The sequence below is a fragment of the Pinus tabuliformis genome, chromosome 6 (genome assembly GCF_031772625.1).
Source record: "Pinus tabuliformis cultivar Carrire ecotype Pingquan chromosome 6, CPIR1, whole genome shotgun sequence".
In the NCBI taxonomy this organism is placed as follows: domain Eukaryota; kingdom Viridiplantae; phylum Streptophyta; class Pinopsida; order Pinales; family Pinaceae; genus Pinus; species Pinus tabuliformis.
This window is the reverse complement of record NC_142292.1, coordinates 668,420,321-668,492,409: the sequence shown is the minus strand read 5'-3', so window position 1 is coordinate 668,492,409 and position 72,089 is coordinate 668,420,321. Positions and strand designations below refer to the sequence as shown.

Here is a 72,089-nt window from a genome sequence, read left to right as displayed (position 1 = left end):
TGTTTCATCAAGAAATCATCAAAACAAGACATGAAGATTAACGAAACCAGATGTAGGCTCTCATCTAGGGCTAAAACCCCTTTATAAGGGTAAACCTAGTCAAACTCTTCCACTAGTAAATCAAATTGATATAGAACAAGACTTTAGACCCAAAAGACCTTCCTCCTCCACCAAGTTAGCCTATCAAGATGATTCAACAAACTTCGGTAGTCCCTTCTTGTTTAGCAAATACAACCCAGCAACAATCTAGAACTTCGACCCCCATTAACTTAAAAATTTCGGTCCCTAGCAACAATCCATAACTTCAACCCAACTACTTCAGAACTTTGGTCCTCTAGCTTCAATACTTCAACTTGTCTTGCAACTTTGATTTCCTACAATTATACACAAATTCCTGTAATCACAAATTCCTACAATCATACGCGAATTCTTGTAATTGTGAATTCCTGCAATCACACCCGAATTCTTGTAATCACACCCAAATTCCTGTAGTTACGAATAACTGTAATCACCCCTGAATTCATGTAGTCTTGAATTCCTGTAATCAAACCCAAATTCTTGTAGCCGAACTTGAGTGTCATGTCATCCAAATGAGGTTGAATTGTTTCCTTTATATAGTAGATTATAAACCTCAAAATTAGTACGACTTGTCCAGGTTGAGTCCGACTTGGTGGAGGAGGCCTAAATGACCTATTTTACATAAAAATAAATTTCTTTCTTGGCAGATGAAGCTCAAGAAGGGTCTTTTACGTTATGACAAAGATAATGACACTTGACATAAACCATAGAAGCCTGCAATGGAGGCTTTGACCTGTAAACAATTGAACCAAGCATGAAGCCCATGCTTTAATAAGTCAATTTCTTTAATAATAAAATTCCTTTCCTTTCTTTTGACAAATACATTACATCATGAATCAAATACAATTATGAAGACCGACACTAGTTACATTCTTCAACATGAAGCATAGTTGATAGCCAACATATTTCTAACACTTCTTTGGTTTAAGCTTCAAATTGACAAACATTGGATCAATCACCTATATAAAAACACATCCATTTTTCCAAATTCCTATCCTTATCTCTCTTTTCAATGATATGTTAAATATTATCCACATATGTTAAATATTATATGAAAATTGAACACAAGTGCCCTCAACCCAACATGCAATAAAGAATTGCATTTTTAGGTGCTTGATAGGAAAATCATGGAAGCACTAAGAGGGGAAGTCACTAAGGGATAGCTAGGGTAATGAAGGGACTCTCTTATGCTATGCAAGCCATCAGATAAACCACCCATGGTTTGAGCACGCTCTTGGATCATGGGGTTTAAAGTGAAGTCTTGCTAATTTTCTTTCATGAAAGAGAATGATCTTAATACTTCCATGATTTATTGATTGAGAGAAAGAGAATTCCCCTTATGGATTCATGGTCTAGCTAGGGGGTACTCAACTGCAAGAGATATTAACATACAACTGAGGGCCCTATGGTTGGGAGTGGATCACCCTTCCTCTATTGCAAACAACCTTTAATTAAAATTATATAAATGTTTTATGATTTAGTTAGTATTGCGACAATTATGGTATGAACATGGATTTCTATTTTTGGATTATTTTTAGTTTTTAATGGTTGTTTACTTAAATTGTAATTTGATTCTAATGATGCATGTTTATGGTTGTTGCATAACTTGATGGTTACCATGAGCATGGGAATCACAAAAAATTGTAATCCTTGGTTATCTAGGATAACGTGATTGGAGTAGGCCCTTTGAAAGAGAATTTTATAGTTGGAAGTGCAACTCAAAAATTTTCTTGTCAATTTCTTGGACAACCTTGATGGATAGCTTGTAGAGGAATATTCTACGAGACCTTATTTAAGAGATATGGGCATGCACCAACCATGTAAATTAATCCCTTAACATGCTACTTAAGGGCAGGTTGGCCAGGGGAATTTAATGGATCTACTTAAAATAAGTAATTTTTTGTTTATAGTGAAGACTAAGTGATGGAAATCTTCATAGAACAATTGAAATAATTTATTAAAAGTCTCACTATAGAACTCATGAATCAATGAAATTTAGTGATGGAGAGTAATTTTCACTTCTCATAGCCCTCTAAATTAATGTTTATTTTTAATATCCACATTGGGATAGCTATACGGTTTACTTAGCTAAATCTATTAGATTAAGAAGATTTGGTGGGCCTTGCTATGTTTGTGCCTTACAAGAGCTATGCAGAATGTCCTAGTTTTAGAGCTACTTTTAGACCCAACCCAAGACCATTGGAGACGGCCAAAATGCTTCTATGGACTAACATAATTATAGAAATATATGTTTTTTATTTTAAATTTTATCAATGATCTGTAAACTGTTGTGGTTATTCCACTGGATATTTTGTCACAACAAATATGATAAATATTTACCGAGATTTGAAAATCTATACTATGAGGGTTAATTTTCCTTAGAATTTATGGATTTATTAAATTACTGTTTCCTCTTATGCATGCAATATGCAACACTATTAAAACCAATTACTCTTCAGGAAGTGGAAACAATAGCGATGAACATGCCCAAGAACAAGGCTCTAGGCCTGGATGGATTCACTGCATAATTTTTCCAATTCTGCTAGGCAATTCTAGGAAAGGATCTTTGGCAAGTCGTGGAGGACTCAAGAAGCTCAACTTCCCTTCTCTTAGCATTTGGCACGACCTTATTTTCACTTATGCCCAAATCTTTTCATGCCCTCTCTCCTGCTAACTTCCGCCCCATTTCCCTTTGCAATGTAATTTACAAAATCATCTCCAACTGTCTCAAGTCCATTCTACCTAACATCATATCCGATGAGCAGACTAGTTATGTCAAGGGTCATCAAATCCTAAACAATATTATCCTTATCCAGGAACACATTCACTCTCTCTGGTCCTCCAAATTTCCTGGCATGTTCCTCAAGCTTGATTTGTCCAAAGCCTTTAATAAAGTCAATTGGCAGTATATCTATCATGTCCTTAAATCCTTTGGCTTTCACAACATGTGGATCTCTTGGGTTATGGCTCTCATCTCTAAGGATTTTTTATCCATTGGTGTTAATGGCTCACCCTCTCAACCTTTTTCTTCCTCCAGAGGCATCAGGTAAGGGGACACCTATCACCTTACATCTTTTTGCTTGTAATTGAGGCCCTCAAATGTTATATAACGCATGCACTTGCCACTCAAAGGCTCATAGGTCTCTCGTTGGGCTCTAATCATTAACGTTTATCTCACCAATAATTTGTAGACAATACCCTTCTTATGGTTCAACCTTCCATTAAAGAAGCGAAGATTTTAAAGGATATCCTAGACACATTTGCAGTTACCTCAAGCATTGAAATCAATAAAGGAAAATATTAGATTTTCTTCTTTAATTCTCCTCCTGCTATTCAATTGCATATCTTTTGCTACACGTGTTTTCGAAAGAGCTCTATTCCGACCAAATATCTTGGCACCCCTCTCACTACCAATCCTCTCATATGTTCAATTTGGGAAAATATTCTCCTGAAATTTGAAACCAAGCTCTCTAGCTGGACTTTTAGATCTCTTAATTTTGTTATACATTTCTCACTTCTTAAATATGTTTTACACGTTTTACAACTCTATTCCTATGTATCTTAGATCTTTTTTATGGGGAGGTGCTAACCTGCAGAAAAAGTGGGCTCTTCGTGATCTCAACATTCTCAATAAAATAAGTGCAAAACCCTGGTGATGTTAGCTTAAAAATCCTATCTGCCTTGGTGCATCAGGTTGGAAAACAAATATGCTCCAAATTCACCACCTCAGCAACGTATATGACTAGCAAATGGCCCAAAAGTCTCTCATGTATGGAATGTTGCAAGTAATAATAAAGATCTCATTCAAGACCATAGCTTTTGGGAAATCAAAGATGGCAAAACGACCTTATTTTTAGAGGATTCATGGAACCAATGGCCTATACTTTTTTCACTTCCCAACTCTCTTCCTATAAGAAATTGTCATTTACATCAAGGTCTTTCCATGGTGGCTCAATTCTAGGAGCATCCTCCTTCCAACTCTAAATGGCGCTCCTGGAATATTTCCTCCCCTCTATATGCTCACATTCCTGAAGAGGAAAGAAAACTACTGCAACAAGAATTAGCCACTCGAAATGCTGCAGTAACCTTAGATTCTGATATCCTTTGATGGGATATAGCTCATCTGGTGTATTCAATCTCAAAGAAGCTTATAAATTTTTGATTGACAACTAGTAGAGTGATCAAAATGTGTTGTGGAAGAACCTATGGAAATTAAAGCATTGGCCGAAATAACATTTTTCCTGTGGTTGTTGTTGTGGACTATACTTCATTTGGTTCTCGCTTTTTCTCCACCTTACAAATCAGAAAAAAGAGCAGAGAGTGATGGGATCAGTGGCCAAAAACGACACTGAGTTCATTTTGTGAATCCGGTCGGCCTGGCAAGCTCGAAAATAATAAAAATATGTCAGCCCATTCACACTTTGTTAGCGTTACAACACACTTTGTTAGCGTTACAAAAGAAGTTATAGTTGGTAACAAATTCAACTTTTGATAACTGCATAATTTTTTGGAGTTGTCTATAGTGTGAATTTTTGGACTTTTCTGTGCTGGAATCCGACATAAAAATTTGAGGTGAAATCTTGATTTTTGTTATTTAAACTTGTTTTTTTGACTCTATATCTGCATTCATCACCCTAAAAAACCCCTAGGGCACTTGGATTGTGCAGGGTTGCCCATCAAACTTGTGATTTCAACAAATTCCTGTCGGATTTGAGAGAAATTAGACCAGAAAAACCCACCGGAAAAACTTCCAAAAAGTCGCACTAAAGACAACTCGTAACTTTTTTTATACATAGTTTTCAGGGTCATTTTTATCTAAATGGTAGATTTTGGATAGAATACGATTTTACTTATGAATAATTTTCAAAATCAACTAGATTTTTGAAGTACTTTAAAATATCATAGTAGGAGTAAGGTCAAACAATTTGTTTCTTTATAAATTAGATTCCAAAATATTTTAGAAATTTGCAATTAACAAATTTTCCATGATGTTTCCAAAAAAAAAAAAAATCACCTTTTTCTATTTTTTATAAAAATGATTCACCCAAATTTTACAATATAAAATTATTGAGCCGGGAGTCTCATTCTACAGTTCAGTGTGATGTGTAAGGGTGTTCCCCCATAATCAACGTTGAAATTTTGCTCATGTCCGCCAACATAAAAAATTTGAAAAATCTAAAAAAAACTATACAAAACATTTAAATAATTTCTGCTCATAAAAACAATTGCATATGAAGAAATTGGATCCCTCTTCGCTTATGTTAGATACATATTTAAAACAAATTTATGCTCGTTTTACCTTAAAAATCACCAACATTATATAAAGAGTTTACATAAAATCATTATAAATTGTAATAATTTTACAAATACATCAATAAACATTTTATAGCCTGCATGTTAGGGACTAGTGAGATTCGCCAATATCTTTGAACTTCAAGATAATTTTCCATTAGTAAAATTTTCCTTGCTAACCATCCCCTCTATTTTTGTTATTTTTTACATCCCATCTTAGTTTCTTACAGGAAAACCTTTTTGAAATCAGTAAAACCTACTAAATAGGGTGGATGTTATCTACCCCCCTTCAAAGTTATTAAGACTTTGCACATAAGATGGTATGCATACATGAGCATCCAATTGCCACAATTATGCTAGAGATAATCAAAATAAGCACGCATGAGGATCTTGTTGCTATGGCCCTACTAGATAACCATCACATAGGCATTCATAAAACATTCCACCGTGGATCATCTCTCAAGAAACAATATCGTCCATTTGAAGAAGCTTCCACATAGCGCCCTTCGTGAATATGTCAGTGTTAAATTATTAGAGCCTCCATATGTAAGGACCTAGCTAGAGAATAATTGCATAAACTTATAAGAATTGAGGAAAAATGGAAGAGAGAATGAATTTTATGTATTCACTAGTGATGAAAGAATCAATTCATAAAACAACTAAGTTAAGCTTAACCACATGTAGCACTAAATCTAACTAAAACTAAGTGTGCTTTATGTCATGTTAATGCGCATGTACACCACATGTAAGTACTAAAGCTAACTAAAGCTAACTAAAGCTAAGTGTGTTTTAGGCTATGTTAATGTGCGTGTACACCAACACTCCCCCTTAAACATAACTTAGATGAATATGATCCAAAATGGACGAGTCCTAGCAACAAGGTCATTTTAGGTACCCATGTACAATACATGAGAGAGGAAACACAAAAAACCATGTGGGAACAAAACCTCCTCTCAAAATACAATGAAAAACTAAAAGAAAAGACAATTCCTATGTAGTTGTGTCATTCACCCTGAGACAATCCCGCAGAAAGTGAAACTTCTACTCAGTGAAAGTCTCAGTGAAGATGTCGACATTCTACTTAGAATTAGGACAATACTACAAATCAGTGATCCCATTATAAATCCATCCTATGATACAATAGTGCATGTGGATCTCGATATGTTTGGTCTACTTCCACTGCAATGGATCTCTTCAAAACTTTAGTATGCTCTGATTGTCGCATGATATGACAATCGAATGATGAATAATGATACCAAGCTCAAAAAGAAAATGTTGCAACCAAATGGCTTGAATGCAGGCATTTACTACTCCTTTATACTCGGCCTCTACTAATGATAAAGCAATGGAACCTGCTTCTTGTTTAACCAACAAATGGTGTCAGATCCCAAACTAAGTATGTAACCAGAGGTTGACTTGCAATCAAGGTTGTTGTGAGCCTAATATGAATCTTTGAACCCAATGAGATCCAAAGAATAATTTGTTGCATAATGAATCCCATAGGTGATTGTCCTATGGACATATTGAATGATGTGCTTTGTAGCTTTCCAGTGTAACTCATGTGGCTCCTGCATGTATCTGGAAACTGCTCCTATGGCATAAGAAAAATTAGGACAGGGGTGAGTGAGATAAAGAAGACTCCCCACAAGCTGACAATATAATGTGCATACAACCAATGGTGTGTCTTTGTCATCCTCATGTTTTATCCCTGACAAGAAAGGCATGCCTACTCACTTGCAGTCACTCATGTGATATCATGCCAAAATATCTCTAGCATAATTCGACTGAAAGATGGCAATCCCATAAGCATTTTCACTGATCTCTAGTCCAAATAAGAAATTGAGTAGGCTCACGTTTGGTATAGAAAAATGCTCATGCAATGCATTTTAAATATTAGTAATGGCATCAACTAAACTACCTATTATCTAAAGATCATCTACATAGACTTAGTATTATGATCAACAATGAGTCAATTTTCTTCAGCCAATAAATGTTGGAATCAGATTTGCAGCATAATTTTTTTTGGAGACAACAAATAGGAATCCATCTTTGCATACCAGGCTCTAGGTGTCTGCTTGAGGCCAAAGAGGGATTTCTTTAGTTTGCATACCAAAGATGAATTTTGCATGTATCCCTGTGATTCCTCCATGTAGATTTCCTCCTCAAGATCACCATGAAGAAAGGAATTATTCACATCCATATGATGCACCTCCCACTATCTTGTTGTTGCAATGATGAGAGCTAGCCGAATAGAATATATTTTTTCCACTAAAGCAAAAGTCTCATCATAGTCAACACCATGTACCTATTAATAACTTTTGGCCACCAGCCGTGCTTTATATCAAATAACTTGGCCATTGGTCGCTTGCTTGGTCTGATAAACCCACTTTCACTTGACAAGTTTATGATTGGAAAGTAGTGGAACTAGGTCCTCAGTTTGGTTCTCAATGAGAGAGTTGTATTCCTCATCCATAGTTGTTTCCCATGCATGATGCCCAACTACTTCTACATAAGTTTATGGATTAGATTCATGCATCATATAAGCATGCATGGGCATGCATGGCTCCATAGCTTAGAGTACTTATGGGGCTTCCTTGAACTAAGGTCTCGTGGTAGGATCATCCAAGAGTTCACTCATGCTACACCATTTTTGTGTTGAAGATGGTCAAGAATCTTCTGAACTGCACGAGGAAGTATTATCTCAATGTTCAGTAACTAGTGGTCCAATTAGATTAGAAATCTGATTTGAAGTATCATCTACATACTCATCAACCAGTGGTGAGGGTGACTTTGTAATAGGTTCATTTGGTAGTGCATGCAAAGGATCTTATTCAAAATTTACACTCCTTTTGATAAAGAAATTTTTAGTATTGATATCAAGCAATTTGTACCCCTTGACTCCATCGGAATATCCAACAAGCATGCATTCCTTGCTCAGAGGCTCCAAATCCTTTCTCTTCTCTATAGGAATGTGGGCCCATGCTTGAGATATGAAAATGCATAAACGAATAACTTCAAGTTACATGCCAGTCCGAGCCTCATAATGTGTTTTTCCAGTAACAATTTTATGAGAAGATCTATTCTGGATCTATGAAGTGTTAGAAAATCAAAAAGGCAGAAAGATTTTCTTATGTTGATACTTGTGATACCTTTGTGCTCTTATTAACTTTCTTATATTCTTCTTTTGTCTTTGTTTCATCATGAAAATCATCAAAACAAAACATGAAGATCAACGACACTAGATGTGAGCTCTCATCTAGGGCTAAAACCCCTCTATAAGGGTAAACCTAGTCAAACTCTTCCACTAGTAAATCAAATTGAGATAGAACAAGGCTTTAGACCCAAAAGACCTCCCTCCTCCACCAAGTCAGCCTATCAAGACGATTCAACAAACTTTGGTAGTCCCTTCTTGTTTAGCAACTACAGCCCAGCAACAATCTAGAACTTCGACCTCCAGTAACTTCAAAATTTTGGTCCCCAGCAACAATCCATAACTTCAACCCAACTACTTCAAAACTTTGGTCCTTTAGCTTCAATATTTCAACTTGTCCTGCAACTTTGATTTCCTGCAATTATACATGAATTCCTATAATCACGAATTCTTGCAATCATACGCGAATTCCTGTAATTGTGAATTCCTGCAATCACACCCGAATTCCTATAATCACACCCAAATTCCTGTAGTTACGAATTCCTGTAATCACCCCCGAATTCACGTAGTCTTGAATTCCTGTAATCAAACCCAAATTCTTGGAGTCGAACTTGAGTGTCTTGTCATCCAAATGAGGTTGAATTGTTGCCTTTATATAGTAGATTATGCCCCTCAATTAGGATGAATTGTCCAGGTTAAGTCCGACTTGGTGGAGGAGGCCTAAATGACCTATTTCACATAAAAATAAATTTCTTTCTTGGCAAATGAAGCTCAAGAAGGGTCTTTTACGTTATGACAAAGATAATGACACTTGACATAAACCATAGAAGCCTGCAATGGAGGCTTTGACCTATAAACAATTGAACCAAGCATGGAACCCATGCTTTAAGAAGTCAATTTCTTTAATAATAAAATTCCTTTCTTTTCTTTTGACAAATATATTGCATCATGAATCAAATACAATTATGAAGACCGACACTAGTTACATTCTTCAACATGAAGCATAGTTGATAGCCAGCATATTTATAACACTTCTTTGGTTTAAGCTTCAAATTAGTAAACGTTGGATCAATCACCTATATAAAAAAACATCCATTTTTCCAAATTCCTATCCTTATCTCTCTTTTCAATGATATGTTAAATATTATCGACATATGTTAAATATTATATGAAAATTGAACACAAGTGCCCTCAACCCAACTTGCAATAAAGAATTGCATTTTTAGGTGTTTGATAGGAAAATCATGGAAGCACTAAGAGGGGAAGTCACTAAGGGATAGCTAGGGTAATGAAGGGACTCTCTTATGCTATGCAAGCCATCAAATAAACCACCCATGGTTTGAGCATGCTCTTGGCTCATGGGGTTTAAAGTGAAGTCTTGCTAATTTTCTTTCATGAAGGAGAATGGTCTTAATACTTCCATGATTTATTGATTAAGAAAGAGAGAATTCCCCTTATGGATTCATGGTCTAGCTAGGGGGTACTCAACTGCAAGAGATATTAACATACAACTGAGGGCCCTATGGTTGGGAGTGGATCACCCTTCCTCTATTGCAAACAACCTTTAATTAAAATTATATAAGTGTTTAATGATTTAGTTAGTATTGCGACAATTATGGTATGAACATGGATTTCTATTTTTGGATTATTTTTAGGTTTTAATGGTTGTCTACTTAAATTGTAATTTGATTCTAATGATGCATGTTTATGGTTGTGTGCATAACTTGATGGTTACCATGAGCATGGGAATCACAAAAAATTGTAATCCTTGGTTATTTAGGATAACATGATTGAAGTAGGCCCTTTGAAAGAGAATTTTATGGTTGGAAGTGCAGCTCAAAAATTTTCTTGCCAGTTTCTTGGACAACCTTGTGGACAACTTGTAGAGGAATATTCTACGAGACCTTATTTAAGAGATATGGGCATGCACCAACCATGTAAATCAATTGCTTGAAATGCTACTTAAGGGCAGGTTGGCCAGGGGAATTTAATGGATCTAATCAAAAGAAGTAATTTTTTGTTTATAGTGAAGACTAAGTGATGGAAATCTTCATAGAACAATTGAAATAATTTATTAAAAGCCTCACTAAAGAACTCATGAATCAATGAAATTTAGTGATGGAGAGTAATTTTCACTTCTCATAGCCCTCTTAATTAATGTTTATTTTTAATATCCATATTGGGATAGCTATACGGTTTACTTAGCTAAATCTATTAGATTAAGAAGATTTGGTGGGCCTTCCTCTATTCGTGCCTTACAAGAGCTATGGAGAATGTCCTAGTTTTAGAGCTACTTTTAGACATAACCCAAGACCAGTGGAGAGTGAAAAAATGCTTCTATGGACAACCATAATTATAGAAATATATGTTTTTTATTTTAATTTTTATCGATGATCTGTAAACTGTTGTGGTTATTCCACTGGATAGTTCGTCACAACAAATATGATAAATATTTACCGAGATTTGAAAATCTATACTATGAGGGTTAATTTTCCTTAGAATTTATGGATTTATTAAATTACTATTTCCTCTTATGCATGCAATATGCAACACTATTAAAACCAATTACTGTTCAGGAAGTGGAAACAATAGTGATGAACATGCCCAAGAACAAGGCTCTAGGCCTAGATGGATTCACTGCATAATTTTTCCAATTCTGCTAGCCAATTCTAGGAAAGGATCTCTGGCAAGTCATGGAGGACTCAAGAAGCTCAACTTCCCTTCTCTCAGCATTTGGCGCGACCTTCTTTTCACTTATGCCCAAATCATTTCATGCCCTCTCTCCTACGAACTTTCGCCCCATTTCCCTTTGCAATGTAATTTACAAAATCATCTCCAACCATCTCAAGTCCATTGCCAGCCGTCTCAAGTCCATTCTACCTGACATCATATCCGATGAGCAGACTAGTGATGTCAAGGGTCATCAAATCCTAGACAATATTATCCTTATCCAGGAACACATTCACTCTCTCTGGTCCTCCAAATTTCCCGGCATGTTCCTCAAGCTTGATTTGTCCAGAGCCTTTAATAAAGTCAATTCGTAGTACATCTATCATGTCCTTAAATCCTTTGGCTTTCACAACATGTGGATCTCTTGGGTTATGGCTCTCATCTCTAAGGCTTTTTTATCGATTGGTGTTAATGGATCACCCTCTCAACCTTTTTCTTCCTCCAGAGGCATCAGGCAAGGGGACCCCTATCACCTTACATCTTTTTGCTTGTAATTGAGGGCCTCAGATGTTCTATAACGCATGCACTTGCCACCCAAAGACTCATAAGTCTCTCGTTGGGCTCTAATCATTAACGTTCATCTCACCAATAATTTGTAGATGATACCCTTCTTATGGTTCAACCTTCCATTAAAGAAGCGATGATTTTAAAAGATATCCTAAACACATTTGCAATTGCCTCATAGATTGAAATCAATAAAAGAAAATATTATATTTTATTCTTTAATACTCCCCCTACTATTCAATTCAATTGCATATCTCTCGCTACCCACGTTTTCAAAAGAGCTCCATTCCGACCAAATATCTTGGCACCCCTCACTACCAATCCTCTCCTATGTTCAATTTGCGAAAATATTCTCCTGAAATTTGAAACCAAGGTCTCTAGCTGGTCTTTTAGATCTCTTAATTTTGCTATACATTTGGAACTTCTTAAATATGTTTTGCACGTTTTACAACTCTATTCCTATGTATCTCATATCTTTTTAATAGGGAGGTGCTAACCTGCAGAAAAAGTGGGCTCTCGTGGCTGGGGACAAAATTTGTCTTCCTAAAGTACTAGGAGGGTTAGGTCTTCGTCATCTCGACATTCTCAATAAAATAAGTGCAAAACCCTGGTGGCGTTAGCTTAAAAACCCTTTCTACCTTGGTGCATCATGTCGGAAAACAAATATGCTCCAAATTCACCGCTTCGGCAACATATACGACTAGCAAATGGCCCAAAAGTCTCTCATGTATGGAATGTTGTTGCAAGTAATAATAAAGAGCTCATTCAAGACCATAGCTTCTGAGAAATCAAAGATGGCAAAACGACCTTATTTTTAGAGGATTCATGGAACCAATGGCCTATACTTTTTTCACTTCCCAACTCTCTTCCTGTAAGAAACTGTCATTTGCATCAAGATCTTTCCATTGTGGCTCAATTCTGGGAGCATCCTCCTTCCAACTCTAAATTTGCATCAAGGTCTTTTCATGGTGGCTCAATTCTGGGAGCATCGTCCTTCCAACTCTAAATGGCGCCCCTGGAAGATTTCCTCCCCTCTATATGCTCACATTCATGAAGAGGAAAGAAAACTACAGCAACAAGAATTAGCCACCCGAAATACTGCAGTAACCTTAGAATCTGATATCCTCTGATGGGTTATAGCTCATCTGGTGTATTCAATCTCAAAGAAGCCTAAAATTTTTTGACTGACAGCCAGTAGAGTGATCAGAATGCGTTGTGGAAGAACCTATGGAAATTAAAGCATTGGCCGAAATAACATTTTTCCTGTGGTTGTTGTTGCAGAAAAAGACGCTCACATGGAAAAATCTACAGAAAAGAGGCCTTGCAGGCCCCTCTATATGCAGCCTCTACCGCGTGCAATCGGAGAATATGCGACATATTTTTCTCAATTGTGCTTTTACCTCTGAAGTTTGCAGCAGATTAAGGGGCGTAATTTAGGGATTACAACTTAAACCAAGTTAAATATCTCTCTCGTTAGAAAACTCGAACACAACGCCTTATAGCAGCCCCATTCTAAATATAATATGGCAGTTAACCCCAAGCTTCACTCTCTGGATCACTTGGAAGGAAAGGAATGCACGAATTTTCAAAGACACCAGCTTCACAGCGGACACAGTCTGGAATTTCATCCTCTCCTTCCTTCAAGAGACGATAAACTTGGCACATTGGGACTACAAAGATTGTGAATTTCCTCCAAGGGAACAAACTATTCTCCACGCATTGGGCATTCAGAAACAAGGCCCACCCATAGATAGTCCTATGCCCGACAGAAGAGCGGTCATAGAATTTATAAAGGTGAATTTTGATGGAGCTTGTCGAGGCAATCTAGGCCCAGCAAGCTATGGAGGCACTTTTCGTAACAGCTCAGGCCAAATTTTAACAATCTATGCAGGTAAATTAGGCATGATCACCAACAATGAAGCGAAATTCTGGGCATTGGAACATGGTTTGGAAATCGCCATCAAACTTGCTTATCAACAGTTGATCATCGAGGGAGACTCTCTAATTCTCATTACAATTACGAAAAAATATTCAAAAAGGGTTAGCCCTCTCCAAAATCTCCAAAAGTTGGCGCATCGAATCTCATATCCAGAGAGTGGCAGAACTCATGTAGAAGATTCAAGCGCCTCTCTTTTGTCATGTTCGACGCACAGGAAACCAACTTGTAGACCACCTAGTCAAACATGTCCTTGATGCAGATTATGCCTCATTGGAATGGAGATTGCCCCGGGAAATTCTGCTTCCTCTAAGGAGCTCTTATGAGGAAATCGCAATGCAGAATCTCACCCAGGCATGCTGAAGGAAGGTAATCGAAGGGCAATTTCAATAAAAAAGGGGGATTTCCTTGAAAATTGGCCCGAGGCTTTAATTTCCATCAGACATTGCACATCTCCCTTCATGGGGCCATTACACTCCCTTAAGACCTCTACCGAAAGGAGGAAGCGAGACCTATACACCTTTTATGGCACAACGACAAGGACGCAGCAGCTCATCCCTAAGCTCAGGGGTGTTATCTTATGTAGCCTCTCGGTCGTTATCTCAATTCAATGGGCCTTGCAACCGGTCAGTGCTAGAGGATCCATACTGTGATCACTGTCTTAACACAAACATGGGTGGTTCTGTTCCTGTGAACCACGATTTCTTCTATTTTGAAATATTGGCAGGCAAATGTTTGTTTTCAATGACAATTTGGTAAATCTAATAAATCTGTGTTACTTGGTTGGTTTTCCAGTTGGGCAGCTAGTAGCAAAGGAACACTAAATTTAATTTGTATTTTGTTTTTGAAGTAATTGAATGTTAAACTTGAATAAATAAATAATAAAAATCACTCATGAAACTACAATAACACAAGATATGGTATAGGAAATTTTTTCGGCAGAAAACCTAGCTAGAAGGTGAGGTTGCTATGCTCTATCTTTCTTTGAATAGAAACAATCCAAATAGAAAGGAGTGAGACCTATGGCCAATGGACTTCTAGAGAACATAATCCCTATCTATGTTTCCCTCTCTCTTTCCACACTCAACTACTATGCTCTACTATGGAACAAAATGCTCTGGAATAGAATTGAACCCCTTTTCCTCTTAGTGTCATGATTATCACACAACCTTATAGCCAACTAGGGGTTAAATTTGACCCGTTCAACCCTCAATGCGAGTTACAACTCAAATATTGTTGAGTTTTCTTCATCATGGTCACATGGCTATCCCCTTTTCCATGAGTAATGGAGATAACATGGCATCCTCTCTAATCATGAAGGTCGACACCTTGGGTTGCATACAAACTCTTTTTTAGGTCTTTCTTGTGCCATTGGAAATGTATTTGAGTGTAGAATACAGTAAGGGTTCTAACACAAGTGATATTTTCTGAACCCAAAAAAACTTCATTAAATTCCTCAAACTTCCTTTGGAAGGTTTTAAATACCAATTTGCCAAACTGGGACCTAGTGGTAATAATGGTCTTGTGAGATGATTCCTCCATTTTTTCCACTCTTAAAGCATCAAGCGGGTAAAAATTAATATAATGATCCAATCCAAGTCATAAAACCCCATTTTGGGAGGATTTTGGTCTAAAAAATATTTTACTAAGAGGAAATTTTTCCCTTTACCTTCTCCGTGGAGTATCATTTAGCCTTGCTTGGAAATTAGTTTTTCATCCCAATATTCCAAAGATCATTCTATCCCTATCTTGCAATTTTGTACCTCTTCTGCAAACTTATATCCTCTCTGAACTCTGCTTGAGAATATGGTGCTAAATCGTCTACATAAGGTAGCACCTGGTCCTCTTATTGATCTAGCATGGAAGGCTCATAAAGTTTCAATATTTCCAAATTCATTATTGAGTAAATGTGCATGTACGGGGGTAGACTAGGTTTATAGGAACTATATCCACATTTCCAAATATCTTGAAGGGACCATATCATTGAGCCTTAATATTCTTACCAAGATATGTAGTGTCTCCTTGTTCAACTGTAACCATACTTTGTATCCCAATATGAATGAATTCTCTATTCTGGGATGATCATGCATGACCTTGTGTTTTTCCTGTGACTTCTATAGCATCTCTCGTACTTGTAGATGGATTTGTCTAATCTTCTCAACAAAAAATTATATGCTTAAAGCATCTCTTGTAAGATCCTCCCTCACTGCTCGTTCGTTTGAAATACCCAAAGGTGAAGGTGGAAAATATCCAAAACAATTTTCAAATGGGGACTTACCAATAGAAGTGTGAACTTCTCTATTATAAGAGTGTTTTGTATATACCATATTTTCATCCCATGTCATTGGATGCTTCTGATTGTAACCCCTGAAAAGTTGCACCAAAGTCTTGTTGACTACTTTTGTTTTCCCATTTGTCTATGGATGGAATGTTGTAAACATATTCAACTTTGTGTCCAGATCCTCCCAAAATCTAGTCCAAAATGTATTGAGAAATGTTATGTCCCTGTCTGAAATGGTGCTCTTTGGGATTCAAAAATGCACCCAAACCTGTCCAAAGAACAATTTTGCTACTTCTTTTCCAGTCATAATCTTTCCACGAGGCATGAAAATGCACATCTTGGTAAACCTGTTGTTGCACGAAGAAATAGTACTGTTCCTAAGAGCTTCATTGAGCTTCATCGAGCTTCTTACTAAGCTGAAAATCACTAGCATAAATAGAAGAAATGTGAGCAATGAGTTGTTCAATTTTTTTAGAGAAATTGATAGAGGAAGTATCAAAACGAAGCATTTTTAAAGAAAAGAAAGAAAGGAAATCAAGATTATCATCAAAATCATAAGAAATATCATCATCAAAAGTATATGAAGAATATGTTAAGCTCAAATAGTCGCTATTGGAATGCTGAAAATCAATAGGATCCCATTCAGTAGGACCATAAGCATGTGTAAACAAGTCAATAATTTTTTGTTGTTGTTTGGTTTTTCCTCATAGAGGACATTGATTTCCCTAGTGGCCAGGCTTATGACAAATATAACAATTGGATTTCTTGGTAGGAGTAGTCTGTTTCTTGCAATATGTATTTTGTTTAGGAGGATGATGTTTAAAGGATTTAGGACTCTTCTAAGCTTGATATTAAGGTTGATAATGAGAGTACTTACATTTCTTACCATCGCAATTAGATCCACATTTGGATTTATGTTTATGTTGTTTGTTTTTATAGCCAAAATGAAAGGTTTTTGCATATGTATCACATACTTTTTTATTAAATGCTAGTTGTTTTCATATTGCTTTGACTATACTTTGTTGCATAAAATCATTTTGAATAGACTTGACTATTAAATCCTTAATTTATGCTAAGGATATTTCACCCATTTTTACTACTTTTGAAGGATAAGTTTCCTTGACTAATTATGGAATTATTACTAGATATTTTCTTACATATGTAGTATTGTTAGAATTTTGTGTTTGGTAAAGAAAATCCTACCGTATCACAAAGAATTCAGGGACTTGTGAAATATCATACAACTTGTACTTATGAATAAATATGTAAGTAATTGTTCATTTAACAAAGAATTTCCATAGAATTGAACAACTACAACTCTAGTTAGTTCTTCTAGGTGTTTTTCAGCTTCCATAATTCTCAACTTTCCATTGGGGTCTAATATTTCCCATCAGAGTTCTAAAATACATATAAATCCCCATGTCAATCTAAGTGCCAAATCATTCCAAGTAACTCTATTCCTAAAAATAAATTCCTGAGTCTTCACCTAAGCATTCCATCTTGCAAAAATCATCAATATTTATTTTTATGATCTACAACTTAAATTTATTATAGGTGTTGGGTCAATGTTATCTCTAGTATATTATCTTTAAAAATACTAGGAAAATCTACTAAGTTAGCAGGATTAGATGGGATATTTCTCTTAGATCCATATTTAACATTACACTATTTTTCCCATGCAGAGTGGAAAGGTTTTCCACCTTAGTTGTGTTTGGCATTTCTAGGTGGATCTTGTATGCTAGAGGATTTATATTGATAAAGTTGGCCATCTCTATTTCAATTTCTTTCAAGTTATTTAATAGGGGCCCCTGGAATTCGAAAATTTAAGCAATTTTATCTTTAGCAAGATTTGTAGTAAAACTCATTCTTTTATTTTTTTTAGCTACTTGATATAATATTTCAAGTTACTATGTTTTTCTTTTCCACATAGAGAAGAATAAATAAAATAGTAAATTTGATTTTCCATTTTTTCAATTGTGTGAGGAGACAAGGCTAAAGAGGTTTCTCCTCTCAAGCTATTTTGCAAAATATGATGTCTAAAATTAAATATATTTTCTTATTTATTCCCTTTATCCAATTTTTAGATTCTTTTGTTCTTTCATTTATTTTAGAAACTTCTATATACATCCTAGAAAAGTGTTGCTTTATTTGTAGAATATATTTTGCCCTATCATATGTGCTAAAGAAACTATTTGATAGTTTGAATAGTTCTATAGGTGAACTAAATCCATAGGTTTTTGTTCAAAAAAAATCTTATAAGTACAAAGTCTAAATCGACTACAATTGTACCATCCTAGAGCTTTGGGGCATAGTTAATGGCACCTAAGTGTATGTCTCGTAGTAGACTATCACCTTGACCATAGGAAGATTCTTTTTCTCTTGGTAATGTATATCTAGGTTATGATATGAATAAATTCATTATAGCCTGTATGCTAGCTAACATGATGTAGGAGGCAAAGAAGGACTTATATAAGAAGTTAAACAATATTTTTTCAACTTGTGCAGGGCAAATGGTTCAGAAGTTCTAGAAATACTTTCGCATTTGGACAACATAGATTTGAGATCTCTTTATTCTTTATTCAAATAAAGGTTGTTTGTACTCATAGATTCATTAATATGAAAGAATCAATACATGACATGAATTTAAATGAAAAAATTATACTTTAAAACATTTGATTATTCTAAATGCTTAACATAGATTTGGGATCTCTTTATTCAAATAAAAATTGTTTGTAATCATAGATTCATTAATATGAAAGAATCAATACATGATATGAATTTAAATGAAAAAATTATACTTTAAAACATTTGATTATTCTAAATGCTTAATAGATACCAATTTAAAATAGATTCATAATAATTTTGTATTGATTGAAAATTTAATATATATGTAGCTCATATTATATAATCATTAAATGCTTGATATATTATATTTTAATATTATTTAAAAAAATAAAAAAAAATTGTTGAAAAGTTTAATTGTTTATAAACATTTTTAAATTTGAAAAATTAAAAAAATATAATAATGTAAGTTAACACATTCAATTAAATTTTAACTAACACAATCATATAAATGAAATGGATGATAAACCCCGAAAAACATTAATTCATAATAAGCATCAAAACACTTGATTATACCTCTCATATTGCTTAAAAAAAAAAAAAATCATAAAAACTAACTAAATTATAACTTTATTTTAAATGAAAAAATTATACTTTAAAACATTTGATTATTCTAAATGCTTAACATAGATTTGGGATCTCTTTATTCAAATAAAAATTGTTTGTAATCATAGATTCATTAATATGAAAGAATCAATACATGATATGAATTTAAATGAAAAAATTATACTTCAAAACATTTGATTATTCTTTTTTTTTTTTAACTGTAACGGTTATGAATTTTATTTATTTGAAAAAGATAGGAGGGGTCTTTGCCGAGGCAGCCCCAATTACACAGTGAACATCCAACAAATTCAACTTTTAAATTGCATCATTTTCAAGGAATTTGAGAGGAATTATCATCGTTTATAATTAGCTGCCCTTTCATGAGAGAGCATCCTTTGTTCGCCATTTGGTCCGCTTCACTATTCAGGTTTCTGAGGATATGATAGAACTTGCAGGAGGTGAAGTCTTGAAGAACTCTTTTCAATCTACCCAGAATTTTTTTGAGACTAGCATTGCTGAAGAGATCCTCAGAGTTTAATTTTTTATTAGAATCTCAGTATCTTTGAAAACTTGGAGGTCTTTGACACCCTTTTCTCTTGCTATGAGGCAAGCTTTGAGAAGACAAAATATCTCTGCTTGGTTGTTGGTTTTCTGGCCTAAACCCCATCAGTAGCAGTCTCTTGAACTCCCATCCGAAGCATAAATGACCCCTCTAGCGCCAGCAATCCCGGGGTTTCCTTTGGAGGCCCCATTGAAGAAGATTGTGGTTAGATTTTTGGACCTCCACCAGTTTGTGAAAGAATCCTCAGAGTCTCGTTTGTGCCATTCCGGATTTGTTGTTTGAGGAGTAAGAAGGAACTTTCGGGGAGAAGGCTCAACGGGGCGGAGCCATCTCCTTTCTTCGGGAAGGAGCAATGAATCTTCTTTAAAAAACTGTTGTTGGGCTGCTTCCAAGAGAAGGGATTTAGCTTTAACTGTGACCTGTAGAGGGGAATGTTGAACTCCGTGAAAGATCTGTTCATTACGGGCCAACCAGAGCTGCCAGCAAACAAATTTGGGAATAGTTGTCCAAACTTTACGCCAGAAAGATTTGATGGGGATGTTATGAGGATAGTAATTGCTCCAGGAGGCGAACAGATCAGCAACAGAACTCTGAGGGAAAGCGGAGATTTGAAGATCCATCAGAGTAAGACCCCACACATCCTTAGCAAAATTGCAATCCAAGAATAAATGTTGGGCAGTTTCAAGGTTGCTTCTGCATAGCTCGCATCTATGAGGCCCTGCAATGTTCCTTTTCTCTAAATTGTCTCCTGTTAGAAGTTTGTTATGAACCAGAGTCCAGAAAAAGAAATTCACTTTTGGAAGAGCTAGATTGTCCCAGACTAGTTTCCAGAAGGCCGGAGTGTGACTGTTGTTCTTTGAGTCCTGAAGAGCTTTGTAGCCTGCTACTATGGAGTATATGCCTGACTGCCCCCAAGCCCATCTGTCTTTCATGTATCGATTTTCAGGAGTAGATTCTTCCAACAGCTCGATCAGCAGATTTTTTTGGGGCGTTAACCAGTCAGGGACACCATGGAAGTCCCATCCGGCCCATTCTCCCCGGTGATCCCAAACAGAGAGGTCGTATAAGTTGTTGATACCTGCACGGGTCAACCAATCTCTGATGTCTGATATATCCTCGTTCTCCTCCAAAGGATTGCGCCCCATGATTCGGTCATGCCACAAATTGGTTCGCTTGCCATTGCCCGACATTTTGTACAGAGATTTTTTGAAGAAGATGCTGCTTTTACAGCAGAGACGCCAGACCTGCGTGCTGTTGATAGACGGGTCGAAATGCAGATTTCTGAAAGACGGGTTGTGAGCATATTTGGACAGCAGAGTATTGTTGATCGGATGGTTGGGCTCATGTGCCAATTTCCACAGGAGTTTTCCTCCCAACGCGAGGTTAACGAGGGAGGGATCACGGATTTGGAGGCCACCATCTGCGATCGGCCTTTTTACCAATTCCCAATTAGCTAAGTGCATTTTTCTTTCGTTACCTTTCCCTCCCTGCCATAAAAAATCTCTTAAAAGTTTAGATATCTGATCCATAACATTTCTGGGGGCTAATAAGAATGCAACTTGATAAATTGGGAGCGCGGACAACAGCGACTTGATTAAAATAACTTTGCCTCCTTTGGTTAGCCAGAAGCCACCCCAGGCTGTTATTTTAGTTTTGATTTTGCATATGATGTCTATCCAAAGCGACCTCTTGTTAGATCCATTTGTGATGGGGAGTCCAAGGTATTTGATCCGATCCCAGTGAACATGTCCTCTGAACCCAAGGAGGTTCAAGATGCTTATGAGCTCTTGTTGATCAATATTCCAGCTGTAGATTTCACTCTTACTCTCGTTGACCAGAGACCCTGAAACTCTACAGTAGCTTTTTAGGACAGTATCGAAAGCTCTGGAAATTCTTGTAGACGCACCTCCGAGGAGCATTGAGTCATCTGCCAAAAGTGCATGGTTCAGAGGGTCGGCACCTGTGGAGGGTTTAAGACCAGGAAGAGAGCCAACAATTCTTTCAGCTGTGAGTTTTCTACTGAGGGAGTTAGCCATTAAGATATACAGGAAGGGAGAGAGAGGGCATCCCTGCCTGATGCCTCTCCGAGCTTGAAAAAAGTTTGAGGGGCGGCCATTGACAAGGGGGGCGATCCACGGATTGTCGATACAGACATGTATAAGTTGGACAAAGTGGGGAGAGAAGCCAAAGGAGAGGAGAACTTTAATGAGGAAAGAGCGATTTACTCTGTCAAACGCATTCGCCATATCTAATTTTATCAACATACCTTTCTCTTTTCTCTGTTTGCTGGAGTGGATTGTCTCCTGAACTTGAATGACATTGTCGAGGATATGCCTACCTTCCACAAAACCACCTTGGGGACTGGAGATCAGCCTTTTGAGCAGAGGCTTGATCCTATTTGCTAATAGTTTGGCCAGAATTTTGTAAGATGCATTACAAAGCGATATAGGTTTGAATCTAGAAAATGTTTCAGGATTGGATTCTTTGGGGATTAAGGCTAAATAAGTGGAGTTGGTTCCTCCTCCGATCTTGGCTTTTTTCATGAACCCCTTTATCATTTTTTGGAGATCAGTTTTAATGATATTCCAACAAGCTTTGTAGAAATGTATTGTAAATCCGTCTGGGCCCGAAGCCTTGTTTGATTCCATGGACTAGATAACTTTGATGATTTCCTCCTCTGTTACCTCGCTGGAGAGAGCAGCATTATCTTCAGGCCTGATGAGATGAGGGATGTTAGAGAGGAAGTCTGTTGTTTCCTCCTCGTAGACCTGGGGTCCCTCACTGTATAAATTCCTGAAATGGCTATCAGCAACAGCTTTGACTTGAGTGAAGCCTTTGCTGACATGGCCCTCTGCTGTTTTTATTTCTGAGATATGATTCCTCGACAGCCTTGCACTGTATTGTCCATGAAAGAAGGAGGTGTTCCGATCCCCTGCTTTTAGCCACAAACTTCTAGACTTGATTCTCCAATATTCTTCTTCTTTTCGGAAGGATCGGTAGGTTGAGCATTGGGCCTTTATTTCTTGTTCCAACAGGTCTGCTGTGATCTCATTGTTTTCCATGTCGGCTTGCAGGGTCTCCAAAGTATGCACTGCTTCTTTTCTTGTGTTGGTTGGAGTAGGGACTGGTTTCCTTATCTAGTCCTTCAGAGCATGTTTTGTGGCCTTAAGTTTTTGCTCCCAAACGAAACTTGAGGACCCTGAGAAGGTTTTGGCCCAAGCTTCTTTCACAGTATCAATGAAGCCTTCTCTCTCAATCCATAAGGGGCTGAAACGGAATGGAAGAGGGCCAAGATCTTCTTCATCTTCTAGGAGAAGCTGAATCGGCTTGTGGTCAGAGGTCAGCTTGGGAAGAATTTTGGTCTTGATTATCTTTTTGTTCATCATAAGGGAGCTTTGGACCAGAAATCGATCCAGGTGGGTAGAAATGTGATCCAGCCCAGTTCTATTATTGGACCAAGTGAAAATACCACGGACAGGATTGAAATCTAAAAGGTCCCATTGCTATGAGAGCTCTTCCGCAAAGGCCAGCATAGGGTCTATGCTGCTGGAGCCACCCCTCTTCTCTTTTGTTTTCAAGACTATATTGAGATCACCTGCTATGATTATGTTGCTTGGATTATGCTGTTCTAAAAAAGCTAAGAGAGAGTTCCAGCGTTCTCGTTTCTCAGAGTATATGACAAGGACATAAAGATTAAACAGAGAGATGGTCAACTTACTTGCACAGTGTGTCAGCTCCATGAAGATCCAATGCTGGTTTTCATGGGATTTTTTTAGCTGAAATAAGTCTTCTGTCCAAAGAGTTGCCAGCCCTCCGGAAGATCCCCTTGAGCTCACTGCTTTGCCTGCACTTTTCTTCCATTTTGACTTGCTGATATCTAGAAGAGCTCGCCCTTCTATCTTCGTCTCTTGGAGCATGAGAATGTCTGAGGGTTCTATTTTCAGGAGATCCATAACTGCTTCAGCTTTAGAGGCGTTCCCCAGTCCTCTGTAGTTCCAAGAGGCGAGCTTCATTATTTACTTGTGGGGGGGGGATAGGGCCTCCCTTAGAAGGTCTTGGTCTGGTATTTCTTCCCACGGACATTTCTATGGTGGACTGGCTTCCTTGAACTTTGAGTCGTTCAGCCTCCTCTTCCCTTAGTTCTTTGCGAGATTTCCTGCCTGCTCTTTTGGAAGGACGCTCAAATTCGTCCTCTGATGAACCTAAGCTTTCTGCTGGCTTTTTCCTTGTTACTTCAGCATATGAGGGGTTGGAGGGGCTACCTTGTGGGGCATCGACCTGTATTGCTTCTTCTCCATCTTTGTTGGGAGGAGGGACTTCTATGTGTTCCAGATTTTCCTAGGTCGAGCTTGCAGGATTGGTCTGGGCTTTTTTTGCACCGTTCAGGGTTGCATCCTTTTCTTGATTAAGCTTGGAATTGCTTGGAGCTCCGGACATGTTACCTTTGCCATTTCCTTTTTTTTGATGGGCAGTTTTTTGGACTAAAGTCCATTGGTCCTCATTTGTTTTGTTTGTCTGCTCCTCAACCTTTTTCTTGCAGTGCCAAATGACCGTGGCCATGACAATGTCTGCATTTGAAAGGGAGTTGTTCGTAATCTAGTTCCTGGACGTGAGTCCACCCAGCGACAGTGAGCTTTATTGCTTCAGGCAAACCCTCTTCTAGATCCACTTCTACACAGATTCGGGCACATGAGTACTGGTCTTTTCTTGCAGCTTGGTCTATGTATTTTCCTAGAGCACTACCGATGATTTGAAGAGTTTTTTGGTTCCAATAGTGAAGAGGCAGATGGGGAAGTCGTATCCAAACCGGGACAGCAGAGGGGACGTCCTGGGAGGGATCAAAATCTGGGGACCATTTGTTTAGATACAGACCTTGCGGTCCCATAAAATAAGGACCATTTCTGAAGATTAGGCTTCTATCATCCGGGCTTTCGAAAATGAATACGAAGAATCCTTTGCCCACAAAATAGCTTTTAACCCCCTCTTTGATCAAGGGAGACCAGTTTCTTTGAGTCCAGTCCTCCACCGACTTGGGGGAAGGCCAGAGGCCCGTGAACTGGCCTATTAGCCCTCTCTCAGCTAGATTCAGAGCAGCTTTGCAAGTTTCTTCTTCAGGAAGGGCAACCGTGGGGATAGAGTCTAATTTCTTGACAAATTTCTGCTGATTGGCAGAGGGAGGGCGCTTCGAGCTTGCAACAATCATAGCTTTGAACGCGGCAACCTCCGGAGGCGGGATGAGGGGGGGTGGGGGGGGGGGGGGGGGGGCAGGGCCCCCGCTGGACTCCATGAGGAGGAAAACTCCCGAGAGCCCAAAAGCACACTGGTCGCACTCAGCATGTAGATCTTTTTGGCAGACACAGAGCGTCGCGCCAATGCGCCGTGCCACCCAGAGCGCCGCGACACCCTTCCTAAGTGCCGCGCAGGGAGACAGGAGCAGGAGCAACAAAGCAATTTCTGACACCTATGAAAAGTGAGGCGGAGCCCTCCAAAGCGGCGACCAGAGGGCCAAGGCTGGCCTGCGACCACAAACACAGAGGACCAGCAGCAGAGGCAGCGGCTAGGTCAAGCTCGAGCGGGATGATGTCGGCTTGACACGAATTAAAACCATGAGATTTTAATCTGCACACATTTTAAGAACAAATTATTCACAAAATTATTCATTCACATGAGTTATTCAAATTTGGTTGTAAAACATTTGATTATTCTAAATGCTTAATAGATACCAATTTAAAATAGATTCATAGTAATTTTGTATTGATTGAAAATTTAATATATATGTATCTCATATTATATAATCATTAAATGCTTGATATATTATATTTTAATATTATTTAAAAAATAAAAAAATGATTGAAAAGTTTAATTGTTTATAAACATTTTTAAATTTGAAAATTTTTAAAAATATAATAATGTAAGGTAACACATTCAATTAAATCTTAACTAACACAATCATATAAATGAAATGGATGATAAACCCCAAGAAACATTAATTCATAATAAGCATCAAAACACTTGATTATACCTCTCATATTGCTAAAAAGAAAAAAAATTCATAAAAACTAACTAAATTATAACTTTATTTTAAATTATTATTATTATACAAAGAATTAACATATACACATATATATTTAAAAAATCATGAAACAATATTCTTAACCATGGATATTTACCTTCACTTTACCATGAAAATTATTAATTTGTATATAAATTTCTCTACAATACGATGACTTATCAATATCACATGCCTAAAAAACCATAACTCACTCATATGACACTTTTTCATATCTCAGTTTTTTAATCAATCAATTTAATTAAAAGAGGCAAAAGAGCATAACCATTTTGGAGATAAATTTCAACTTTTGATGTGTGTATATTATGAATATTCTAAAATATTGTGTGGAGGTTAAATTCTTACCATCTACCTAATAATTGTTTTTTTTTTTGACGTTAACGGTTATGGTTTTATTTAAGGCGGCAAACAGCCTGCTGCTGGCGTTTACAATTCAGCTGGAGGAGTTCATAGCTACATATATTTGTTCATGTCTGAAGGAGAGAGTTCCTCTCTGTTCTGTCAAACTCATACTCAGAACAGTGATTTGCACCACGGCGGAACAGTACAGAAGCATAGATTGAATTGATTGTAGAAGCATCCGCTTGAATGAAAGAGATGCCCAGCTGTGACTGCTGAAGCGATTGAGGTCAGCTGATATCTTTAGACCTTCCCTGTACCAGTATACAATGGAAATCAATCCTAAGAGGGTCCTCGGTTTCTTTGGAGGAATTACAGGTGATTTGAGCATCTTAAGAGCACAGAGCCGCGATTTTTGAAGACGGAGGGAGCTTACTGGACTTCTTCCTTATGTCAACGGAATCCACCACAGCAAGCGCACTTTGAGGAAGATCATTCAACTGCTTCGACGCTTATATGAACTTCTTCTCAGCAACTCATTCCGAAGGAGCTTCTAGGGTTGCTTTTCCTTGACTGTAAGCCCCGGCAAAGGGTCGATTGCCCAGGTCCTTAATCCAACATTATCAAAGCACAGAAAGGCACCATTGACAATGAATTGCAGACAGAGAAGGGGACTCTTGCCTGACTCTCCTGTTGCCTAGGGTGAGAGATATGGACCCAGCTTATTTTCCTCATTGCCATTTTCATACAAAGCGAACTACCTCTTATGCAAGATGAGAAGGGTATCTGAACTTAAGTCAAGTCTTCTTTCAGTTTTGAAGCTAACCTGAGGGAAGGACCAAGGATGCAGAGGAGGACAGAGCATCGAAAACCAATGGATCCCATACAGCAGAACGATCTGCTAAAACCTTAAGGAATAGGACTGTAGGATTCCCTTAAATTAACCACCAGAGTTCTTCGATTGCAGCGTGAGCCAAGATTGGCCTCCAAGTCTGCTTGAGAGTTGAGCCCTCTTAAAATGTGAAAGAAGGAGATTCTCTTGAACTTGGGCAACAGGAGATGAATTTTTTGGATAACAGTGGCTAAATGGATCTGTTGAGGAGAGTTATGAGAGAACATTGCCTGAATGACGAGCCTTGAGTCTCCAAATACACAGAGAGAAAGGATGTTTTGATTGATTGCTAGGTTCAGCCCTTGCCACAATGCCAGGGCCTCTGCTCTATTATTGGTTTCGGTGCCCAGGCCCCAATGGAATCTCAATTCGGTTGCCCCTCCCGGGTTCAAGAGAACCCCACCACTGCCTGCCTCCCAGGGTTTCCCTTAGAAGCCCCATCAAAGAACAAACAATATTCGTCTAAGGTTGATCTCCATTTTATAAACTCCTGTTCCTCCAGTCTGATCTCCCAGTTGGCATGGATAGGAGCAGATGGGGTGGATCTATCTTTCAGATTCGGAACCAGTTCTTGGATCCAATGCTCCTCTTCTTTGACCAACTTCAATTCATTTCTAGGGATAGTATTGGCCTCCAAAGCCTCGCCTAGTAGAGCTTTGATTTTAGAAATTACCCTTGTAGGATTGCAACTTTCTCCTCTAAAAGTCCTGTTATTTCTTTCCAGCCAAAGCTTCCAGCATATAATCTTAGGGATCCACATCCAGCTTATTTTGAGAAAACTTTTTCTGTTAAGGCTAAAGGGAGATTGAATGACCCAGGTTCGGAATAGATTGGAAATACTTTCTGGAAGAACGAAGTTTACATGATTTAACCTCAGAACTCCACTCCATACTACCTGAGCAAAAGGGCAGAGCAGCAACAAATGATTGACATTTTCTTCGGCAGCCAAACAAAGGGGACATCTGGAGGGACCTTCCATCCCTCTTCTTCTCAAATTGTCTCTGGTGAGGATGCTGTTGTGCGCTACAGTCCAACAAAAAAAGTCAATTTTGGGGAGAGAAGGGAAATCCCAAATAAATTTCCAAATAGCTGGATTAGGAGGAGCATAAGGGACAGCCATAATTCTTTTGTAACCTTCGGCAGCTGTGTAAGAGCCTGAGAGGGAGCCCCAGCCTCTTTTGTCTTTAGAGTTGGCTTTTGAGGGGGATTTGCCTTGAAGCATGTCCAACAGAAGTGAAGCTTCCTCCTGCATCATTTGAGGAATCTCTCCTAGATTCCAACAATCCCAGAGCCTATCAGGATCGTTCTTCCAGGTGGAAATGTCCCACAAGGTATGCAAATTGGAGGACTGGAGCCAAGCTCTGATATTTGCTAGCCCCTCAACTTGAATCAAAGGCTGGTCTCCCAGAATTGAATCATCCCAAATATTAATTTTTCTGCCATTACCTGGGATCCAGTAAAGCTGCTGGCTGAAATGCTCCGTGGCTTGTCTGCAAAGGTTGAAGATTGGAGATCCTTTTAAAGTTCTTGGAGGCTTATCCAGACATCTTAGACGTTGTCCTTGGTAGTATTTCTTCCAGATGACTCTTTTGCTCCAACTAGATTTACCGGAGACTAGATTCCACAAGATCTTTGTTCCCAAAGCGAGGTTTTGAGCAGCCAAGTTACGAAGATGGAGGCCGCCTTCCAGAAGAGGTTTCTTGATGGTCTCCCAATTCACTAAATGAATCCTTCTGTCATTGTTGTTCCCACCTTCCCAAAGGAATCTTCTCAACAAACTGTCCATTTTGCTGAGAAAGGATTTGGGGGCGAGAAGAACTGTGTTTTGGTAAAGCGGCATACTTATCAGGACTGACTTCATCAATATGACTTTCCCTGCGTTATTCAGCCATGAGGCACCCCAAGCTTGGATTCTGTTCTTTAACTTATCGAGCAGCGGCATCCAATGAGCCAGATTGGGTTTGGTTTTGAAGATTGGGATCCCGAGATATTTAAAAGCCTCCCAATTACGAATTCCATCCATTTCTAACAGCCTTGCAATGTCAGACAGCTCCTTTGTTGTGCAGTTCCAGCCATAGATTGAACATTTCCGGTAATTAATTTTGCTTCCTGAGATCGATTTGTAAATGTCCAGTTCCTTCTTGAAGGATCTGGCAGAGATTAGACTGGCTCCTCCTAGCAGCAAAGTGTCATCTGCAAACTGTGCATGGTTGATATCCTTTACCCTCTGAGTCGTTCTAAGGCCTGGAAGAATTTGAGTCTGTTGATTGTGATCAAGCTGGAAACTGAGGACCGATGCCTGAATAGCATAAAGGAGAGGGGACAAGGGACAGCCTTGTCTGAGGCCTCTAGAGGCTTGGAAGAAGTCAGTTGAGCGCCCATTGACCAGGGGAGCGATCCATGGGGAGGTAATACAGGCTTTCACCCAGTTTATGAAGCCGTCAGAGAAGCCTAGATTCTTCATTACATTGATCAAAAAATCATGTCTAACCCTATCGAAAGCATTAGCCAGGTCGAGCTTTATAACCATACCTTTCTCTTTTCTTTGACAACTTGAATGGACAGCTTCTTGAACCAGCACAATGTTATCCAAGATCTTTCTTCCTTTTATGAATCCACCTTGATTTTCGGGGATGATGGCTGGCAAAATATTCTTTAACCTATTGGCTATTATTTTGGAGACCAGTTTGTAGCTAGAGTTGCATAATGATATGGGCCTGAATCTGCTAAAGTCGGCAGCGCCTTTCTCCTTTGGAATCAAAGCTAGGAATGCCGAATTGATGCCGCCGCCCAGCTTTGCACAATTCTGGGATTTCTTGACCATTCTCAGTAAATCTTTTTTTATTGTCGACCAGCAGGCCAAGTAGAACCTGACAGTGAACCCATCAGGACCTGGGGCTTTATCAGGCTCCATAGAGTCCAGTATATGCTTTATTTCATCCACGCTGATCGGAGCAGTCAGCATGACGTTGTCCGAATCCTTAACGTTCTTGGGAATTAAATCCATTGGATAGATCTGGGGCTCTATAGGATTTTCTTCAGGAGCCGAGTAAAGATCTTTGAAGAAAGAATAAGCTGCTCTCTTAATGCCATCAAAGTCCTTTATAACTGTATTTTGGTATTGAATCTCAGAAACTGTTTTGAAGTGCTTTCTGGCTTCGGCTTGCTTGTGAAAGAAACTGGTGTTCCTATCTCCGGATTTTAACCATAAATTTCTAGATTTCTGTCTCCAGAATTCTTCCTCCTCCCTGCTGGATTTATGAACCTTTTGTTGCAGCTCAACTTCTTTTCGAAGGAGATTTTGAGTTACAGGACTCTTCTCCATTGCTGTTTGATGGGCAGCAAGGGTGTTGAGAGATTCTTTTCTTTTGGCAGTAGGAGTTTCTAGTCTCTTGGCCCACTCCTTAAGACTTCTTTTTAAAACTCTTATTTTCTCTTCCCACACATAGAAAGGGGAACCATGGACAGGTCTATTCCAGGCATCCGAAACTACATCTTGAAATCCTTCTTGCTGAATCCACAGAGGGCTGAACCTGAATGGAATGGGGCCTAAATTGCCATCCAGTGAAAGCTCAAGGAGGATGGGCTTGTGATCAGAAATGAGATTTGGGAGAATTTTAGAAGTAGCCATTAGACCGCAAGTCAGGAAGGATGAGTGGACAAGGAATCTGTCCAAACGGGCAGCTATATGATTTGGGGCTAATCTTTTGTTGGACCAGGTGAATCTGCCTGAAGTGGGTTTTATATCCTCCAGGTCCCAGCCCAATATAATGTCTTCAACCCATTCTCTAGCGGGGTCCCTCACAATGGATCCTCCCTTTTTCTCGTCAAGAGCCAGGGTGACATTCAGATCCCCTGCTATGATTATATTTCCTGGATTTTGTTCTGAAAGAAATGATTGAAGCGAGTTCCAACAAAAATTTTTCTCCCCTGGCAAAACGGGAGCATATAAATTAAACATACTTACTTGTTGTCCTGAATCTTTGTGAAGGAGCTGAGTGAAAAGCCAGTGGGGGCTGCTTTTTTCTTGGATGAGATCGTAAATGGAGCTATTCCAGAAGGTGGCTATTCCACCAGAAGCTCCTCTTGCGCTTACCGCTCTTCCTTGACCTTTTTGCCAAAATACTTTACTAGATTGGAGGAGGAGGGGTTCCTCCAGCTTAGTCTCCTGGATGAGAAGGATTTCAGGCGAATATATTCTCACTATGTCTCTGACGGCTTCCTCTTTCGACCTGCTGCCTAATCCTCTACAGTTCCAGGAGACGTATTTCATTATTTACTGATTTGGGGGATTGAGGCTCCTTTTGGAGCCTTGTTGCTCTTACGCCCAGATCTCGTGTTCATCATTCCTTTGAGGGTTTTTTGCGAACCTTGGAGGACATCTAAATAAGTTTTTTCCTCTCGCTGTTTCTTCTTGGATTTCCGACCCCTTGTCGATTTCATAGGAGTGACTTGCGAGTTATCTGTTTCAGAGTCTCTCTCCTCCGAGTCCTCCTCATATTCAGATGCGAGGCTAATATGCTCTTCATTTCCTTCTTTCCCCTGCTGACCATCATCAATTGGAGGAACCGATGATTCGCCTTCAATATCTTTCACTTGCTTCGACTTATTTCCCGTTTCCTCTTGTGTCTCCATGGTCTCCACCTGATCCCCTGAGGAGGAGCCATCTTTGAAGTCAGCATTGGACTTTGGATTAGCTTGAGGTTTCCCCAATGATGCAGAGGGTTTCTGCCCCGGTGGCTTTGGGACCGCCTTTCCTTTTTTAATTTCTTTCCATCCTTCCTCTTCAACCGTGATCCCTGCTGAAGCTTTTGGGCAATCACGTTGGAAATGTCCATGCTCGTGACAGGTTCGGCATTTGAACGGCAGCTGCTCATAGTCCAGCTTCTGATAATGCTGCCATTCTCCTACTGAGAGCTTGACCGCTTCGGGCAGACCGGCTTCCAGATCGACCTCCACGCAGATTCTGGCGCATGTATATTGGCCCTTATGATCAGCTTTATCAATGAAACGACCTAGCCCATTTCCGATCTTCTGCAGGGATTGGTAGCTCCAGCAGTGTATCGGAAGGTTGGGAAGACGAACCCAGACCGACGCCTCCTTAGGGACATCAACGGAGGGGTCGAAGTCGGGGCTCCATTTATTCAGGTACAAACCTTGATTACCCATAAAATACGGCCCGTTTCTGAACACCAAATCCCGGTCTTCTTTGGTTGTAAACTCGAAAATGAAGTAGCCTCGTCCCACAGCGTAGCAGATCACATTATTTTTTAGCTGGGGTCTCCAGTTCCTCTGAATCCATTCGTCCGTGATTTTTGTGGATGGCCAGCGGCCCATAAACTGTCCTACTAGTCCTCTGTCAGCTAGAGCCAAGGCGATTTTGATCGTTTGTTCCTCTGGGAGATCAATCTCAGGTATCTCTTCCAGTTTCTTGATAAACTTTGGCGCCTCTGTAGCTTTGCGCTTCTTCCCTTGCTGTTTTAATAGACTTCTGAACGCTTCTGTTGATGAGACTGGAGGGTTGGGAGCGGCCTCCCCGCCCCCTGGACCACTCATGGCAGCGTCAATCGCAGGCCTGTGGCTCTGTTGCGGCTTCAGAGCTTCACGCGGCTAGGTTAAGAGCTCCCGTAAGCGATCTTCCACCGGAGCCGATCCAAAAATAACACTCATCTACCTAATAATTGTTACCAAAATGAAATGAGTCAATAATTTCTTTAGCCAACCAACTAAAAAAACCTTTTTATAAAAAATTATATACTTATCTCCTTAACTTTATTATCTCCCTAACAATTAGTAATAATTAAATAAAATTCCTGAAACTCTATTTTAAAATGAACACACTTATCTAATTAAAAATATTAAAAAAATAATTTCTATCAAATTATTAATAATGACAAATGAAAAATGCATCATTATGTAAACAGAGTGATGACCCTCCATAAACAAAAAGCACAAATAACATTAGAGTAATGACGAAACCATGTTACTTCTAATATTGACTTGCCTACACTTCGAAATACAAAATGTAAAACACCTGAACTTTTTGTGAAAAAGACATGGATTTTACACTCAAGAAGCTTCATCATGTCTGGCTTTACAGCTCGCCCGACTTTACTAGGGCCCATTTTTTCAAACTACATTTTTATCGTGATACCATTTTTGTCTGGACAGAGCATCTGCCAGACTCCACTGCAACAATGATTCGATATTTGACTTTCCTACGAAACTTCAAATTCAGGCGTTACGATTCCTCCATCGTTCACAGGCGTTTAAAAATATATGGATTTTACACTCAAGGAGCTTCTTCATGCGTGGCTTTACATGTTGTCCGACTGTACTAATTGAATGCACGGGCCCACACTTTCAAACTACATTTTTTATCTTAATACCCATTTTCGGGTATTTTTGTCTTGACAGAGCATCTGCCAGAGTCCACCACAACAATGATTCAATATTTGACTTCCTCGGAGATTTCAAAGTCAGGCAATAAGATTCCTCCATCCTTCACAGTAGTCTCATCCCTGTTCTCACTGACACAGACACACTCCAATTCGCTGAAGAGGAGCTATTCGATATGACAGCGGAAAAAGTGAGGACATTAGAGAATGGAGATGATCCAAGTACATACCAGTTTTCACAGACTATATTTCATTTGGTTTTCGCTTTTTCTCCACCTTAAAATTTAGAAAAAAAGAGAAGAAACTGATGAGATTATCATCTCTCATGACATAATCTCGTCAATTTGAAATCCTACATAGTTTATTGAATATGAATATTCCAGAAACTAAACAGGGATAAGACTTTTGCAAATCGGTTCCAAATACCAAAATTCCAAAAACCGTCTTATTATTTATTTCTTCAACAGATATGTAATTACCGGTTCAAAACAGGGACGAAAGTCGCACTTGACAAAAGACGAGCACTTAATCTAGATAACCACTCAGTGTGTTGGTGATTGCAACTCTAAGAGGTCTCTGTGATGTTTCCGTTGCTGCCGATTTTGTACCGTTTTTCATTTTTTTTCTCCCTACAATGAGCCACACCCGCCATTTAAGAAGGGGGCATTTCAATATTTGAATAAAGGGTGGTTGACTGCATGCAGCGGCATATCAATATTTAAATACATGCTGGTAGGTTTCCCTTGTAGCCGCCTAAACAAAATCTACTAAGCCATCCATTTCGAAGTTTGTCCACCACTTGAGGAGATCCCAAAAATTGTTGTTCATGCAACTAAGTCCATACGCATGGCCTTTAAACCGACATATCAAGGCCTCGTTGGTTAATTTATGGGCATTTGGCAATCTCGACTTGGGTGGACAAGAAATGAGATCCCAAAAGTTGTTGTTCATGCAACTGAGTCCAGATGCATGGCCTTTAGACCGACATATGAAGGCCTCGTTGTTTAACTTATGGGTATTTGGCACCCTCAACTTGGGTGGACAAGAAATGGAGACCCCTGATTTAAGGTAATTTATCAGTCCCTTTTTGTGGTAGGGGTTTTTATTTCTTTTGTTTGAATAAAAAGAGTACAGGCATTTAACTTGCCGTGGTGGAACATATTTTATGGGGCTCAAGGCTTCTATATAAACATCAAACACACATAAGCTGGTCAGATGTCCTCCTAAGCATTCCCCATTAGATGCTTCATCTCTCTCTAATAAACTAAATATATTCATTTGTCCCAGCATGCTTCCAAAGTGTTCATCCTTCTTTATGGAGAGATTTACTTGTTCAAACACAAACCCTAATCAACAATAAACTTTCAAATATACATATACAAGTAAACGCAAACCTTCGGGGTCTTTAATCATCCTGATGCCACTTATATCAAGTTATTCATATGCAACCAGTTAAAAGTTTTTCTTCTTTCATTTCTTCAACAACATTAAGACGTCCTTAATACATTGTAGTATTTTTATTTATTTTTCTAAATTCTTCTTCAGGGTATCCATCATGACCATAATATGCCCTCCTTAATTGGGGAGATGTACTCTTTTCTTCTAACCATGCTCCCTCTTAACTTGGGACAATCAAACACTTCTTCTATAACAGCAGAGAACCTTTCATGGATTCATTCCTTCTTACAATATCACGGTTATCATCATAACTTCCTTTATCAGGCTCATAAAGTCAATTTTACTTGCAAACATCTCCGACATCTTGAAGATTATATACCTGTACACCTTAAAACAACAAGTACAACCCTAAAGTGGTACAATTAAATCTAAATAATTGGAACTTCATTCAAGAAGTTGATTACAATCCCATCCCTTTCAAATGTAAATCTTGACATGAATATTGTTATTTTGCAACAACAACAAAAATGCCACAAGCTGACCCAAGAGGACACTTCAATGGAACAGGGAGTTTAATGGCAACAACCTCGTACGTGAAGAAGCAAGAAAGACCCTATTTCAAAACGCCCTTTAGCCCCTCCTTCTCCCCACTTTGCCCCCATCACGCCAACCCTCCTCCTCACTCCCTCCATTCTCTGAACAGGTTCAAACCTCTTTCATCTTCCCTAGCCGCTCCAATGTTCTCTAAGCCCTCCGCATCGATGACCCCTCTCGGGGATGCTCTGCATATTTCTCCTTCCTTAAACATGGAATCCTCCCCTCCAACCATCTCCTCCCCTCGACCTCCCTTCCTTGGATCGAGGTTTGTTCTTCAAGAAATAAATCCCAGAGAACAGTCGGAAGATGAAACCATAAAGGAAACAACTAGCCGCAAAACCACAAGAAAAGCATGAAGGAAAAAAAAAAGGAATGACGAGAAGATTAAGCTGACAAGGACAAAGGAGTTGGGATCTAAAACATAGTTGAATGATGTTACAAGAGAGGCACAAAAGGACAAGGAGGTTTAGCTCCTCCCCACGGGGGAGCAACGCTCTCTTTCTCAAAATAATGATGAAAATCATTTCTTAGAATTGCAGAGGGATGGGAAACGGTGACAAATGGAAATCACCAGGAAACTTGATAAAGTCTGAAAATGTTCAAATTTGCATGCTACAGGAGACAAAATTAAAGCAGTCAATTTCTGTACACAGGTCTAGAATCATATTTAAAAATTGCATGGCCAAAGCGGAAAGCTCGTAGGTGTCTCTGGAGGTATTTGTGAGATCTAGTCAACTTTGCACTTTCAGCTTCTCCACTCTCAGAGTGCTAGCCATTTGCTCGCTATGAGTCTCCTTCATCTCTAGACAAGAATAGTGTTGAACTTTATCAACATTTATATACCCAACTGCTATCTAGAAAAGTTAGCATGTTAGTCATCACTCATTGTGATACAGGGATCAAGTTGGAACTTAAATTGTAATTTCTTTGGGCACTACAACACCACGCTACATAACTGGGAAAAGAAAGTGGGGTCGTCTATGGTCTGCGACATTTTTTTGAGAAAAAATGGAACATTTATTTTCTGCTTTGGATCTCATTAATATGAAACCAATTAAAGGAAAGTTTGCCTAGTCTAATAGGTGGCTTGGTCCTCGAAATATAATGGCCCATTTAGAACAGTTTATGATCAAAAGTGACTTGCTAGAAGAAGAGATAACCTTCCTCTCCCATATTCTTCCTTGGGTAGGCTCTGATCACAAGCCCATTTATCTAACAATTTAGTCTACCAAAAACTTCGGGCCTCTACCTTTCCAGTACTCTCCAATATGAGCTCAGGAGCTTGATTTTCTGGAAATAGTTTCTTCAACTTGGGGAAATTGGTTAGAGGACTCACCAACATTTATTTGGGAACATAAAATAAAGAGATTTAAGGAAGCCTTAAAATCTTGGGCTGCCTAAAAATAAGAAGATTGTGATGAATATTGTAACGCTAAAGAGGAAACAAAAGGAAATCCCAGAGAAATTTGAATTGGACTAGAGATGTTATTTGAGTAAAAAAGGATCTTTCAAAATATTGAGCAAGAATTAAGAAAAGAGAAAGACATTTGGAAGTTGAAGTCAAAAAGCATTTGGTTAAAAGCGGGGGACAAATACATTAACTTCTTTGATAGACATACAAGACATAGACTACAGAAAAAATAATATAAAAAAGATAACACAATAGAGGGGGAAACACTGGAGTCTTTCACTAGTATTAAAGAAGTTACTATTAAACATTTTGAGTCACTTTATTAGGAAGTAGGGGATTTAGATGAAGAAACTTCCTCTTCGCTTTTAGAACTCATCCCACCTTTAGTCATTGATAAAGAGAATGATTTTCTTTTAGTCTTGATTTCAGAGGTAGAAATGTGGGAGTCAAATCTCATCCATAGATTTAGAAAAAGCTCTGAGCCCTGATTTGTTTTTATCCCAATTCTATAAAGTCTATTGGAACATCATAAAACCATCTTTGGTGCATATTGTGTCTTACGTTCTTAAATAAAGAAAGATGGGGAGAGGGGGAAACTCCACCTTCTTGGCTCTGATTCCAAAAGAAGTAAACCCCTCCTTTGGAAGATTCATACCAATTTATCTATGTAATGTCTCTTATAAGATTATCTCCAAAAAATTATGAAGAAAACTAAAAGTGATAATGCCAAAGATTATATCAAAAAATCAAGGGGGTTTAGTTTCAAAGAGACAGAGTGTGGACAACATCGTTCTTGTTCAAAAGGAAATGCACTCAAGTAGAAGAAATGGAGATAAAGGAATGATAATCAAACTTGATATGATCAATGCATTTGTCAGGGTTCGTCATAAATTCCTCTTTAAAGTGAAGCAAAGGTTTAGTTTCAATCAACGCTTTATCTCATGTACCCCAGTGTGTGTGAGCTCCCCATGGATCTCTCCTCTCATAAACGATAGATCAACAAGGTTCTTCCAAGGTTCTAGAGGCTTTAGTCAAGATAACCTCCTTTCTCCTCTTCTTTATATCTTAGTAGTAGATTTTTTAAGCAGGAAGCTAGAATTTGAAAGAAGGATAGGGAACTTGTCAGGCATCTCCTTTGGATGTGTAATAAAACTAGTTAACCACACTCAATTTGCAGAAAATACATTGCTAATAGTGGGAGCTTCCAACACAATTGATTCTATGTTTAACTCCACATTGGATCTCTTCATGCATGCATCATGAGGTCAGATAAATAAGCATAAGAGCTTGATAATCACTTGGAATACTAAGGGATCAAAAACAATAACAATTAGTTGAATTATTCAAATTCCACTCTTGGATGAGAAAGCTTCTTTTAAGTATCTTGGAATTCCTCTCAACCCTTTCCTGCTTTTTTCCTCATCTTGGATTCCTTTAATTGGAAGATTCAAAGAAAAATTTGCAGCTTGGGAATTTCATTGGCTCAATCCAACAAGAATATTAGTGTTGTTGAAGGAAACCTTGTTTTCTCTCCCTATATACAAGTTTTTTGCTTCTTTGGCGCTCGTGGGAGTTAGAAATGAAAGATCAAAAGAGCTCAAAAAAATTCTATGGTGAGAAGGAAAAACTAATAATAAAATATTTCACTTAGTCAACTGGTCCATAGTTAAGGCCCCTCTAAAACATGGAGGTTTGGGAATAATGACCCCTCCTTGATGAATATGGAATAATTTGGGTGGAAAGTTGTTATGGAGATTCATCTCAAGAGAGAACGGTTGGTGGAAACAAGTTCTACAACATAAATACACAAACATGTCAAAAATTTCCAACCTTCCCCATCTCTCATGGTAGTGAAGAGATTCCCCAATTTGGAAATTGACAGCGATGATAGTTCCCTTGATTAATTCAAAGATTTCTTGGATTCGTGGAAATGGCAAGAATATTAATTATTGGTTGGATAAAATTAACAATAATCCCCTCTGGTCAATTGTTATTAGGGGAATTTTGAGATCAAAAAATAAGCCTCAAAATAAAATATGTATTTTGAGGTAAAAAGTAGGCCTAAGAAAATATACTAACAAAATTAACTTTAAAAGAATGAATCGGATTCAATATGATGATGTCATTCCCAAGTGTAAATATTTTAGAGGGAAAAGAAGAAAACTACTTTTATCAATTTTATTTTTTGGTTATCTCCTGATATGCTTACTCAAATGTCAAGTGTAGACACCTGTTGGATGCATAATTAAATTCCACGTATAGTGTGTACCTAATATGCATACTTATGAGTAGAACCGCATCGCAAAAAATTGAAAATACATGAAAAAACATGTTCATACGTTTTTTTCGTGTATTTTTGTTTTTATTTTTATGTTGGTCTACTCATAAGTATGCGGAGTGGGTACTCGTTGGATGTGAAATTTAATTTTGCATCCAATGAGTGTCTACCCTTTACGATACACTTTTTTCATGTATTTTCATTTTTTCATTGCGGTTCTACTCAAAAGTATATAGAGTGGGTAATCGTTGGATGTGAAATTTAATTTCACATTCAATTGGTGTCTATACTTTATTGTTTGAGTACGCTTATCAGGAAATAAGCCGAAAATACAATAAAAAGTAGTTTCCTTTCTTTTTCTTTAAAAAATTATCTCTTATTTTATTATTCGAACTATTATTTTATTATTTTCCTTAGGATGCCCATTTTAGGCTGGAAAAATTCCCCTAATGTCAACTCTCTTAAGGCTTCGCCATTGGGCAACCAAAGCGAAGAAAAATTCCATTATGGAGAACGACACTAAAGGCTAGGGAAAATCCTCCTACACAGTTAAGCAAGGTTATGAGGCCCTTCTCTTCCCCTCTGGAAGCCCCCCTTGTTTTAAAGCTTTGGACTAATATTTGAAATCTTGATGGTATCCCCAAGATTAATATCTTCTATGGGACTCTTATGCACAGGAAAATTCTCACATATGAAACTCTAAAAAGAAGAGGAATCCAAGGGTCATCAATTTTCCCTCTATGTAAAAATCATGAAGAAATTATTACTCATATGTTTTTCTTTTTGTGATTTTGCTAAGTAGGTATGGCAATTATTCCTTCAGAAACTTAAAGGAAATGTTATTATGCCAAGTTCAACCACTCAGATATTTGATGAATGGAACATAAATTTCTCTCTTTTAAAAACAAAGTGATCTTCAAAGAATTTGGATGGCTATCCCAAAATAAATCTATCGGAAAATTTGAATTGCAAAAAATGGAGTAGTCTTCCAAGATAAAAATTACCCTTCTAGACATAGTGGCTATCAAGGCAAGGACTCTATTGGCAGAACATCTTCAAATGAAAAAGATCAAGCAACCTCATACCCAACAACTGGATAAGCAAGAGAAGAAATGGTATGATCAATTCTTCCCTTCACCACTCCCACCCCCTCAAACATAAAATCAACTCATAAAAATTGGCACCTTTGCTTTCTTTTTTAGGAATTTAGACAATTGATCAGGTTGCAAGATGATCATATTCTCAGTTTTGATGGAGCCTCAAAAATAAATCTTGGGGTGGCAGCACTATGGGCCTGATGAGGCCACTTGGGAAGATGAAGAGCTCATAAAAAAAGCTTACCCAGAGTTGTTTGTGAACATCAAACATCGGGACGATGTCCAATCTCAGGAGGGGGAGATGTGATGACCCCGGAGAATGTAAATATTTGAATTTTTACTGTGGTAAAAGACAGAATTAAGTATGACATTGGAAGACTGTTTTAAAATTTAATAGTATTTTTATTTTATCAATATGTGCTTTAAAATATATTAAGTAGGAAATACTTCTTGAAATGCTAGCAACTTCTGAGAGGGAAGTTGGAAAAGAAAACAGTTGTTGAAACTGCACTCAAACTACCTTCCCTAACTGGAAAGGCTTCCAGAGAAAAGGGGAAGGGGGAGGCAAAAATCTGCGCTGTAAGGACAGGCAGGAAAAAGAGAGGAAAAGGAATTGGCTAAGTCTGGTAAGGACCAGATAGCCAGGCACAAGTTGTGTGCGTCTTGTTGAGGGTTGTGGGCCTGCAAGATAGCTCGGGGGGAGATTCCAGTCCTGACGACGGATCTCATGGTTGGGTGGTCAAGAGAAAGCAAAGGTTACAGGTGAAATTCTGTAGCGCATCTACAAACTCAGGCGGACCAGGTAAGTAAAAGCTTCTGGTGAAATCAGTCTCATTAGTTGATATGCTTCCATAGTATTAATTGTCAACTGAAAAATTACAGTAACCGAAATTATAGTAGAAAAACAGTGGTGTTTATTAAGATTACACGATCTTCTTATCGTTATTATGCATACTGTGATGTTATTTGCTTTAAAATAAATATTACAGAGGTGCCAGTAAATGACTGTCAAGAAGGGTTTGGCCCTGTTACAGTTCTCGGTGCTTTGAAATTTAGAAACCAAACACCACTGTGTAGTGTATTAGTGTGTTATTATATACATATATAAAAAAAAAACAAATAAGTAAATTTCGATGAAGGATAAGTTTGTTAACCGCAACAGAGGGTAAGGTAGCAAGCTCTAGTCCGGTGTTTCCCCAAAACCAGAAGAGAACTCTTCAGGTCTGTTAATCCCTACCGGCCGTAGAATAGATGATCATAAATTAAGAGATAGTGGAACCATACGGATTCAGACTAAGTATGGGATTATTTTCTGGAAAGAGCAAACAGTAGCATATGAAAAACGCATACAGCTAGACAGAGGTTATCAGGAAGACAGTGAAGGGACGAGCAACCCTGAGTTTTCAGTTGCATTTATAACAAAAGGGAGAAATTCGAAACTCATAGACTAAACACTAGTTGTAACATCATATAAATCAACGTTGGGGCTGCAAACTGTAAATTACTTTCATAAATTACAACATGAAAGAGTACGACAGCTGTATTGAAACTTTAAATTCTGGGAACCAATAGAAAACAAATGAACAACCATTTCCTATATCGTAACCAAAATATTTCAAACATTAAGAAACTCTAAGAAGTTCGAGAAATGTATAATCGCAAACAGAACAGAATGTTTACATTCCGAAACAATGGGCAGTTCCGCCATAACAAGTAGGAACAACCATAGAGCTACGAAAACATAGTGACAGTAATATAATTAAATACGCAATAACTTGCAGAAAGACGGACTTGCAAAGTTCCGGAGCCAAGGCTCTCAATAGCAAGATTTAACCTGTTAAAAAAAACTTTCCTCATGAACCAAAAACTTACATATACAGAGTTAAATGTCAACATCCAAGGAGTTGCGATTCGAAACAAACAATACCATTATACTGAAAATAACCAGAGAGGGGCCGTAAGATCTCGACCCTGTTCCGAGTTAAGTAGTCATTCACTACTTCGAGTTCCAAGACCCCTTACATTAATACAAACAAATAAATTATATTCGAGACACAGAAGGAGGAAAAAAGAACCCAATCTACTGGGTACTGCCGTGGGCATTTCCCGAATCAACAAGAACTGACTACTTTCATTATAATCCAAACGGGACAGGTCGAAGGCATTGAAGCCTGAGGGCATAATAAACCTTGTTAACCTCTGAGAAAATCCCCAAGGACCCTGTCCTGGGCACTCCTGCCAATCACTGGAATCTGAAAGCAAGCAAAAATATGTATGTATAAACCCTGTAGCGGCAACTGCCAAGCACGAAAACCCTTAACCATCACCCAGAAAACATTCACGCATGGTTTGGAGGCCTACCTGGTGAGCGGCGTGGGATGCCAGAGTGCTGAAGACTTTGCCATTCTCCATAGCAGAGGGCCTCTCGTCTGTAGCGTCCTCCTTCACACATATGAAAACAACAAAATACATTAACATTCATGAACTCATCTGTGTGACCCTGTGAGGAAGAGAGTATATATGTTAAAAGAAAATAGCGCAAAATGTCTGCAAATGAATACCATCACCTGCATAAGCAATTTCCAGAAGAACTGGTTGATTAGCTCCTGAACACCGAACAGGTTCTCGGTGGAATAGCTAACGGGAGAACCTCTGTGCGCAGAGAGGCGAAGCCAAAATCTGGAAGCGGCGCCAAGACCAAATGAGTCGAATGAGGACTCGGGACGACTTAACATTGAACCCAAAACCCTCCGATAAGCCTCCGCCCTCGGATTCAGATCTGATGATCCGCACCGTTGAAAGAGAGCGGGAACCAAGGAGCGCAGAGAACAAGGGTACGATGCCATGCCTGTTCACATGGCTGAGCAGAAAGAGTATACGGAGCAAGCCAGGTGTTCTGTTAGGAGCAAACAACTAGCCAGTAAATTTAATGCAGACCAACAACCAAAACGCCGGAATATAACTCTGGTTACCTGAGTATTACATCTAGCGCATATAACCGGAAAAGTTACACTCGGGTAAACTCATGTTGTGGCATGATGCGGTGCTGAGTAGACGAGATGATGTGGCGTTATGTATGCTGAATAGATAAGTATATGGTAAAAATAATAATTTTTTTTTTTTATTGCTGAGGTGGAGTCGTGACATCCCTCTATTTATTCTCTAAGATCGTATGGTTTCTCACTTTGTCGTGAGGATGAACCAAATTATTTGGTTTGAAACGTCCCAATCCTTACTATGTGATTAATCCGAAAGACTACTCTCTACTTTTTTATTATTATAATTGTAATATTTTTTATATTTTGGTTTTTTAACTAGTGTATTAATTTTACATATTTTGATCATCAACTAGGCAAACTAACGAAACAAACATATCATTAACTATATTTGAAAAAATAAAAAATATATCATATATAATATATATTTTTAAAAATTAAAATTAAAAGAGATATTTTAATTTAATATATTTTTTATTAAAATAAATAATCATACTCTAAATAAAACATTTCTTTTTTTTTGTAAGCTGGGGTGGGACTCTCCGATTTACATGTCCATTATGTACCCCTCTACGGGGGAAGGGTAGCCCAAGATTTGAAACCAAGACTTCCGGTTCGGTGAGACTTCATTTCCACGGCCCTTGCCGCTTGAGCTATTATAATGTTATATTTTATTATTTTATAAACATTTAAATATAGATCATTGTTCAGGTATGTATTTGAACAACTCATATACCTCTAACTATACAACATGTATGACCCATGTTTAATATAGAGTTACGTGTAAAATAGTGTGTAAAATATTTATTTAAAAAAAAATAACTTAACCATTTACAGAAAGGTTAGAATTTTATTTAAAAATATATAAAATTTTAATAAAATATAAATATGCAAAAATAAAAAAAAAAAAAAATTAGTTTATAATAAATATGAATATGGTTTGTATAAATTGATTTAAATTATTTATAAATTTAAATTTAATTTAAAAAATATTTATAAAAGTTAAATAAATAAAAAATAATAATTCATATAAATATTTACAAATTTAAATTAAATATATTTATTTGACTTTATATTTTTCCACCCAATTAACTTAATAAGTAATTTAATTTAAACTCTAAAATAATTTGTATCAAATTATAATCCATATTAACATTTTAATTTATGAAGTATTTCTTTAATTAAATAAACTTTATAAAAATAATTTATAAACTTAGGTTAAATATATTTGCTTAAATTCATATGTTTTTACTCCATTAATTTATTGTAATAATTCATTTTAAATTATAAGATAACTAAAATACTATTCTCATTTTATTTTATAAAAATAAATAAAATGAAATTATTTTAAATTATAATTAATGTATCTAATTAAAAACATTTATTACATTTTAATAGTAATTAATCTCTCTTTATATATATATAATCTAATAATTTGTTAAAAAAATTTATAAAAAAATATACTAATAAAAAGATAGTATAATTAGAGATTTTGATAGGAGATGGACAGAGTTTTGCAAACCTTTGTGGAAGCTAGGGTTTTGTCCAGACCAACCATTCTATGTTTAGTTTGCATGAATATTTTGCAGATCTCTTATGTAATGGTAAATTCCAGAAATTCAACAAAAAAATATATTTTTTTAAGTATAGTTGTCGAACTAGCAAGCTTTTCCTTGGTTCCCTACCCTTCCATATTGAAATTTGGTTCTGGTCTTCCGGTGGTTCGAGAAATACTTTCCCTCAATATTCATGTGGATGAGGAAGCTATAAGTGGCGAAAAAAATTGAAGCAAGGTTTGATTTGTAGGTCCAATGGTTTCGTATATCAGTTGATTAATCTACACAAATAGATCTCTCATAGATGGAAGTCTTTTTTGACAGATGAATTAAATATTTTCCTTTTGGCATAGCCATTTTTCATTGTAGTTTTTGATAATATAGAGGACAAGAAGGCCATTTGAGAAGTTGGACAGTGGTTTTGGGGTGGTGTTGGTCTCTTCATGCAACCCTAGACTCCAACAAAAAAAAAATTAAGACTACTTATGCTTGAATATGTGTGGAGATGGACTTCAACATAAGTTTTCTTGTGGAGATTAATTTGACGGATCAAAGGATCAAACCCTTGACTATGATAATATTTACTTCACGTGTAGAGCATGCTATGAAACGATGAACATAATTAAAAATTACCCAAGTGTTTACTAATAGCAAAGACCCGAAAAAACCCAAAGGCCCAAATGATGGGAAGGAGCTCAGGGTATTCACTATATGGTATTTAAAGATGAAGTGCTTCACTATAAGAAAGAATGAGAAAAAAAGAAGGAAGCAGATAGGACCAAAGAAATTGCATCAGCGGCAACAAAAACCAAGTAGGAAATATCGAATGCCAATGAGGATCCTCTCCACTTAGCAAAAGTAGAAAAGTAACAAACCCTTGTGGGAAATGGATCCCCTCCTGAATTGTTAAAAAAACATCTTCTTGGGTAGATGAGGAAGAATCTAAATTTCACTTGCCAAAGAATGATATGTAGGAAATAGAAGAATCTAAATTTCACTTGGTAAAGAATGATATGTCGGAAATACAAGAAAACACGGGCTTCACTCAAGGTGGGAAGAAAGGAAAAAGAATAGTGACAAGGGAAACGAAAAATTAGACTAAGTCAAAATAAAACACGGGTTTTACTCAAGTTTGGACTCAAGTTGGGAAGAAAGGAAAAATAATATTGCCAAGGGAAACAAAAAATTAGACTAAGTCAAAATAAAACACGGGTTTTACTCAAGTTGGGAAGAAAGGAAAAATAATATTGCCAAGGGAAACAAAAAGTTAGACTATGTCAAAATAAAAGTAGTGAATACTGGAATGTAAATATATCTAGATATTGGGAGTATTTTGGAGAATTTTTAGTTGAAAAAGGTTTGAAATTTTTGTGTCACGGAGAATTTGTTTGAGGGTTTGGATTGAGCCCTGTGCTCAATTTCTAACCTCAAGAGAAGATTGGAAAATGTTTTGGCCTAATTAGCTTTTTTAAAACATATTCCTATCGTTTCTTTATATATATATATAATGGCCCAATCATATAAACCTTTATAGATATCAAAATGCTTATCTCAAAATACATCTCACATTGCTAAAGATTAAAAAAAACATAAAAATTAGTTAAATCATAAACTTGTAGTCTGGTTGTTATAAGTTTTGGAGTTTTTTCGGTTGAATTTGCCCAAAATCTAACAAAAAATTTTGAAATCACAAATTTTAATTTTAATTTTTAAAATATTAAAAAAATTAGATATTATAATTTAATTATTATTATTATAGATGGAAAAAAAATTGATGTGTAAAATAAATAAAATTAATATACTATGTAAAAATTAAAAATAATATAATTATAATAATAATAAAATTTTAATCTTAAATTTTTAATTCACAATTAGTAATCTTATAAAATTATGTTTTTTTACAGAAATATTGCAAGTTAAAAAAATAATATTATATTTTCTTTAGTTAAAATTTTATAATTTAATAAAATTATGTTTTTTTACCAAATATTGTAAATTAAAAAATATAATAATTAAAAATTTGTAATTTAATAAAACAATTTACCAAAGTACTTTTATGATTGGTTGAATGGTCAGTTGAACACCAACAAAATAAGTTTATCCTATACTTAACCTTTCAAGCGCCAAGGCTGTCCTCTCTCCCCTCTTCTCTTCATCCTGGTTATGGACACTCTCAGCTCACAGATTAACAAAGCGGTTGCCGATCAACGTTGTGCCCCGATCAAGATATGCAAAAATATCTATCTCTCTCACAATCTATTTGTTGATGACATCCTATTATTTGCCATGCTCTCTAAATCCAGCTGGTTATGCTTACACGGTATCTTTCAGAAATTTCAAGCTGCAACGGGCCTGATCATCAATAGATCCAAATCATTTCTGTATCACAACGATTCTAATATGGAATTAACGCTATGGATAGCAGATTTATTTGGTATAAATTTTGCTTCAATTAAAGATGGCTTCAAATACTTGGGCTTCTTTCTCAAGCCTAAAGGGAACCGCATTCAGGACTGGTCTTGGCTGATCGATCGGTTTTATAACAAAATTTCGAGATGGGAGATGAGATTTTTATCCTTGGGAGGCAGACTTATACTGGTTAAATCTGTTCTTTCACAACTCGCGGTCTACTGGGCTCATCTGTATTATTTGCCCGCTTCTACTGTCAGGAAAATGATTTCAATATCTGCAAAGTTCCTATGGAGTGGGCGTTCACATGGATCCAAGATCCACCTAGTAAAGATGGAAGCTATCTCTCGGCCGAAGAAATCTGGCGGCTGGGGTCTCTTACACATGCGGTCTTTTGGAAAGGCCCTCCTCTGTAACTCCATTCATAAAGGCATTAGTGGAGAAGGCAAATGGAGTTCTATTATTAATCAAAAATACTTAAAAGGTAAGCCTTTAGTTTACTGGTACAGGATGAGATCTCTGGGCTCGGGAAGAGGATCATCCATCTGGCGCGGATTTAGGAAGGTACAGGACCTCTTTTTTCTCTTTTTACGATGGCGCATATCAACTGGTTCCAGCATACTAATCGGGCTTGACTCCACGGTTCTTGGCTTGGAAAAAGTGCTCTCTCCTGCTCTAATATCTTTTCTGCAAACTAGAGGTCACTTTACATGGAATTCTCTGATTCAATCTTGGTCCTCTACCACGCCAATATGGATGAATGCAGAAGTCCTCCGTCTCCCTCTCTCTATGCGACAAAACTGGGATGCGGCGGTCAAATATTTCAATGAAAAGGGTATTAAAAAGTCTGGGCCCAAAGATACATTGGTATGGTCAGCGTCCTCTTCATCACAGCCAGTCCGCGTCAAAGACTTATATGAAGTCGCATTGGAGAACCTTCAGTCATGTCCCTCTCCTTTTTTCCCAGTGAAATTTTGGAAAACCACAGGCCCGCTCAAGGCAATATTATTTTCATGGTTGCTGTTTTCCAACCGGAACCTCACATGGGAGGTGCTCCAGCGAAAAGGATGGGCTGGTCCAGGCCGATGTGTCATGTGCTGCCAGGCTTCAGAAACCAATGCCCACATGTTCTTCCACTGCCCAGCTTCGGCGCAAATATGGTATGATCTTTCCGTTTCTCATGGATTTCCTCACATTGTTTTCTCTTCTGTACAGGAGGGGTTTATGTGGTGGAGTGCACAGCGTCCAGAATGGAGATCTCTTTTTATCATCACGTGCTGGTGTCTCTGGAAGTGGAGGAATGCCTGCATCTTCCAGGATTCCAAGTCTCCTATTGCGTCTACGCTGGTTGTTATATCTGCTATGCTTCAACAGGCTTGAATAATTTTGGACCCGCTCTTTATGTTTCCAGTTATCTGGATCTATCTTTTCTTCTTATATGTCAATTGCTGCACCATGCGGAACCTTTTTCATATCATTTTGGAGACATATTTTCTCAGCTATTTTGTTTTTTCCTGGATAACCTCTCATGGTTCATGTTACAGGCCTGTAACAGAAGGCTTATGTGTATTGGTTCTATATGTACATGCTCATTATATTTTCTGAATATAATATATCTTGATTTTCTCTCTGAAAAAAACTTTTAACACTTACCGTCATCTAAAGTGAAAAAAAAACTATATTAATTCATTCACTTACTATTTATAGCTTTCTCATTTAATTTTACACATAAAAAGTAATAAAAAACACACAAATATTTACTTTCATTTAATCTCACACATGAGAAGTAATTAAAAAACACAAATACTTACTTTCCTAATGCTTGCTTGCTTAAAACACAAATGCTATGCAATTTAATTTATTAATTTTTACTAACATAAACATTAAAGCAATTTGTAAATAAAAAAGATTATTTATAAATTTATGCTTTAAGTTGATGCTTTGCAACCATCCACTCTTCCAACATTAATTCAAATATTGATATGGTTCTTACAGTGACTAGGATTAACCATCTGCCGATAGCTGGAAAAAGAAAATAATAGTAATTTAATGTTTCAAATATATTTTCCAAAAAAACACGACCAGGATTAACCATTCCCTGTAATGCAGCAAAACGAAAAAACAAATTTCGCGAATTATTGTTTGGAATATTAATTTACAATTGCCTGAAAAAGACCTTTCTTCATTTAGTGTCTGTTTTGAGCTAGGATAATTGAATAAACAAACAGCAAGGACGGTCTCGAGAGTATTCAAGGTGAGCGTTGTGTGGGGCATTCAAAATTCTAATTTCAAGTCGTAGGCTGGATATACAAAGGAGTCCGTATATAAAGGGATTTTTTGGAGTTTTTGGTATCAGATTTGGTGGAAAAAATTGAGGTGAAATTTTGATTTGTTTTATTTAAAATAATTTTTTGACATATATGGATTTAGCAATATTAAAAACCTCTAGGGCACTTTTATTGTGCAGGATTTACCCATCAATCTTGTGATTTCAATGAATTCCGGCGGGATTTTAGAGAAATTAAACTAGAAAAAAATACAGGAAATCCATCGGAAAAGCTTTCAAAAAGTCACACTAAAAACAACCCCTATAAAATGGTCCACGAATATCCAAATGACCATGGTAACAGGACCCTATACAAAGGCTTACCTTGGCTGCTGCATATTCCATGTATGCATGCCATGGGTCTGCCACGTGGATAACATTCGCCCACATAACATGATAAGTTTCAATATATATATATATATATATATCCCAATAATTAGTTCTGGTATTTAACACAAGTGTCGGTCTACATGGAAACTGAAAGACGGGTCTGGGAAGCCATGTAAGCAGGTTTCCAAACCTGCAATCGGGCACTTTGCGTATTATTGAAAATTGGGTAGTCAATGTGTCAGGTATTATGAATGAATGAATGAAATTTTAAGGTTCACGAGATTAATTATAGTCTATGGAACCATTAGCCTTTTTGTTTTTTGCCTTATGCAATTCAATCTTTTTATTATTCAAATTAATGATGAGTTGACCTAACTTTCTAATAGTCCCTTCACTGAAAAGATAATGCCAAGCAACCGAAGTTAACATGCTTCTTTGCATTTTTCCTTTTGTAATTCAATCTTTTTGTTAGTCAAATTAATGATGAGCTGACCTAACTTTCTAATAGCCCCTTCACTGAAAAGATAATGCCAAGGAACCGAAGTTAACATGTTGTTGTAACTATCTTGTCTTTGAAAGCATCATATTCCAAAATGAAATGTTTTTCCGATTCCACTGTCGTAGAAGTGCAAAAAGTACACACCCGCTCTTCTAAAGCTTCTTTAGGTCTATTTCACTAACCTTTTTCGCACTATAATCGATGCGAGTTAGTTTTTAATTGAGCAATAAGAATCTTTGCTCTCCATGGATCACTAGCTCCAATGTACTATTTTTGTTGGAGATCCCATGTAGGGTTGAATTTTTTAACATAGTACTTCTTCTTTCTACCCAACTATTTCCCCATATATACTTATTAAACTTCTCCATAACATAACTCTTCAAATCCCTGCTATTTGTGAGCCATGCATTGATGTAAATATTCCATTTTTGCATCCATTTGTTGTTTTGTTTCATCCATGATTTCTTTCTTTCACTCATTCTTTCATTGAAGATAACTTTAGGCCATCTACTTTCTCCCATTTGCTCAATTCTTTGAAGATACTTTATGTGACGCACCATAGCAATTGCTTAGAAACTGAATTTTTTTATTTTAAACTTGCTCATGATCGAGCGTTTTTGGATTTTCTCAATTTGCTTCCATTTTGAGACGGGGATTCTGCTAGCCCATAAGTCACACCCATATAATATCAGTGGACAAACTAGGAGCCCAAAAAACACTTTAATTGTTTTCCAATCCTCCCTACATATGTTTTGAAGAGGATATAATGCTTTCCACCCTCCTAAAATTCTTTTCTTTCTGCAGTGCTCTCAATTAAACTTCTTGTTGAAATCAATCCCAAAGTACTTGTATTCCTTTACTTCTTCAAGAATATCACTTTCAAAGAAAAATACATACTGACTCTTCGTCTTTTTATTTGAGAAAGTTATTACTTTGATCTTGCCAGTATTGACTTACCCCACTCCTTTACAAAAATGCTGAAGACATAATTGCATCTGCAATTCCGGACCGATTTAGCCATTAATACAAAATGATTGGGATATAAGTGCATCTGCAATTCCTGGCCACAAAGCTTTATCACAATTATGGGAAGAGTTTGAAATTTAGCGTGCCACTTGAACTTGCGTGGTAACGTATGAGGGTATTGCGTCCCCATAATTTATCCATACCGTCATTCTTTGTAATGCTGCTAATGCTCCACCACTGAATTGCCACAAAGCTTTATCACAATTATGGGAAGAGTTTGAAATTTAGCGTGCCACTTGAACTTGCGTGGTAACGTATGAGGGTATTGCGTCCCCATAATTTATCCATACCGTCATTCTTTGTAATGCTGCTAATGCTCCACCACTTTTCACTCAGTGCTCTATTATTCTCTCTCCATCGATGCCATGGAGGCTCTGAATTTACATCCGTCATTGCCTTTGTAATGCTGCTAATGCTCCACCACTTTTCACTCAGTGCTCTATTATTCTCTCTCCATCGATGTCATGGAGGCTCTGAATTTACAATACTCGTTCAGTATTCTTCTCTGTTCATGCCTTTGGTTTGGCTTTCCTCTTCTGTGCACCTGCGCTCCGCCCCAGCCACCGGTTACCTGCAACAATTCTGACTCCTGCACTATTTCGAATGCTTATGGCACCTGGCCCGACAGGATTCCCTGCAGAGCCGCCATGGTCGTCTATCCTGCCACAGAAGACGAGATTCTACATGTGGTGGCCGACGGTGCCAGGAAGAAACTGAAGATGAAGGTCGTCACCGGATTTTCACATACAATTCCCAAGTTCGCCTGTCCAGGATCGGGAGATGGTACCGGGCTTCTGATTAGCACCCTAAATTACAAGAATAAGATAACAGTGGATAAGGCCTCGATGACCGTCACTGCAGACAGCGGTGTTGGGCTCAGAGAACTCGTGGATGAGGTGGCTGCGTCGGGTTTGGCTCTGGTGGCAGCGCCCTATTGGGAGGGCATCAGCTTGGGCGGGCTGTTGAGCACGGGGTCTCATGGGAGCTCTCTCTGGCGCAGGGGAGGAGCCGTGCACGACTACGTGGTATCGATGCGTTTAGTGGTTCCCGCTTCTCAAGGGGAAGGGTATGCGAAGGTCATTACACTCAGCCAAGAAGATCCCGATCTCAATGCGGCCAAGGTCTCTCTCGGAGTCCTGGGCGTCATATCAAAGGTAGGTTCTGAGATCGAATCCGTCCCCGTAGTGTATGTAATGTGTTAATTGATAAATGGCATTAACATATATACAGGTGACATTGGCATTGGAGTCTCAATTCAAACGCAATGTAACCAACGTGGTGAAGGACGACATCGATCTTGAAGATGAGATCCTGCCTTTTGCAGCAACCAACGAATTCGGAGACCTGACATGGTATTCATCGCAGCGTCGAGTCGTCCACAGAATCGACAATCGCGTCCCGGTCACCACCCCCGGGAACGGCTTCAACGATTTCATAGGTTTTCAAAGCACTCTCACTGCCGTTAGCGCAGTCGTGAGAGCAACGGGTAATTCCTTCGAATGTTTTTTCTTGTTTCAGTACTGATCAAGCAAAACAAATCTGATTGCAATTACAAATTACTTATTGCCTGATTTGTTGCAGAAAATTCGCTAGAAAATAAGAAAGATACCCTAGGAAAGTGCAAGGAGGCCAAACTCATCGTCGATTCCAAGATGGGTTTGGCCAACGGTTTAAAGAACAATGAATTTGCCTTCACGGGATATCCGGTGGTGGGTTTTCAAAATCGGATGCAGACATCTGGGTCGTGCTATAAATCTCCCCCCGCCGAACTGCTGGTCGCCTGTCCTTGGGATCCCAGATTCAAGGGCTTATTCTTCTACGAGACCACCGCAATTTTCAGGGTTTCGACAATCAAACCCTTTATTTCAGACGTGAAGAAGCTGCGGGACATGGAGCCCGACCGTTTGTGTGGGGTGGACCTTTACAATGGTTTTCTGATACGCTTCCTCAAGGGCTCCACTGCGTATGTCGGGCAGGCCCAGGATTCAGTGGTCATCGACTTCAATTACTACCGCGCGGAGAACGGGTCGAGGGCGAGGCTGAATGAGGACGTGTGGGAGGAGATTGAGCAGATGGCTTTCTTCAAGCACGGGGCCGTCCCTCACTGGGCCAAGAACAGAAACCTCGCTTTTCTAGGCGCCGGAGCGAAGTACCCCAACCTTGGGAAATTCTTACATGTTATGAAGAAAAACGATCCCGATGGACTGTTTTCTAGCGACTGGTCGAATAAAATATTATTGCAAGGTGGATCAATGGGAGCGAAAGCGGATGGTTGTGCGCTGGAAGGAATGTGCATTTGCGATGAAGACAGGCACTGTGCTCCCAGTGAAGGCTACTTGTGTCTGGCCGGCAAAGTGTACTCAGAAGCTAGAGTCTGCCGATACCAGGAAAGATATACCCCCAATTGATTAACAATGAGACTTAATACATCTGTGTTGCAAGAGATCTCCCTCCAAATGCAGCGTAGAACATTTTATGGTCTCTATTTCCAATATAGAGGGTTGATTTGGAAATGTCTAAATTTTGAACCCACACACTAGCAGTGCATTTGGATGAACCATCAAAAGAAGGGATGGACAATTTCCACAACTTCCACAGAAGATCATAATTTTGCGAGTCTTTGTTGTACTTACGACTTTTGGCCCATTCCTATATTTAATGGTAAAATATTTAAATGATAAAAACAATATTTTAAGGACTTGGCTGCATGAAATTCTTTACCAACATCCGGATATTCCCTCAAATATTAAGATAACCTTTCACTTTGTCCTTGTTGTCCTGATTCACAACCAATATAAAAAAATAAAGATTCACAACAACTTTCCTGATTCACAACCAATATAAAAAAAATAAAGATTCACAACAACTTATGCATTCAACTAGATTAGAAAATCATGACCAAACATGTAATTGGGACTACAAAGCATTTATATCTTCCAATTATAGATTTATTTTTTGCTAATAATATTTTGGTATAGTTGTAAATATTATAAAAGAATTCATGGCTTGTATCTAATTGTGCATTAACATTGTTTTCGCGAGAATTCATGACTTGTGTCTAGTTGTGCATTAACATTGCTCTGTGTATATGGGTTGCATACATGGGTTGCATACAGGCAGTTTTTTGTCACAAAATGTGTATTAACATAGAACGCAACATATGTCCAAGGAATCATGCTTGGCTTAATTAGTTTCTTTTTTTTTCAATAATTTAACAATTTATATTTTAAGATATTCAAATTTTAAAGGGGCATTAATTTTGGAGAAGGTTTTTTGGTTTACTAGTGTAATTTTTTAAACAAGGGATATCAACAAAACACTTCTCATTAGTTTAGAAAGCATCTAGATAGTTAGAAGTACAATTATTTTCTATTTTTTCTTTAACATTAGAGATCTCATCTGAACCATGTACTTAATGTGTGAGAATTTTCTTCACCTTCAATAATTTTCAATATAGTGCTCAATTTCATTTATACATCAGTAGGTACCTTATTTTCATAAACATTTTTGTGTGGCAAACTTATTTTCTTACAAGCAACATGCAAACAAATTTCTAATTTTTTGGCTGGTAACAATGAATGGAAAGTATTTATATATAAAATTTTGCCATAAAAGAATGTCAACACCAATAAAAAAGATAAAGATTCACGACCATTTATTCATTTAACAAGATTAAAAAATCATGACCAAACCCCGTGATTGGGATTACAATACCATTTATATCTCTGAATTATAGATTTATCTTTTGCTAATAATATTTTGGTAGAGTTGCAAATATTACACAAGAATTCATGACTTGTATATGTTGATTTCTAGTAGCATCGGATGTGCTCTAAGCCTTAAAATTTGCAAGGAGGCTAGGTCACATGTATTCCAGAATACCTAGAAATCGTTTCGAGAAATTCCACCTGGAGAAGGTTTTAATTCAATTAATTAATTATTTTTAGTGGAGGCCTAAGTTTAAACTTAGGAAATTAAAATAATTAAAGGCTATTAATTAAACTCGGGGTGGAACTTCTAAAAGAAGATGAGGATCAAGCCAAAATGATCTGAGCCATTGATTAGAATCTAATTTGCGTTGTTGTTTCTCAACGAGAAGATTATAAGAACATAATTGATGGACATTTGGAAGACACATCGAGTAAGACATCAAGAGATCGATTTCTAAATAGAGCAGCGCAACAATTGTCAGAGAAGTGATTGAAGTGATTTTTTGCAGTGAGGGGCACATATAGTTTTCGTTTAGAGAGTTTCTTGATTTAGGGATACATCGCAGAGAAGGTAGAGAGAGATCCAGAAGAGGCAGTGCAAAGCCACGCTGGGCAGCGTAGGGCCATGCAAAGGCAACACAGAGCTTGACAGGAGATCCAAAATTTGTTGGAGAATCGAGTTCCAGAGCCAAAAGTCGGGGTGTGAGACTGGGAGGGTAGAAAGTCGAAGTTCCAGAGGTAAACCAAGTAGCCAAAGGAGTGACGCAGTCCTCAGAAGCTGTGACTTAGAGCAGCGCAATGATTGCGCAAAAACTACACAAAGGCAGCTAGGGGATAGGAATTCAGTGGTTGGATCAGTGCTAGATCACCAGTGATAGTGTGAGGTATATCTCACTCATCTCTATGTTAGTCAGATTCTTTGTATTGGATAGCCAGCAAGGCATCCAAAGATTGTATTAAAAAATTACTGCTTAATAATACAAACCCTCAGTTGTTGCACCCATTTTCTCACATTAGGTTTTTCCGGGGACATTGGTAAAAAAATAATTATGTCACTTGTGTGTTATTTCTTTCTTGCTCAGATTCTTGTTTTCGCATATTAATGTAATTGGTGGAGGTTGCAATGTATTAGTTTTGATATTTACCATAGAACACAATAAATAATTTGTTCAGTTATTTGACAAATAAAAGAATCTTTATTAGTTGCTGCAATAGAAATTTGGGTATTCCAAATTTTCACATGGTATCAGAGCACAGGTGAAGCAAGGGAGCAAGGCGGAAGATTCAACGCTGAAGAGAAGGAGGGAGATTGAAGTGTTGCGTAGGCAGTAGATCGAATCCCTAGAGGGATTGTGCAATCCAAACTAGGAGGGAAAATTTTCGTGGAAGATCTCTCTCTAAGTGAGTCGCAAGATAGGTAAGATTTCCAGATCAAAATTTCTCAGTGGTAGAGGGAGCAGCGTAGCAGAAGCTTCAGCGCAGAGCAGTTTTTGGTGAGACGCAATTTTCTGCAGCAGTTGTTGGGGCAAAAAAACGTCAAAAGAGAGAAGGAGACACTATTTTGAGGGAATTCTTCCTCATAAGACTTCCAGCCAAGAAGTCTGAATTCTCATTTTCTGAGCAGTAGTAGAGAGGAGCAGATCTACTACCTCCAGCAAGGAGTGCGTAGGCCAGCCTAGCAGTAGCGCAGAGGAGAGAGGAGGTAGTTCGACATTTTGTTAGCAGAGATGGCAGAAAACGGGCTAAGAGATCAAGATCGGTTGGATGGAGCATCCAACTATGTGATCTGGAAGGCTAGGATCTCATGCCTTCTGGATGAGCATGATCTTAAAATGTACGTCGATAGTGTGGTAGTTTTACTCGATGACGTAGATCCACTCAAAAAGTATAAGGCCGAGATGGCGAAGTCCAAATGTTTTATCCTCAATGAAGGGAGGGATCATGTTGTATGTCACATTGTTGGCAAAGGGACAACTAAAGAGATGTGGGATGCCTTGGCTATGCTATATCAAGGATCTTTTGAGCAACGAAAGATGTACTTGGAGGAGAAGCTAAGATCAAATAGGATAGAGAAAGGGGAACACATTGATCCGTTCCTATCAAAGCTTCAGGAAGTTTAAGATCAGTTGGTAGTTGTAGGATCAACACCTCAACCTGCAGAGATGGTAAGGTTGGCCTTGAATTCAATTTCAGAAGAATGACAAGTGTTTGTCCAAAGTATCCCGGGCAAAGAGAAATTTCAGATTAGGAAGGAATGTGGGTCACTCTTCAGCAGGAAGAGATGAGGCGAGACTTAGTCAAGTGAAAACTTGATGGCAACAGCAATAGCGGGACGAAGCCCAAGTAGGAGGAAGAGAATGCTGTCCTTGCATCTAAGGGGCAGCAGGAGCAACAGAGAAAAAAGAAGGATGTTTCAAAGATCAAATGTTTCTGGTGTGGTGAACTTGGTCACTACGCTACGTAGTGTCCTCTCATTAAGAAGGACAAGGATGCGAAACATGATCCGCAGGCTGCAGCTGCAAAGATCGAGGAAGAGAAGTTTTCCATGATTGCCTAGATACCTCTAGGGGAGAGGTGGGGTGATCTAGTACTGTAGTTTGAAAGGACTACAGATGGGCAGGATCCTTGAGGAGTCCACCTCTTGGATCATTACCTTGCTATGGGATCCCATATCAGAAGTAGCAGGATGAACCAGGATTAGTTGATGCAGGGGGGTGTTAGAGTGATAGTTGTAGTGGCTAGGAACGTCAGAGTTTGAAAAATGCGGACCTAGTGTTGACAACAGTGTATTTTGCCACAGAGCAGAGTTAGCAGCAGCGCAGTGGCTTCAGTAACAACGTAGAGACTAGTAGTAGTCAGAACTCCAGCAACAGATACATCATATTGAACACTTGTTCAGTAACTTTGGATGCTTTTCCATTGCTGAAGCAATAGAAACAACAATTAGAGAAGGTTGCCGTGCAGATGCAGCATTGGCAGTGACAGAGGCAACAATAACACATATGCAACATTTACAAGGGTTCCAGTACAGATGCATTGTTGGCGGGGACAGGGTCAACAACAATATAGATGCAACATTTGTGCAGTAGTTGGTGGGCAGTGATGTCAGACATCAACAACGCAGAGGGAGATGTTACAAAAAGGGTGATGCTTCAGTGGGTTGCATTACTAGAGCACATTCCTCGCTTAGAGGGAGTGTTGATTTTTGGTAGCATCGGATGTTCTCTAAGCCTCAAAATTTGCAGGGAGGTTAGGACACATGTATTCCAGAATACCTAGAAATTCATTTTGGGAAATTCCACTTGAAGAAGGTTTTATTAAAATAATTAATTATTTTTAATGGAGGCCTAAGTATAAACTTAGGAAATTAAATTAATTAAAGGGTATTAATTAAACTGGGGGTAAAACTTCTAGAAGAAGAAGAGGATCAAGCCAAAATGATCCGATCCATTGATTATAATCTAATTTGGGCCATTTGTTCTCAACGAAAAGATTATAAGAAGAGATTTGATGGGCATTTGGAAGACACATTGAGTAAGAGTTCAAGAGATCGATTTCTGAAGAGAGCAGTGCAACAGTTGCCGGAGAAGTGATCGAAGTGATTTCTTGCATTGAGGGTTAGAAATAGTTTTCGGTTAGAGAGTTTCCTGATATGGGGATACATCGCAGAGAAGGCAGAGAGAGAACCAAAAGAGGTAATGCAGAGCCACGTTGGCCAGCGTAGAGTCACGCAGAGGTAGTGCAGAGCCTGAGAGGAGATTCTAAATTTGCTAGAGAATCGAGTTCCAGAACCAGAAGTCAGGGTGTGAGACCTGGTGATTAGGTGCTCAGAATTATGCTAAAAAATAAGTGTTAGAATCTTCTCAAAATCAACTTCAGATTGAAGAGCTCGTCATTCTGAGTCCAACGACGCAAACGACACTCAAATCCAAGTTCGTATGCAAAAGTTAGAGCAAGTCAAAGTTTAGGTTTGACTTGCGTACATGGCAGGGTTAGGATGACGTGGCAAGTCTTCATCGAATAAGGAGGCGCCAAGTGGCAACCTGCCATTGGCCCTCACAAATCGCATATCGCAGCGGTAAGTGTTTCGGTGTTACAAATCAGCCCCCGGGAGATTCAGGGTTGCGATGCGATGAGGAAATCACGATCGGTGAAGGGGAGAACAGAGCATCTTATCGGCCCCAACAAGGTTGAAGTTGCAATGTGATGCAATCGCATCGAAAAAAAGAATTAGCCTCGGCGTAGTGGATTTTCAATTGCGATAGACCTCAGACGTGATAGGTTTATATTCCACAATTCAACACCTGGGTGGGTCCGCGAAATCGCAATTGCAGTGTTCTGTCAGGTAAACAAGACCTTTGCCCATAGTCAATCAAGTTGGTATCAGAGCATTGGTTTTTCTTACTATATTTTCTTGTGAAAGAAGGATTTAATTGTTTGCAAGTTTATGTCATGCTCACAAGGTTAAAGCTCAAAAAAGGTGAAGGAAAGTTGATTGAAATCCTTAAAGTTGGGTCAAGTGGAAGAAGAGAAAGGTTGCCAAAGTCTTCTACACTAGTTCAGAGTCAAATTGTAGACGTTGCAGTTGAGATTCCAACACCAGTACATCCTCAAGTTGTAGTTGAGTCTTAAGAGACCATGTGTCATGAAGGAGAACCTATCATGACAGAAGATGAGAAGACCTTCAAAAATAATTTCTTTGATATGACAGAGATGGTTAAGGTCCTCTATGAAGAGAGGAACAACAGATTGCAAGGAGAAAGTTCCAAGCCTCCCAATGGAGAAGGCTCTTTAGGAAGAGGTAATGGAAAAGAAGATAAAAGAAAAGAAAATAATGGGAATGGAGACAAACCTCCACCATCTTCTTCATCTTCTTCTTCGAAAACATCTTCACACTCTTCCACAAATACCACCGTTGCTCATACTCATCATCATTCTTTAAAATGGGTTGGTAAATCACCTTTTCTAAAGCTTGATGTTAAATTCGAGTTTCCTATGTACAATGGAGAAGTTAATGCAGAAGTTGGATAACTAGATTCGTTAGTTGGAGGTGTATTGTAGAATTCAGAATCTTCAAGGGGATGATATCAAGATTCAGTTGGCTTCATTGAAAATGGAGTGTGCAACACTTGTATGGTGGGAAGCAAAGACTCAAAATGAGATTAAAAAACATGGTAAGATCTCTATTTCTTGGTCTGATTTCATTGCTGCTATAAAAAGACTGTTCTACCCCTTAGCTCATATGCAAAAATCCATTATGAATTGGTGAAATTTCAGAAAGTTGAAAGGTCAAAATGTGCAAGAGTATACTCAAGAGTTTAAGAAAGAGCTCTTATGCCAGGAGTAGACTTACATTCACAAGATACCTTGATGAAATACATAGGAGGGTTTCATAGCCATCTTCGACATACTATTCTTATGTTCAGTCCCAAAAATCTTGTTGAGGTCTGTGTTTAAGCTACACACCTAGAAGAAAGAGGGAAAAATACACAGGCAGAAGGTAAGAAGGAGTCATTTCAGAGTGTTGAAAAAGGGAAGAAGTTTAAAGGAAAGCAGAAGAAAAATCATTTTGTTAAGAAAGAAGGGGAGAAACCTATGTGCAAGAATTGTTCCAAGGAAGGACATGATGAAGCGCATTGTTGGAAGCTTCATCCATAATTACGATCGAAGAAATTCAACAATAAAAGGAAACAAAAGACCAATGATGCTGCAAAACAAGACTTGGGTTCAGACTCAGGGGATGAAACAAAAATCGTAGCCACAATCTCTAAAGGAAAATTCGTGGCAAAAGCAAGCAAAGAGGTCAACAAAGAGGTAGTCGTAGCAAGTACCGGTGCAACAAATAATACCCATAATGTTTCAAATGAGGAAAACTGAATATAGTTATTCCATATCCGAGTCATTTCCAAACATATGAAAATCGATACGATGTTTGACAGTTGATCGTAGGCCAACTTAATTTCTGTGGTTTTGGTTAAGAAAATGAATATGGAAATCGTGTCTCATCACAAACCGTATCCGTTGGGATGGATAACCAAGGATGTTAATTTACAAGTCACACGGAAATGTATTTTCAAGTTTGCAATCACCGCTAATTTCATTGATGAAGTTGAATTAGACGTTGTGCTATGTGATATCTCAAGAATTGTGTTGGGAAGTCTATATTTGTATGACAGGAAGGCTGTTTTCCACAGATTTGAGAAAAAATACCATTTGTTCAAAAACAGAGTGGAGTACATTGTGAGAGACCATCGCAGGAAACTTAATTTGTCTTTGGCAAGCACAGGTGAAATGAAACGACTGGTTAATTCCAGCAAGAGTCTCATGCTCCTCATGATCAAGCAGAAGAATGACGCGGAGCAGGATTCCTTCGGACGCTGTGGGGTGAAGCTGAAAGTTGAATTGGTTGATGTGGTTAATCAATATGGGGACATGTTTCAAGAACAAAAGGGACTGCCACCAAAAAGAGGAATTCAGCATGAAATTCAGCTACAGCGAGACTGTCCACTCCCAAACATTGGTATGTATCGAATGTCAATTCTGGAAAGTTTAGAAATTAAAAAACAAATCCAAGAATTGTTAGATAAAGGAGTAATTCGTCCTTCTACTTCGCCATGTGGTTCACCAATTGTATTGGTACCCAAGAAAGATGGAACTTGACACATGTGTGTAGATTATCGAGCTTTAAATAAGATCACAATAAAGAATCGATACCCACTGCCCAAAATAGAAGATTTGCTAGATCAGTTGAAAAATGCAAAGTATTTTACTAAATTAGGCTTGAGAAGTGGATATCATCAAGTTAGAATAGTTGAGGAGAACATATGGAAGACTGCTTTTAAAACCAAACAGTGATTGTTTGAGTAGTTGGTTATTCCTTTCGGTCTTTGTAATGTTCCAACTACATTCATGAGAGTTATGAATGATGTTTTAAGATCATTTATTGATGAGTTTGTAATTGTCTATTTAGATGATATTTTGATATTCAATGAATCATGAAAAGAGCATGTCAAGCATGTTAGGAAAGGTTTAGATATCATGAGAAAAGAACAGTTATTTCTAAAGATGTCTAAATGTGAATTTGGAAAAACTTCCTTAGTGTATTTGGGTCACATAGTTGAAGGAGGTGAGCTGAAGATTGATCCTTCTAAAGTTTCAGTCATTGTGAACTTTCCAATACCCAAATCAGTCACAGAAGTAAGGAGTTTTTTAGGAGCAGCGCGATACTGGAGGAAGTTTATTGCCATTTTTTCTTCCATAGCAGTGCCACTACATGCATTGACCAACGTGAAGGTTGTCTTCTAGTGGGGAGGCAAACGGAAAAAGCATTTGATGCTTTCAAACAAAAGATCAATTCAGCCCCATTTTCGTCATTGCCAGATTTGAAACAACCCTTTGAAATACGGATAGATGCAAGTGACTACGCCATGGGTGAAGTTATTTTACAGCAGGGTAAGCCCATTTCATTTCATTCTGAGATTTTTAATGGTGTTGTTATAAACTATCCTACGTATGATAAAGAGCTTTAATCATTGGTACAAAGTGTGGAGAAATGGAATCATTATTTGATGGGAAAAGAAACCATTATTCACACCAATCATCAGCCTCTGCAATATCTGCAATCTCAAACTAAATTGCAGCAGTCAAGGAACTTTCGTTGGATGGGATTTTTGCAGCAATTCCACTTGGTAATCAGGTACAAGAAAGGTATATATAACAGAGTTTTTGATATGCTTTCTAGACTGATTGAAAATGTACCCATTTTACTCGAGAATAATTTTGCTTTGCTTGAAAGTTATGTTGAACAATACGCACAAGGTGTTGACTTTCAAGAGATATATTTAAACTTGAGTCAAGGCCACCAAGTTGAGGAATTAGACTACCATGTACATGATAATCTATTGTATCATTTGGGAAAGCTTTGTGTTTCACATGGAGAGGGGGTAAATGTTACAAGGGAAGCGCACACTTCTCTTATTGTTGGACATTTCTGTGTAAGTAAAAGAGTGGAAAATCTTCAGAGGTATTTTTATTGGCCTCATATGCTTGAAAGCGTGTCATGTTTTATAAGAGTTTGTTCATTGTGTGTAGTCAGCAAGCCTAGTAATAGGAAACTAGGATTGTACACACCACTTCTAGTTCCTTCAAGACCATGGGAAAGTGTTTCTATGGATTTTGTAGGCGGTATTCCTTTGTCAAGGAAAGGTCATGATTATTTGTATATAGTTGTGGATAGGTTCAGCAAGATGTGCATGTTAATGCCTTGTAAAAAGAAAATTATAGCTGAACAAACAACTCAACTTTTCTTTCAAAATGTATGGATTCATTTTGGATTGCCTACTTCTATTGTAAGTGATCATGATTCTCGATTTTTTGGGAACTTTTGGTCAAGTTTATGGAACTTGATGGACACCAAATTGAAGAAAAGTACAACCTTTCATCCGCAAACATATGGTCAAACTGAAGTGGTTAACGGGAAAAAAATCATTTGTTAAGAGGATATTGCAGCAAACATCACAAGTTGTGGGTTGAACAGTTGCATTATATTCAGCATGCTTACAACCAAGCAAAACATTCTTCTACTCTAACTTCACCTTTTGAGGCATGTCTTGGGTATTTACCTAAATCGCCTTTGGATTTCATCTTTCAGAAATATGTAATTGTAGATGGACATAGTGACATAAACAAGGCAAAGAAATTCATTGAGCAAATTCATTTGATTCACCAAACAGTTCAAGAACAACTAGAAAAGAGTCAACACAAGTATAAGGCAAGGCATGATAAGCATCGTGTGGATCATTAATTTCAAGTAGGTGATGAAGTTTGGCTATACATTAGCAAGGAAAGGCTTTAAGGTGAAGGTAAAAATCTGAAACCAATTCATTATGGTCCATGTAAGATTCTAGAAAAAATTGGTAATAATGCTTTCAAGCTTGATTTTCCTTCATATATGCAAATATATTTTGTTATTAATGTTGAAATTTTGAGATTATATGAACCTCCTTTGATTGAAGATCAAGGAGAGAATGTTCAAATTCCATCTATTGAAGACTTTTATCCATAATACCTTGATGTGCTTTAGCAAGACACTATACTTGACAGCAGGACAAGGACAACCAAAAGGGGAAATATTGATTATCTTCGGGTGGGTCTCAAAGGTACACATCCATCAAAGGCCAAATGGATTGAAGTGTGGAAGGTGAGGGAACAGTACCCTCATCTGTTCAATAATTGAAAGTGTTCATTTTGGGGTCCAAAAGGCTTCCAGTGGGGAGGAGTGATCAGGCGCTCAGAATTATGCTAAAAAATAAGTGTTAAAATCTTCTCAAACTTGGCGTCATATTGAAAAGCTAGTCATTCTGAATCCAACGGCGTGAACAACACTCAAATTCGAGTTGGTATGCAAAATTTAGAGTAAGTCAAAGTTCAGGTTTGACTTTCCTACATGGCAGGATTAGGATGATGTGGCAAGCCTTCAACGAATAAGGAGGCACCAAGTGGCATCCGTCATTGGCCCTCGTAAATTGCACATTGCATCGATAAGTGTTTCGACGTTACAAATCGGCCCCCGGCAGGTTCAGGGCTGCTATGCGATGAGGCAAACACAAATCACAATCGCAATCGGTGAAGGGGAGAACATAACAGCTTATCGGCCCTGGCCCCGACAAAGTTGAAGTTGCGATGCGATGCAATCACATATCGCAATCACATCAGCAACAAGAATCGGCCCCGACACAGTGGAGTTCTGATTGCGATAGACCCCAGACGCGATAGGTTTATATGCCACAGTTTAACACCCTGGCGGGTCTACGAAATCGCAATCGTAGTGTTCTGTCGGATAAACAAGACATCCGCCTGCAGCCAATCGCCGATTGCAATGAGCGGGAGGTTTTGGATGCGAGAATTTGATATGTTGCAGTTCATTATCTCGTCGGGTTCGTAATACCATATCGCGACGTTTGTTGTGTTAAGAGCCTGCAGCATTGCCAATTGCGATTGCGATAAGGCCGACAGAATATATCCCGCTGAACAACAAATTTCTCGCTTCTTAGTGGATTTTGGAGCGGAAAAAGGGTTTTTGGTCAGTTTTGGAGCATTTTGTGGAACAATTAGTGGAGAAACTGAGAGAAGTCTTAACTTCTTCAGTTCTTATCCATATGGGATGCAAAAAGAGGCGAGATAGCCATTTTTTAGTATTCTGAACTCACGGAGACAAGTTTCAAAGGCATCTGAGCATTATAAACACATTTTTGATGTAATTTGAGCATAATAGAGAGGCCCAAGCCATTGGAAGGTGGACCAAGGAGACGTAGCGCAGGAGGGGTGAAATCCTTTATCATGCGCTTGTTGTGTGTTGTATTTTGATGTTCTTTATTGTTATATTGTCACTGTTCAAAATATGTTTTTATGTTAAACTTTTTATAATATTTACATAAGAAACTCTCATGGGAATCTGTTAATTACGCAAAAGTTTTGAATCCTTAAGCACTTGAAAAAGCAAATGATAAGCATATTGGATTTTTTTTCTGAATGGGGAATTCGCACAACATTACTAATCTGCGCCAATCATGGGAGGGAAGAAAGTCGAAGTTCCAAAGGAAAATCGATCAGCCAAAGGAGTGACACAGTCCCCCGAAGTTGTGATGCAGAGCAGCGCAGTGATTGTGCAGAAACTATGCAGAGGTGGCTAGGGGCTAGACATTCAGTGGCTGGATCAATGTTGGATAGTCAATGATAGTGTGAGGTATATCTCACTCATCTCTTTGTCAGTCAGATTCTCTGTATTGGATAGCCAGCAAGGCATCCAAAGATTGTATTCAGAAATTACTACTTAATAATACAAACCCTCAATTGTTGCACCGATTTTCCCACATTGGGTTTTTCCGAGGACATTGGTCCAAAAATAACGGTGTCACTTGTGTGTTATTTCTTGCTCAGATTCTTGTTTTTGCGTATTAATTTAATTAGTGGAGGCTAGAGTGTATTAGTTTCGATATTTACCATAGAACACAGTAAATAATTTGTTCAGTTATTTCACAAATAGAAGAAACTTAATCAGTTGTTGTAGTGGAAATTCGGGTCTTCCAAATTTTCACAGTATCTAATTGTGCGTTAACATTGTTTTGTATATATGGTTGCATACCATAGCACGAAAGCAATTTTTTTTTTTAACAAAATGCTTGTTCTTACAAGATGTATTATATGTACCTGATCTCAAAAAGAACCTGGTATCCATCTTGGCAATGGAAGACAAAGGCTATAAGGTAACCTTCAACGATGGTAAGGTACGCATATGGAAAAATAATGTTAAAGATGCTTTCACTCTTGGGTTTCGAGTTGATTCTTTATATCAAGTTGGTGGAAGTCCGCTAGGTGTCATGTCTTGTGGCACAATGCTTCAGTCCGAACTTTGGCATCGGAGGTTTGCCCACCTTCATTACAAAGCTCTACCCGATGTAAGACAGATGGTAACAGGGATGCCTGAATTCCAAGTAGAGAAAGAAGGTGTATGTCCGGGATGTGCCGAAGGAAAGCTCAAAAGGGGACCATTCCCTTCAAGTCAAAGCAAGACCTCCGATATATTACAACTAGTTCACTCAGACATATCAGGTATGATGCCTGTGAACTCCTTGGGAGGATACTCATATTATCTCACTTTTACAGATGACCATTCTCGAAAGACCTGGATATACTTCTTGAAAAATAAGGATGAAGTGTTCCCTTGGTTCCGACACTTCAAAGCCCTAATCGAGAATCAAACCCAAAAGAAGATCAAGATCTTAAGAACTGAAAATGGGACTGAATATGAATCTAATGAGTTCCATGATTTTTGTAAAGAGGCTGGCATCAAGAGGGAGACTACTACACCATATACTCCTGAACAAAATGGTGTGGCAGAAAGGAAGAACCGCACAATTATCGAAGCTGTCCGGGCCATGCTACATGATCAAAGTCTTCCTAAGTTTCTATGGGCTGAAGCTGCAAACACTGCCGTATATGTACAAAATCGATGCCCTCATCAAGCATTGGGTTCCAAGACTCCTGAAGAAAAATTCACCGGTAAGAAACCTGATGTTTCTCATTTTAAAATTTTTGGAAGCCCTGTATACTTTCATGTGCCGAAAGAGAAAAGAAATAAATTGGGAGCATCTGGAAAGAAGGGAATTTTTGTGGGCTATGGTGAAAATACTAAAGGCTATAGAATCTATGTAGTCGGTCAAAGGGAAGTCATAATTAGTCATGATGTCACCTTTGACGAAGATATGGCTCTCAACGAGGTGATCAATCTTCCGACTTTGAGGAGCTCTCAAGAAGCTGACACCAGGGAACCGAAAGAAAAGGATGATGAATCAATGCCTGATGTAGAAGAACCCATGGATCCGATTGATCCTCCTCCATATGAGCCTTCCTCTTCTAGGAAGAGGCCTTCATGGCTTAAGGGGTTACTTGATGATGCTGAAGGACATGCTGCACCCCGAGGAACCTTTCGTGAAAGTAAGAAACCTAATAGGTATCAAGGATACCTGATCATCATGAGCACGATCATACAAAATGAGCTTTCGTCATTCTCAGATGTCGTCAAGCATCAAGTATGGAAGGATGCTATGACCGAAGAATATGAGTCTATCATAAAGAATAATGTTTGGGAAGTAGTTCCCAGACCCCAGGACAAACCTGTTGTTACTTCCAAATGGCTTTACAAGATAAAGCATGCAACAGATGGAAGCACGGAAAAGTATAAGGCTCGTTTTGTTGCTTGAGGTTTATCCCAAAAGGAAGGTATAGACTATGATGAGATATTTGCACGTGTTGCCAGATATACGACCATCCGCTCGATCATAGCCCTTGCCGCTTCACACGGATGGAACCTACATCAGATGGATGTCAAGACTGCGTTCTTGCATGGCTCGATCAAAGAAGAGGTCTACGTGGAGCAACCCGAAGGATTTGAGATTTATGATCGAAAATCTCATGTATGCAGGTTGAAGAAAGCTCTCTATGGGCTGAAGCAAGCACCCCGAGCATGGTATGAGAGGATCGATAGCTACTTGATGAAGCTGGGATTCACTAGGAGTGAAGCTGATCCTAACCTTTACTTTAAGGTTGAAGATGACAAGCCTCTCATACTGGTATTGTATGTGGATGACCTATTTCTAACAGGTGTAGACCCTCTCATTCACAAATGTAAGAGGGAGCTGGCCTCTGAATTTGAAATGAAAGACCTAGGACTGATGCACTACTTCCTAGGACTTGAAGTGTGGCAAAAGCTAGGAGAAATTTTCCTATCTCAAGGAAAATATGTGGTGAAGATATTGGAAAGATTCGAAATGGTGGACTGCAAGCCTGTAACTACTCCGATGGAGCTTGACTTCAAGAAGTTAAGCGGTAGTGCTGCTAGACCTGTTTTACGAAATGCTACCGAGTATCGGCAACTTGTCGGAGCATTAATGTTCTTAGTGAACTCCCGTCCAGATATATGCTTTGCAGTCAACACGTTGAACCAACGTATGGTTGAACCCCACCACATACACTGGATTGGTGCCAAGAATCTGCTGAGATATCTTCGTGGCACTATCACTTATGGGTTAAGATACATTGCCAAAGATGTGAGACTATTTGGATACTCAAATGCTGACTGGGCAGGCAATGTGGAGGACCGTAAGAGCACTTCCGGGTGTTGTTTCTCCTTGGGATCTGCTTCGATATCCTAGATGAGCAGGAAACAAAAGTCAGTGGCTTTGAGCACCGCAGAAGCAGAGTATATTGCTGCTAGCATGGCTTCTTGTGAGGCAGTTTGGTTGCGAAAGCTCCTCAGTGAGTTGTTTGGATTCACATTGGATACCACTGTGATCCTTTGTGACAACCAAAGTGGGATTCGTTTGTCAGAGAATCCCGTATTCCATGATCGCTCCAAGCATATTGATATCAGATACCATTATATTCGAGATATGTTGCAACGGGGAGCTATAAGGCTCCATCATATCGGTACAGATGAATATGTTGTTGACATTTTGACAAAACCCCTTGGGAAAGTAAAATTTCTGACTTTTTGTGAACAACTTGGAGTTGTTCAAAGACCCTCTAATGAGGGTCATGTATGATGCATTGAGCTCTGAGAGCTCCAGGGGGGTGCGGGGTGCTTCTTGGAGCAGCATATGACCACAGGATTATTCACTATCCCCTGGTGGTATACATGTACACCCTCTGGCGACATTGTAGCAGGATTGATGTGTTCTCCTGTGAGGCCTGGATTGATGTGTTCTCCGTGGCAGCCTGGATTGATGTGTTCTCCATGGCAATTGTAGCAGGATTGATGTGTTCTCCTGTGAGGCCTGGATTGATGTGTTCTCCATGGCAATTGTAGCAGGATTGATGTGTTCTCCTGTGAGGCCTGGATTGATGTGTTCTCCATGGCAATTGTAGCAGGATTGATGTGTTCTCCTGTGAGGACAGGATTGATTAGTTCTCTGTCGAGGCATCCTACCCATGTAGTCTGGGACTCATGGGAAGTACCTCTCATCTGATCAATGAGCAGGGAAATGAAGTTAGGGACCATAGTAGTACCGATGGACGCATCGTTGTAACTACCGTACTCCCTACGCTAGGATGACCTCCATTGATCTGGGATCAATGATACTGGTATGGGACCAGTGGTAGGAGTTGTACCATACTATGACGTTGACTTCGGGTCGATTGAGACTGGTCTGGGATCAGTGGTACATACTCTGAGACTGACTTTGAGTCAGTGGAGGATGATATTGGTCTGGGACCATTGGAGTTGTACTCACTATGACGCTGACTTTGGGTTGGTTGAGACTGGTCTGGGACCAGTGGTACATACTCCGAGACTGACTTTGAGTCAGTATGATACATCCTCGATCATTTCTTCTTCTTCATAATTCGGACAAAAGCAGAGTAGAACATAACAATGCAAGAGCAGAGCAGAACAGAACAAAACAGTACAGATCAGTGCAGGGCAGAACAAGACAAAGCAGAACAGGCAAAATAGAGCAGAGCAGGGCAAGGGTCAGGTTGTACAAGGCAGTGCATTTGATGGATGAATAGTAACGACCGATAGAGAGATTGCAGATAAAGTTCTCCATGGTTGAGAGGGAGTGTTAAAATTGGCAACCAGGGCAAAACTTCATGTGGGTCATCTTATTCATGGCTAATAATATTTTTATTAGATTCCTCTCCTCGAGAGGTGTAGGATTGATATAAAGATCATCCAATTCCGATAAGTATTCATGGAGATATGAATTTATTTTGATTATGGAATTATTATCAAGCCGACCTACAACTCATGTAGGCTCAGAAGCCCAACAGTCGCATCTATTCACCCACCAACGTTGTGTATAAATATAAGAGGACTTTTCCTCATTTAGACTCACTCATATCATCACATCTCTCTCTCTCTACTGCGCAGATATGAGTCTCTTCTCTACTGCGCTGAAATGGGTCTCTCTCTCTCACACATGTCAAGCCGGAAGCTGTTGAATTTGAAGCTGCAACTGCAGAAGTAAAGATTGACTTGCGTGGCCTAGAAGATCTCCTCTTTGGAATTGCGCTGTAGGTTCATCTGAACCTTCTCTGAAAGCCGCAACTTTTGGTGGTGGAATGAAGTCATTCCGACGAACTTTGCAAGATATCGACTGCCCTAGTTTGAAGCCGGAAACTGCTGAAACTGAAGCTGCAACTGCAGAAGCAAAGATTGAATTGTGTGGCCTAGAAGATCTCCTCATCTGAACTGCGCTGTAGGTTCATCTGAACCTCCTCTGGAAGCCGAAACTTTTGGTGGTGGAATGAAGTCAATCCGACTGTCGGTTTGTGGGATATGGTCTGCCCTAGTTTGATAATGAAGCCGCTAATGCTGATGCTACTGATCTAGGGTTTGCTACTGCTGATATGAATAAGATTTATTGTACTATTTCTCTCTGCTGAATTATTGAAGATAAATGAAGATTTGATCAAAGGGTTTCCCCACACATTGTGGGGTTTGTCCCTGCCTAGCCGCCACATCTTGTGTCTCTTGTCTTGGCTTGTTTTCTGTCGATCGTTTAATGTTCTATCTGCACTTTACTTTATGTACATGTGATTGCTAATCGGTGGAATATAATAAGAAAAAGAAGTAAATTGTTATAAGCATAGAACATACCATAAATTAACAACAATTGACAATTTGACCTTAACTTGGACACTCAGATCTAGACATAACAGTGGTCTTATATGTAACAGTAATTAACATTTCAATGAAGTAACAGACATAATATGACACTTGCAAGTGACTACTCTATATTGACATGATTGTATGTTGACATGACATATCCTTATGGGTATATTAAGAAAGGTATCCCTGCTGTATCATCTCTCTTGGTATATAGATATGTCTCATCACACTTGTGACTTTGACTTGATAAATAGCATATCCTTGTGAGTGATTGTCAATTGATTTGATATGTCCTTGATCTGACTTGACAATGATATATTTGCACTTGTAACTATTTTTTATCTTGACTTGATGAGTGATACTTCCTTGTGAATGTAGCCCTGCTAAATAAATATGTCTCATCACATTGACTTGAATTCATTGCTATAGTAACTCTCTTTGTAATTATCAATTGACTTGATACCTTAACCCATCATATTAACTTGACTTGACTGAACATTGATACGTTGACTGTGACTCATTAAGAGTAGATTTGATATCTCAGGCAACATGACAATTAGACATAACAGTGATCAGACATCTAAGCTAAGTAAACTTAACTATGTTGCAATTACCTTGTATTGACTTGATTTGATAAGTGATGTAGCCTTGGTGATTGTCAATTGGCTTGGTATATAGATAGGTCCTAGTAACTGTTGACCTTCACTTAGTGGGAGTAAACTTAACATACTAGACATAACACATATGTTGATATTTTGACTTTGACTAGACTAGACACACTACATGCAACATGATGTTTGGTTGACATAACAAGTTATTGATATGTTGACTTTGACTAGTAGAACCTTGAGTTGACAATGACTATGATAACCTAGGATAACTTGATT

At 38.3% G+C, this 72,089-nt stretch overlaps 3 protein-coding genes across 3 annotated transcripts; 1 reads left to right on the top strand and 2 right to left on the bottom strand.

The window, feature by feature from the left end:
• Positions 1–24,224: 24,224 nt before the first annotated feature.
• Positions 24,225–24,905, bottom strand: LOC149260398 (uncharacterized). The gene has a single exon (XM_089458729.1). The coding sequence runs from the start codon at positions 24,903–24,905 to the stop codon at positions 24,225–24,227; it is 681 nt and encodes a 226-aa protein (XP_089314855.1).
• Positions 24,906–25,110: 205 nt separating this feature from the next.
• Positions 25,111–32,559, bottom strand: LOC149260397 (uncharacterized). The gene is made up of 4 exons (XM_089458717.1): positions 31,374–32,559; positions 30,269–30,933; positions 27,876–30,169; positions 25,111–25,321 (listed from the first exon to the last, which is right to left on the bottom strand). Exons 1-4 carry the CDS (start codon positions 32,557–32,559, stop codon positions 25,111–25,113), a joined length of 4,356 nt encoding a protein of 1,451 aa, XP_089314843.1.
• An 18,827-nt stretch (positions 32,560–51,386) lies between these two features.
• Positions 51,387–54,004, top strand: LOC149260396 (L-gulonolactone oxidase 3-like). The gene is made up of 3 exons (XM_089420613.1): positions 51,387–52,478; positions 52,555–52,810; positions 52,906–54,004. Exons 1-3 carry the CDS (start codon positions 51,789–51,791, stop codon positions 53,730–53,732), a joined length of 1,773 nt encoding a protein of 590 aa, XP_089276739.1. The 5' UTR covers positions 51,387–51,788; the 3' UTR covers positions 53,733–54,004.
• The last annotated feature ends 18,085 nt before the right edge of the window (positions 54,005–72,089 follow it).

What these genes read in the sequence shown, in the direction of transcription:
- LOC149260398 (XM_089458729.1), bottom strand. Translation starts at nt 24,905, where the DNA reads ATGATTGTTGCAAGCTCGAAGCGCCCTCCCTCTGCCAATCAGCAGAAA.
- LOC149260397 (XM_089458717.1), bottom strand. Translation starts at nt 32,559, where the DNA reads ATGAGTGGTCCAGGGGGCGGGGAGGCCGCTCCCAACCCTCCAGTCTCA. An exon ending in AAGTTGAGCTGCAACAAAAG is followed by an intron (nt 30,170 to 30,268) that starts GTTCATAAATCC and finishes TTCTTTCACAAG; the next exon opens with CAAGCCGAAGCCAGAAAGCA. An exon ending in GTATGGAGTGGAGTTCTGAG is followed by an intron (nt 25,322 to 27,875) that starts GTTAAATCATGT and finishes AAATGTGTGCAG; the next exon opens with ATTAAAATCTCATGGTTTTA.
- LOC149260396 (XM_089420613.1), top strand. Translation starts at nt 51,789, where the DNA reads ATGGAGGCTCTGAATTTACAATACTCGTTCAGTATTCTTCTCTGTTCA. An exon ending in TCCTGGGCGTCATATCAAAG is followed by an intron (nt 52,479 to 52,554) that starts GTAGGTTCTGAG and finishes ACATATATACAG; the next exon opens with GTGACATTGGCATTGGAGTC. An exon ending in CGCAGTCGTGAGAGCAACGG is followed by an intron (nt 52,811 to 52,905) that starts GTAATTCCTTCG and finishes GATTTGTTGCAG; the next exon opens with AAAATTCGCTAGAAAATAAG.